At 42.9% G+C, this 72,089-nt stretch overlaps 1 protein-coding gene across 1 annotated transcript; it reads left to right on the plus strand.

Moving 5' to 3' along the window:
- Window positions 1-31,263: 31,263 nt before the first annotated feature.
- On the plus strand, window positions 31,264-54,408 carry CDHR5 (cadherin related family member 5). Its single transcript, XM_066619553.1, has 16 exons — window positions 31,264-31,336; window positions 31,708-31,713; window positions 33,462-33,640; window positions 34,981-35,031; window positions 36,997-37,089; window positions 37,564-37,662; window positions 39,385-39,495; window positions 40,072-40,242; window positions 41,252-41,342; window positions 42,203-42,300; window positions 43,369-43,575; window positions 44,321-44,437; window positions 45,595-45,667; window positions 46,821-47,786; window positions 51,424-51,575; window positions 53,821-54,408. The coding sequence occupies exons 1-16, from the start codon at window positions 31,264-31,266 to the stop codon at window positions 54,406-54,408; spliced, it is 3,075 nt and encodes a 1,024-aa protein (XP_066475650.1).
- Window positions 54,409-72,089: the final 17,681 nt, after the last annotated feature.

The following is a 72,089-nucleotide window of genomic DNA, read 5'->3' on the forward strand; positions in this document are numbered from 1 at the left end:
ATTCAATAAATCAAAGTCTCATTAAAGCTTACAATATTGATTTCTCAGCATTAACACTCATTAATCTCCAACACAGATAGACAGTCTTTTTAGCATTCCTTCTTCCAGAGTCTTCTTAAAGGAGACACAAAAAAAATCAAAGTTATATTTTTTCTCCACTAGATGTCTCTCTACTTCATGGTATCCTTATCCAGTGTTTGAAATGTCCCTTACAGTCTGTAGATTATTTTTCCTTACTTGTTGATTGCAGCTTAAAAAGGCAGCAAGGCCATCTCAGCTGGTCGCTCTGAATTTCCCAAAGTTATTGTTTCCTTAATTAGTCTTATCTTTAGTCTTTCAAATTGTAAATCACAGCGTCTTTGATGCAGGTTTCTGAGGGAACGCCATCTCTTCAGCTCCTCCTCTCTCCACCAAGAACAAATTCCCTATTAAGCAACTGTATCTTCTAAATAACCCGGTCTTCAAAGACATCAAACTGGGAGATTACTCACTCCTTGACTGAAGAATTGAGAAACGGCCCCAAACGTTTTTTCTCTTCCTTCGGAGCTGCAGTCCCAGCGATAGGGGAAGAAGGAGGGGAGAAACCAGGCTGCCTCTGCCAGAAATGGCTGACAGAGTTCCTTCAATTTGTTGCTATGAAGACAGGCTTTGCCCCGCTCCTGGGGTTGCTTTCCCCAAGAGTTAGCTAGCCTCCAGTCTCAAGCACTTTCCTGGCCTCTCCTAGCCAGAAAAAGCCCCTCCAAATCCTTGGAGGAGTTTACAAATCAGAGGGACCGATGGAGCTCTAAAAGCTGCGTCTTGTTGCCTGGGCTGTAGCTCCTCCCCCCCTCCCCAGTAATGTTGACTTCCGCACGCTTAGCTTTTTTCCTGATTAATGATCTGATGCCCAGCTCTTTAAAAACATGCTGAGGAAGGATATCAAATGTTCTGAGCCTTTGTGCTGCGTGAAATATCTGCTGGGGCACATTTGCTGAACAGAAGTCAAGAAAAAGTCTTTTATACGTTGACTGGACGGGTAAGAAATAAAAGTACTTTATATCCGAATGAGCAACCTGAAAGTTCAAAAGTTGGGAAAGGGACCGAAGTATTGTTTCTTTAGATTTCCAAAGGTGGGCATCTCTTCTGGGGAAGTGAATTAGTATCTGATTATTTTGGAATAATTGCTGCACTTTCCTTTGTTTTCTGTGTTGTGCGCTGCTATAGTCTGTTGACTCTTGTATGGAGGAGGATGATTTAATGGCATCCTCGGTGTTAATTACCGGAGGTTGGAACCTGGCAGCATTCAGAGTTAGCTGAGATGGATTCTGAATTATGGCTTCTAATTGCCCTTCTATTTTGTTTAGGTGACCTAGTATCACTAGCAGTGACTCTGCAGATATAAAACAGATTTCTCCTAATTGTTGGAGAGTACAATCTGAGGCGGACTGCCTTATCTGGACGCCATTAGTCTTATGATTCTGTCCGGGAGAGGTTTGTTTTCCAGCTTTTCTAGCTTTCCCCCTCACTTCAGCTGGACACAAACTGCTATTAGGCACCCCTGTTGCTGAGTCATCTAAAGATTCCACAGGTTCAGTTGCCACGGCAGTAAGTCTAATATTTGTACTTACAGCACACTCAGGTCCAGTGGGGGTGGAGGAGGGAAAGAAGCTCTCCATTCTCAGTTGTTTCTTTTTCCTCTTCTTCAGGTTTCCCCTTTCTAGGCGATCTGGGCATTCTGTGCAGGGGCTTTTCCTCTGTCTTTTCCTCCCTTTGGCAGGTGTTCGGGTCTTGTTAGTCATGTCTGCTATTCAGTTAATCCCCAAGGGGCATCATTTCTCTAGCCCAAATTTTTCTGAATTCTCTCCTGTATGGCTCTGAAAGCAAATGCTTTGGAAGTCACATTTGAGAAAAAGATATCTCAGTTTTTTGATAGTGGTCATGTCTAATGTATCACCAAGGAAGCAGAAGCTTCAACTGATTCCATTACTGCTAGAGATTTTGAGGATAACTCTCCAAAATTCCCATAAAAGGAGCTTAGTAGTTTCCCCTTGGCTAGATCCAGACATTCTGATGTGCCCAATACACATCCAAGGTGAAGCCTTTATACTAAACATGCAAGTTACTGAAGTCAAAATGGAAATACCGGCCAGGCTGACTCATCCAAGCCAGTGTCAGGATCCAAGCGACGGCCATGACTTTGCCAGAATCCTGCCATTTCTTTTTAGAAATCCTTTTGTAGTCGGCCTGTACTGCTGTATCATAAGTATCTTGTATGATAGCTAAAACAACCTGATAAGAGCAGAGGGGGATGTTGCAGTTGCAAAAGTATGCCTATAGAGGCAGTAAAGACAGGAACAACTTGACCCAAGATGTAGCTGATGTGTTCTGTCAGTGGTGTCACTAGGCTTTGCGTCACCCAGTGCGGCCACCTCCATGATGTGCAGTGCACCCCCTCCTGTGCAGTGGGCGGTGCCTCTAGTGTCGTGCGCATGCACGAGGCTCGTGCGCACACACGACGCTAAATCTAACTGCAGCCGAGTTCGGAGGTGCCTGTGAGCCCTTCCAAACTCGGCTGCAGGTGTCTCTATCGTTGTGAGCATGTGCGAGGCTCACGCACACACATGACGCTAGATCTAACTGCAGCCAAGTTCGGAAAGACAGAAACTCGTCTGCGGGTTTGAGGCTGTGGCGTTGCATGCTTAGTAAGCGTGCAGGGGCGGGGGCGCGTGGCATGTCACACCCCACAGCTTGTCACGTGGTGTAGCCCGCACCCTCTGCACCCTCCTAGCGATGCCATTGTGTTCTGTCTTGAGAATTAGCCTCATACCCTCTCTATGTCCATCTGGTCATCCCAATAAACAGAGGAGAAGGGGAAGGGGTGCTTGCAATTGAGGCTCAGGGTCTCTCTTTTCCACTTGCTGTGAGTCCTGCCTTGAGTTTGAATCAGTGCCAGCTTTTCCAGGACGACAATTTAATTTTTGGAAACAGAATTTTTGTGTGTGTGTGTGTGGAGAGTAAGGCAAATATTTGTAATTTACTGGGTGGAACCTTGCTGCTTGAATGGCTCCGATGGCAAGTGGGCGGTGCTGCTTATTACACTTGCATTCAGGAGCCTGCACTACTTATTATTTTGCACCACTCTAGCTACATTACTGGCTTTCATGCTGGAAAACTCCCAAAATTTGAATTACCCCAGAGATAGGTACAGTGTGGAAGGGCACCTCTTTTCCCTTTCTAGGGGTAGCAACTCCTCCTTTTTGGATGAACTGCATGAACTGTAAGATGGATAAGGGTGCATGGAAGGGCTACATACACAAGAGTGTACTTTGTTTCTTCTTTTATTCCTGGAGAGTGGACCATCATGATGTCATCCAGATCATCTGGGCATTTCTATACTACATCTTATCCTGAAAACCTGCAAAGCGGCTGACTTTGCCTGTATAGCTGATCATCTCTTTCCACTACTGAATTATAACACAGGACAACACACATTTTGCTTCCTTAAATGTTATACCAATTCCTGGGTATATTTGGGGTGCCGATTCAAAAAATGGCACCCGTTTTGCCCTATCATGTCTAGTTTTGGAGACACAGCATAGCCTCATGAGCGAATGGTTCAAGCAACTTCCTCATGAGGAAGCCATGGTGTAGGCATCCTCATTAGGAAGCTGCTTGAACCATTCACTAATGAGGCTATACTATATCTCCAAAACTAGATGTGATCAGGCAAAACGGATGCCATATTTTGAATTGGCACCCCAAATTCATATCAAACCACCATAAAGTTAGGGAAAAACTTTTTTGACCCTCAATTTTGTAGGCCTGTGTAATCAGATCCTGTGTTTACAGGCTTATCCTACAAGAAGCCGTTTCTTTGTTTTGATGTGATTTGCTTCCCTCACATATTTTGCAGTCACAGTTTGACTGCCACTTGCATATTGTGATTTTTTTCATGTTTTAAAGTTCCACAGTTGCGTATGACTTTACTCAAATCATATGGAAAATACCACAGCGTTGTGCACAGCAGGCTCATCTACACACGCTTCCTACTCCCCACCTCCAGGAATGAGCCATACTACCAGAGCACAGTGAAATCTGCTATCCTTCGTCAAGTGATGAGCTGATAATGGAAGTTTTTTAACCCAGCTCCCACATGTAAACTTTATCTTCCCCACCATCCACAGCTTAAACAATCTCTTTCACAAAGGATGAAAATCCCCCCCCCCACACACACACACCTGACGTAGGAAAGGACATCTCCAATTCCCTCTCAGGAAGAATCATAAGAACAAAAGAACAGCTCTTCCTGAACTTTCTTCTTTTCAGATTGGGATGGACCACTGGTATGGTGTAGCAGTGCAGTCAGGACAATGGGGTCCAACCTGATGCCACCTCTACTGCATTCTCCCTGCCCACTCTGTGGAAGGCTGGGGGCAAGACAGAAGCAGGGAGGGAGTGGCACCTGGCATGGGTGACATGTCCCAGATGCTATTTCTTCTGACAGCAGCCAACATACCCTCTTTCTCTCCTTGGACTAGCACTAACTAAAGCAGGTCTGAAGAGACCCATTGGTGAGTGGGAGGCTTACAGGGAGGTAAAGGAAAATATTTTCCCTTACCTCTCTCAAACCTTCCAATTCCCCCCCCCCCCCAGGATGCAATGCAAGCCTCCTTGGCATAGCTGATGGGAGGGGAGAGGAGGATAAGATTGGGCTGAAACTCTGGGGGCTTCATCTCTTCAACACACGGTTGATCAAGGCTTTCCTGCTTAGGATTGGGGCAAACCAGTCAGCTGTGAAAGAGGAAGCAAGGTGGCATTTGACTACTGCCACTGCCCCCATCATACCCTTTCTGATATACCCATCATTCTAAATGAGCTTCCCAATGTCAAGAACATTCCTAAAACATGCACGCATTTATCCTGGCAAATAAAACTTAAGCAAACAAAACTATGCATTGGAACACCCATCAAATGGGGTAATTAAAAGAGGAAGAGATAGCAGTGACATTCACAGAAAATCAATCCCTTAATATGCTCGCTATCATTCCAAGGATGTTTGCCAGACAAATTAGGAAATTAAAAAGGCATGCCAGCTTATTTGACATTATTAAATACTACCCTTATTTCAATCTTTACTTAATTAACGACTCCTGATAAGGACAGAATATTTATAGGTGACCTAGGCAAGAGTGGAGCTGTGACATTAGAGGAGCACAGGAGCTGAACCTTTGCTTGCCCCAAATCAGCATTTTTAGAAATTGTAAGTATTTTGGAAGTCTTTGCAGATGTATTGGGCAGATTTCTTGTAGATCCCAGCGCTAAAGTCCTCATAGGCATATTCTGAGAATTATCCCACTAAATGCCTAATTTGCTGAATGTCTCTCCGAAGGGATTTGCAGCATGTCAGCCTCACTATTGGTTTTGCAATGTGTGTCTAAGACTTGGCTTTTTAGGAAGCCTTTGACATAAAATGGCCTTGGACAATATTAGTATTAGCATTAATATTTTTTTGTTCTTCCAATTGTTTTCATTTTTTATTTTATTGTTGTTGATGTGTTTCCAAATTAGATCATTGCAAGCTTAATTTTCCCATGGAAAATATAAATATTTTAAATTAGAACATTTTTCATGTGTGGAGGTGTTTGTTTCCAGTGAGTAAGATAGGTTCACACCCTAAGTCTTAATGAACACAATAGGCTTGCTTCTAAGTAAGTTAAATAACACCATTTTCAAAACACTTCTCTTCATATGTTATTCTTTTTCTAAAGGGTGTGCTCTCTCTCTCCTCCCCCCCCCCCTTCCAGTAACAGAGAGCACATTTTCCCTTTGGCTTTCATTTAAAAGTTTAAAAGGGAAAATACTCATTTCTGCAACAAGTCTTCCTTTCCATTTGGGGTGTTCTATGTTGGCAAACCGACCGTGCAAACTTTAGACTTGCATAACGCTCACCACCAAGCAAAAGTGACGAGTTCTCAGCTGCATACACAGATGGACTTTTCTAATTCTGCAAAAAAAGAGTCTTGTGGCATCTTTAAAACCAAGGAACATGCTGTAACACCAGCTTTCATGGCCACAGATTGACTAATGCAAATATTTGTCATTTCATGCGGATGGGCCGCTGTCCGCCAATAAGAAACAGAAGCAAGTACTTGTATCAGTGACAAACCAAATCACTGAGAATTTAGCTAAGATTTCATTCTTCCTATCACTGGGCTGTGCTGCTGGAATGCCTCCATTTTGCTCCCATCACCCAGATTGGCTCTGAAGGGGAGGGACCGCTTGCATGGCGCATTCAGGTGACTGCAAAACTTAGTGCTTTGCCCATTCTCTTGCCACTGCTTTGGGTTGGGATGTGAGCCAGCCACAAAACCCAACTTCTAATTACTTTGGGAATTCACCTAAATAAAATAAAATAAAGTATACTGGAATTACATGTGAGTTTGCTGCAGTAAGGAGATTCATCTGACCTTGGGGCATTGTTTTAGCAATACAGTATTTTGTTGCATTCCTCCAGTCGCTACTGAAATAGTGGCAGGTTGCATTTTAGAGTGACGGTTTGCATTTTTAAATTTTGGAGTTAGTGCCAGTGAGCTTTATGTTTTTAATTTAGTGTTCCATGTTTCATTTTCTCCAAAGTCAAACCAGGTGAGGAAAGCTACTCTATAGCTGCATGTTGAAAGCATGGCTTTAACAATGCACACTATTCTCTCTTCCTTCAAGGGTTCCTTCAAAGTGCCAAGTTTGCACGTGGGCCTGTTTTATAGCAGACATGCATTACAATGATAAATTACCATTGTAGGCAATGTCAGGCATGTCTGCCTCTTTTTCATAGTTTACTTTATTTCAGACTCTGTTTCCCAACACCTTTTATTCTAGGTGCAGAAGAAGGACTTTTTAGTAAATGCAGTTTATCATCCTGGGCAGCGGTGAGCCAAGCTTCATTTAGCAAAATGCACAATTAAAGACCTCTGAGACCTACTCTGCAGTGTTAGCACAAGTATTTGGAGCAGGAGATGTTGTTTGGTTTGGCGAGGGATGTGGGCCTGACAGCCAGAGTCTTGCCAGCATGAACAGCAAATACGACAACCTTGTAGACTAGAGAGACTTGTTCATGTGGTGAGGAGATCTGTGACTTGCAGTGTCAACTTCCATAATTTTTGAGGTACCATCCCCTGGCATGCAGCAAAATGAAGTGACAGTGTGCAGAGATGATAAAATGAACCACATCATTTCTTGGATGTTCCTCTATGTTAAAAACACCCAGTGAATAAAAACTGCACCCTTGCACGCAAATGATTGAGGTAGAACTTTTCTCCCCAGTTGTGTTAGGCCCAAGTCCTATCCAACATTCCAGCACTGATGCAGCTGTGCCAATGTGGTGAGTACTGCATCTTGTTGTGGAGGGGTAGTCATGGAGGCCTCCTCAAGGTATGTTTGTTCTCTTACCTCGGGGTTGCATTGCGACTGCATCAGCACTGGAAAGTTGGGTAGGATTGGGCCATTTCAGCACAACTCTAAAACCAGTGGTTCCTCCAGGTGCAGCAGTGCCAAAACAACTACTGCTGCATCCAGCGGCAGCACCAAGGCTACCGGAGATCTTCTCAAGGGAAGCCCCAAGGGCCATAATGGGGTTTCTCAAGTCTGCACTGGCTATTTTGCAGTTGCAGGTTTGAGAGACTCCATGTTGGGCTTTCTTGCCCAACAGGAAGTTCAAGATCTGGCGGAGCAGAGCTCCGTTCTTCCCACCCTTTCCTGTCCTGGTTCCTCCCCTCCCTGCCCCACCTTGCCCTACCCCACTCTCCCCCCACCTTGTTCTGCTCACTCCCTGCCTCCCTTTGCCCCAATACTACTTACCACCAGCCAGTGCTGCTGGACTGCTGGCCAGCCTTCTGAACAGCATTGAGGCTCAGCGCAGTCTAGCCCTGGTCCAGTGCTCACAGCCCCTCTCCTCCAGATGCCACAAGTGTGCCTTACAACACATTTGCAACACACAGCACCAATGCTGGACCTCAGCGCTGGCACTGCTAGTGTTTATTATTGGGCCCCTAGTTTCCTGATTGAGGGGAGTGTTGTTTTTCAGAGTGGAGAAGCATTCAGGAACCCTCCACTTGCAATATGAAGTGATGCAGTTCATCCTGCCTTCACATTGTTCTTTTGCATGTGTGAACCAGATTGGAGAGTTATTTGAACCATTTGACTTTGGTGAGGTAGAAGATCTTATAACATCAGAAAGCAACATCTGAATGTTGTGGTTTCTTGAAAGATAGAACTTTCTTTCAAATTGTAAAAAATCCCTACGGGGATTTAATTAGCCTGCCTATGTAAACCGCCTTGAATAAAGTCCGAGGAGAAATCTGAGGACCAAGAAAGGCTGTATAGAAATACCTGTATTATTATTATTATTATTATTATTATTATTATTAAAAACATATGGGGCTACAGTCACAATCAGGATTTGGGAGCTGGAAGGAACCGCACACCTGCTGAAAAGAGGAGGTGTCTAATCAGGTTTCTTATTGGTTCTGGTGACCTCAGTGCTTTCCTCACTTTCCCCACCCCACACTGTTTCTTAGAACAAGATCAAGAAGCTATCCATAATTAGTTTTATTAGTTTTATTCCACAACATCCATTCAGCTCAATGGGGCAAGTATGGGCCTCAGAATGAAATGGCTGTGTGATGGTAACGCATGATGGGTTGAGGTCCAAATTTATTCATGACTTTAGAAAGAGAATTATGTGGACCAATTTGCTTCATTATGTTATCATAAGATTACAGTGTGGTCTCACCCATATAATAAGATACACAATCATTGGAAGGTAAAGAATATCTCCAATTTGTAATTTGATTACAGCCAGATTAGATTGGCTATATTGAGTAAATCTATATACAGTGTTTTATCTTTCTTTGAGAAGAAACAGGTTTATGGAGAATTTCTGCCAGTGGCCACTTATTGGTTTGTTGATTTTAATGCCTTCTGTAATACTGAAATGTGAACATACTGCATAGTAATTAATCTGCATTGATCAAACAAAAGCAATTTTTAAACTGCTCATTAAACAAACTGTGGATTTTTAAGGAGACATCATCATGGCTTTGCTGGTGACTGGACTGTGGCAGTTAGCCACTGCAGTGATTATTTTCTTTAACATCTCAGCAGCACTTCCTTCTGTGGAGAGGTAAAAAATCCTTTTTGTGACTTAGCTCGTCTCCTTTTCTTCCTTAAGCAGCTTTCAGATCTGACAGTTTGCTAAATCAATCAAAAATCTCCCACTTCCTTACTTCCTAACTATTTTCACCTTTGTAATTTTTTTTTTACATCATACTGTAAAATGCTGGCCAAGGTAAGTTGGTGGAGGGGGCATATAGTGCTGGGAAAGGGAAGAATTAGGGGAATTCTGGAATGGGAAGAGGGGGATGGGATCAGGTTGGAGGGGTGGATCCCTGCAGCAGCAACTTGCACCAGGTTCCTATCCCCCATTTTTGAACTCACCTGCCCTCCCTCCTCAGACTTATGCATAGCCCCTCTACATAGCTGCCATAGGTCCAAGGAGACTCATAGGGCATGAGGAGGCCTATTAGAAGATCAACCAGATGTAAACTGGCAAAAAAATGTGTTTTACTTACCTCTGGTTGGTCTTTTGGTTCCCCGCCCCCCCCCCAACCTTTCAGGTGCAGTGGGCTGTCTTTCTGCTAAATCCATTCTTCCATTCTGGGATAAATATTTTCTCACTGACTGTCCAAGCCCACATGTTATACATAGGCTTATGGTCATATCCTTGACTGCTACAGACGCCATTGCCTTTGGAAGGTAATGAGGGGGATAGCACAATCTCAACAGTTTTCCAATTTCTGAGTATGATCAGGTATTACTAAAACAAACGCATTTGATATTAGCTTATACATACTAGAAGCTCCTTTTCAATTAAAACAAGTCATTTAAGTGCCTAATCCTGCAAACAGGCCACACCAAGTATAGTTCCTACTACACTGCAGTTTCTAGTAATAACTGTGAATATGGAATTCTTGCTGTTGGATACCAAGGCCTTGCTTGGTTGTAAGCATTGGTTTCATGTGGCTAATCAGACCAGATCCATCGGAAGTAGTATAAACTGCACGAAGTTGTTGAATTTACATTATTGTTCAGCATGAGGGCTAAACATGGGCTTGTTGGAGGATAAAAAAAGACTTGGATGTCATGGGGAAAGAGACAAAATCTTAGGCTGTGACAATACCCACACATATTTTTGACTGCAGCATTTTAAATTGTGCAGATTTGAAATATGGATTCCTTCTTTGTGTGCATCCAAGATGCACAGCTGCATAAAAATACAGTGCAGCCAATTTTGAAGATGTGCACATATTTGTTTATATTACTTTGTCTTATGTGTGGATTGGACTTGAACTGTGTACTTGTAGCCAATGCATACTAGAAGGTCAGGCTTTATTTTCTACTAAACAGAATTCCATACTTTTAGTAACTAGTAGAAGGTGCATCATGCTTGGTTATAAATTATAAATTATGCTTGGTGTTATGTGTTTGCCAAATTGGGCACTTACGAGTTAAAAATGGGAATGATTTAAAATGAGATTAATTTTGAGTGTCCAGAAGATTATCTCCACATTAATATGATTTTATGGTTCAATTCCAAATTGGACAGAATGGGTCAGCTCATCACTAGATGTAACAACTCCCCTTGGCGCTATTGCTAAGTGGATACTTAATCAGAATAAGATACTTAATCAGAATAACTCTCATTTATTAACAGAACTCTTTTTCCATAGCTAAAAGACAAGGAGACATATCTGAGCCATTAAAATAGTCATTCTGTGTTCATTTCCATTTTAATCAAAACGCAAGTAGAAGGCAGTTTTTAAAATAGTTGAAAATAATTTGGGACATTTCCCAAGGTCACGTATTTTTGTTCCACATATATGTTCCACATATGCACATATATTTTTTGTTACACTGTCAAAAATTAGGTTTTTCAGATTTTTGAAACAATACAAAAACCAGCCTGTTTATTAGAAAATCTCTGCAAATCCTATATATTCGGGACCCCCAAATCCCATCTCTTCAGCTGCATTGTCCCACATTAATATACATTTCTTGGTCACACTAAGAAGTAAAAAAGATACGGAATTTGCAGAGCACTGATTTCTTTACACTGGAGAAATCATATACAGTGTTTGTAATAGGAGATTCAGGAAAAAAAATGCAAGCATCTTGCAGGTTATTTGAGGAACCACCTTTTCCCATATGAACTAACCTATTCTCTAAGGCAGGGGTCTCCAAACTTTTTGGCCAGAGGGCCACATGAATATCTGGTGCAGTGTTGAGGGCCGGAAAAAAATTTAAATATAAAATTTAAATAAATAAATTAGAGATGGAACTTGGGTGAATGAATAAATGAATGAGTGGGCTCATTTACTCAGCCTCTCTGGCCTCAGAACACCCTCCAGATGCAATCAGAGCACAGCTCTGGTCATTTTCAGTCGAGTGGGCCAGAAGATTTCAGGGGTCAAGAGGCTGGCTACGGGCCGGATAGAGGCTCGCTGCAGGCCACATCTGGCCCCCGGGCCAGGGTTTGGAGACCCCTGCTCTAAGGTTAACAAAGGGGGCCCTGCTGTGTGGGCCACCTCTGGTAGAGGCCAGATTAATAGCAACAAGGAGCAGGATCTTCTCTATGGTGGCACTTTTATTTTGGAACTCCATCCTCTTAATTGTAGTGGGCTCCCTGTTTGCCTTCTCTGTTAGCCTTCCAGTGAGAGCTGAAACTTTCCTTTTCTGTCTGGCGTTCCTTTCTTAGTTAGTTGCGTTAGGGCAGTGGTTCTCACACATTCAGCACTGGGACCCATGTTTTAGAATGAGAATCTGTCAGGACCCACCAGAAGTGATGTCATGACCAGAAGTGACATCATCAAGCAGGTAAATTTTTTACAATCCTAGGCTGCAATCCTATCGACACTTACCCAGGAGTAAGTCCCATTTACTACCATTGTTAAAAGCATATACAGAGTAACCTGATAAAAGTACAGATCTGTAACATTTCCCCAAATGCAGTCACATATCAGGGTAGCATCAAGTCTAAAATATTGAAATGAATGGGGACCCACCTGAAATTGGCTCATGACCCAGTTTGACCCACAGTTTGAGAAACACTGCTTTAGGGTATTGTGGTTGTATTCCATATTTTGTTTTAATGTGTTTTATTACACTGTGCTTTGTGATTTTTTTTATGATTGCAGTTTTCCCCCCCTCCCCTATTTTTGCATTGTACGGTGTTTCTTTTCTCTATATTGTACAACGCCTTGAGCTCTCCATTTCTTTGGAGGGGAAAGTGGGATATAAACTCTTAAAATAAATAAAGCTGGGTCACTCATCGCATGATTCGGAAGGCTCTCCTTTCTCAACTGCAGGCCCCAGAGGCAAATAGAACTCAAGCTGATGCACGATGCAGCCATGAGGAGAGAATATGAAAAAACTATCAAGTTACTTGAAGAGATGTTGAATGAGAAGAGCAGGTAAAAATACAGACATGTAAACAGACTTATAAAAATCACCTTGAACCAAGACTCCGAGAGCCCAATCCTGATGGGCTTGCGCCGGCCCACCGCCAGCGAGCACTGTTGCAAATGTGCCATAAGGCACACCTGCAACAGTTCATGCTGGCCCAGCATTGGGGCTGGCTCAGTGCGAGTCAGAGTTTCACGTTCATGCCAGACGCCGCCTGGTGCTCCCTGCAAGTGCTGTATAGTGGAATGGTACGTCCGGGTGGGGAGGGAGGCGTTCTGGGGTGGAGAGAGGGGGGAAGGCAAGAGGGGTAGGGGGAGGGAGCAGGGCAGGAGGGGGTGGGGCCAGCAGAGCTCAGTGCTGCCAGATCCATGTCAGGCCTCCCTGCCCAACACAAAACTACTTTATTCTGCGCTGGCTAAATAGCCAGAGCATAGTAAAGTAATCCCATTGCAGGGCTTCTTCCCTTACCCCGGAGAAGGGGAAAAAATGTCCCCTTGCCCTGAGAAGATGTCAAGGAGCTGCTGCTGGCTGCCCAGTATCCACAGGATGCAACAGTAGCCATTTTGGCACCACTGCAGCCCTAGGCGTGACGCGCTGGCATCCCGCACCAGGTGACGCGAACCCTAGTGATGCCACTGTCTAAAGCTTACACTGTCCTTTGAATGGGTGGGATTAAGTCTTCATGGAAGTGAGAAGACTCTAGCTAAAAGACAAGGAGACATATCTGCGCCATTAAAATAGTCATTCTGTGTTCATTTCCATTTTAATCAAAACGCAAGTAGAAGGCAGTTTTTAAAATAGTTGAAAATAATTTGGGACATTTCCCAAGGTCACATATTTTTGTTCCACATATATGTTCCACATATGCACATATATTTTTTGTTACACTGTCAAAAATTAGGTTTTTCAGATTTTTGAAACAATACAAAAACCAGCCTGTTTATTAGAAAATCTCTGCAAATCCTATATATTCGGGACCCCCAAATCCCATCTCTTCAGCTGCATTGTCCCACATTAATATACATTTCTTGGTCACACTAAGAAGTAAAAAAGATACAGAATTTGCAGAGCACTGATTTCTTTACACTGGAGAAATCATATACAGTGTTCGTAATAGGAGATTCAGGAAAAAAAATGCAAGCATCTTGCAGGTTATTTGAGGAACCACCTTTTCCCATATGAACTAACCTATTCTCTAAGGCAGGGGTCTCCAAACTTTTTGGCCAGAGGGCCACATGAATATCTGGTGCAGTGCTGAGGGCCGGAAAAAAATTTAAATATAAAATTTAAATAAATAAATTAGAGATGGAACTTAGGTGAATGAATAAATGAATGAGTGGGCTCATTTACTCAGCCTCTCTGGCCTCAGAACACCCTCCAGATGCAATCAGAGCACAGCTCTGGTCATTTTCAGTCGAGTGGGCCAGAAGATTTCAGGGGTCAAGAGGCTGGCTACGGGCCGGATAGAGGCTCGCTGCGGGCCACATCTGGCCCCCGGGCCAGGGTTTGGAGACCCCTGCTCTAAGGTCAACAAAGGGGGCCCTGCTGTGTGGGCCACCTCTGGTAGAGGCCAGATTAATAGCAACAAGGAGCAGGATCTTCTCTATGGTGGCACTTTTATTTTGGAACTCCATCCTCTTAATTGTAGTGGGCTCCCTGTTTGCCTTCTCTGTTAGCCTTCCAGTGAGAGCTGAAACTTTCCTTTTCTGTCTGGCGTTCCTTTCTTAGTTAGTTGCGTTAGGGCAGTGGTTCTCACACATTCAGCACTGGGACCCATGTTTTAGAATGAGAATCTGTCAGGACCCACCAGAAGTGATGTCATGACCAGAAGTGACATCATCAAGCAGGTAAATTTTTTACAATCCTAGGCTGCAATCCTATCGACCCTTACCCAGGAGTAAGTCCCATTTACTACCATTGTTAAAAGCATATACAGAGTAACCTGATAAAAGTACAGATCTGTAACATTTCCCCAAATGCAGTCACATATCAGGGTAGCATCAAGTCTAAAATATTGAAATGAATGGGGACCCACCTGAAATTGGCTCATGACCCAGTTTGACCCACAGTTTGAGAAACACTGCTTTAGGGTATTGTGGTTGTATTCCATATTTTGTTTTAATGTGTTTTATTACACTGTGCTTTGTGATTTTTTTTATGATTGCACTTTTTTCCCCCCTATTTTTGCATTGTACGGTGTTTCTTTTCTCTATATTGTACAACGCCTTGAGCTCTCCATTTCTTTGGAGGGGAAAGTGGGATATAAACTCTTAAAATAAATAAAGCTGGGTCACTCATTGCATGATTCGGAGGGCTCTCCTTTCTCAACTGCAGGCCCCAGAGGCAAATAGAACTCAAGCTGATGCACGATGCAGCCATGAGGAGAGAATATGAAAAAACTATCAAGTTACTTGAAGAGATGTTGAATGAGAAGAGCAGGTAAAAATACAGACATGTAAACAGACTTATAAAAATCACCTTGAACCAAGACTCCGAGAGCCCAATCCTGATGGGCTTGCGCCGGCCCACCGCCAGCGAGCACTGTTGCAAATGTGCCATAAGGCACACCTGCAACAGTTCATGCTGGCCCAGCATTGGGGCTGGCTCAGTGCGAGTCAGAGTTTCATGTTCATGCCAGACGCCGCCTGGTGCTCCCTGCAAGTGCTGTATAGTGGACTGGTACGTCCGGGTGGGGAGGGAGGCGTTCTGGGGTGGAGAGAGGGGGGAAGGCAAGAGGGGTAGGGGGAGGGAGCAGGGCAGGAGGGGGTGGAGCCAGCAGAGCTCAGTGCTGCCAGATCCATGTCAGGCCTCCCTGCCCAACACAAAACTACTTTATTCTGCGCTGGCTAAATAGCCAGAGCATAGTAAAGTAATCCCATTGCAGGGCTTCTTCCCTTACCCCGGAGAAGGGGAAAAAATGTCCCCTTGCCCTGAGAAGATGTCAAGGAGCTGCTGCTGGCTGCCCAGTATCCACAGGATGCAACAGTAGCCATTTTGGCACCACTGCAGCCCTAGGCGTGACGCGCTGGCATCCCGCACCAGGTGACGCGAACCCTAGTGATGCCACTGTCTAAAGCTTACACTGTCCTTTGAATGGGTGGGATTAGAGTCTTCATGGAAGTGAGAAGACTCTAGCTAAAAGACAAGGAGACATATCTGCGCCATTAAAATAGTCATTCTGTGTTCATTTCCATTTTAATCAAAACGCAAATAGAAGGCAGTTTTTAAAATAGTTGAAAATAATTTGGGACATTTCCCAAGGTCACATATTTTTGTTCCACATATATGTTCCACATATGCACATATATTTTTTGTTACACTGTCAAAAATTAGGTTTTTCAGATTTTTGAAACAATACAAAAACCAGCCTCTTTATTAGAAAATCTCTGCAAATCCTATGTATTCGGGACCCCCAAATCCCATCTCTTCAGCTGCATTGTCCCACCATTAATATACATTTCTTGGTCACACTAAGAAGTAAAAAAGATACAGAATTTGCAGAGCACTGATTTCTTTACACTGGAGAAATCATATACAGTGTTTGTAATAGGAGATTCAGGAAAAAAAATGCAAGCATCTTGCAGGTTATTTGAGGAACCACCTTTTCCCATATGAACTAACCTATTCTCTAAGGCAGGGGTCTCCAAACTTTTTGGCCAGAGGGCCACATGAATATCTGGTGCAGTGCTGAGGGCCGGAAAAAAATTTAAATATAAAATTTAAATAAATAAATTAGAGATGGAACTTAGGTGAATGAATAAATGAATGAGTGAGCTCATTTACTCAGCCTCTCTGGCCTCAGAACACCCTCCAGATGCAATCAGAGCACAGCTCTGGTCATTTTCAGTCGAGTGGGCCAGAGGCTTTCAGGGGTCAAGAGGCTGGCTACGGGCCGGATAGAGGCTCGCTGCAGGCCACATCTGGCCCCCGGGCCAGGGTTTGGAGACCCCTGCTCTAAGGTTAACAAAGGGGGCCCTGCTGTGTGGGCCACCTCTGGTAGAGGCCAGATTAATAGCAACAAGGAGCAGGATCTTCTCTATGGTGGCACTTTTATTTTGGAACTCCATCCTCTTAATTGTAGTGGGCTCCCTGTTTGCCTTCTCTGTTAGCCTTCCAGTGAGAGCTGAAACTTTCCTTTTCTGTCTGGCGTTCCTTTCTTAGTTAGTTGCGTTAGGGCAGTGGTTCTCACACATTCAGCACTGGGACCCATGTTTTAGAATGAGAATCTGTCAGGACCCACCAGAAGTGATGTCATGACCAGAAGTGACATCATCAAGCAGGTAAATTTTTTACAATCCTAGGCTGCAATCCTATCGACACTTACCCAGGAGTAAGTCCCATTTACTACCATTGTTAAAAGCATATACAGAGTAACCTGATAAAAGTACAGATCTGTAACATTTCCCCAAATGCAGTCACATATCAGGGTAGCATCAAGTCTAAAATATTGAAATGAATGGGGACCCACCTGAAATTGGCTCATGACCCAGTTTGACCCACAGTTTGAGAAACACTGCTTTAGGGTATTGTGGTTGTATTCCATATTTTGTTTTAATGTGTTTTATTACACTGTGCTTTGTGATTTTTTTTATGATTGCAGTTTTCCCCCCCTCCCCTATTTTTGCATTGTACGGTGTTTCTTTTCTCTATATTGTACAACGCCTTGAGCTCTCCATTTCTTTGGAGGGGAAAGTGGGATATAAACTCTTAAAATAAATAAAGCTGGGTCACTCATTGCATGATTCGGAGGGCTCTCCTTTCTCAACTGCAGGCCCCAGAGGCAAATAGAACTCAAGCTGATACACGATGCAGCCATGAGGAGAGAACATGAAAAAACTATCAAGTTACTTGAAGAGTTGTTGAAACAGAAGCGCAGGTAAAAATACAGACATGTAAACAGACTTATAAAAATCACCTTGAACCAAGACTCCGAGAGCCCAATCCTGATGGACTTGCGCCGGCCCACCGCCAGCGAGCACTGTTGCAAATGTGCCATAAGGCACACCTGCAACAGTTCATGCTGGCCCAGCATTGGGGCTGGCTCAGTGCGAGTCAGAGTTTCATGTTCATGCCAGACGCCGCCTGGTGCTCCCTGCAAGTGCTGTATAGTGGACTGGTACGTCCGGGTGGGGAGGGAGGCGTTCTGGGGTGGAGAGAGGGGGGAAGGCAAGAGGGGTAGGGGGAGGGAGCAGGGCAGGAGGGGGTGGGGCCAGCAGAGCTCAGTGCTGCCAGATCCATGTCAGGCCTCCCTGCCCAACACAAAACTACTTTATTCTGCGCTGGCTAAATAGCCAGAGCATAGTAGAGTAATCCCATTGCAGGGCTTCTTCCCTTACCCTGGAGAAGGGGAAAAAATGTCCCCTTGCCCTGAGAAGATGTCAAGGAGCTGCTGCTGGCTGCCCAGTATCCACAGGATGCAACAGTAGCCATTTTGGCACCACTGCAGCCCTAGGCGTGACGCGCTGGCATCCCGCACCAGGTGACGCGAACCCTAGTGATGCCACTGTCTAAAGCTTACACTTTCCTTTGAATGGGTGGGATTAGAGTCTTCATGGAAGTGAGAAGACCCCCAAAATGAAGGGGACACAGATGTGCATATTGACAAATCTGTCTCCCATTTCTGACCTTGCTTTCTATCCATTTCATATGAATTAGTGTCCCAAACACAGCTGGAGCCAAGGATGCATCTGACTTTATTGATAACAACAATAAGGATTCATGGAGTTCAGAAGAGAAGCTCATTAAGTTAAAGACATGTTTGCAGTTTCTACAGAACCTCGATACACGGTAGGAGCACCATAAGAAGTTTGCTCACTTCTGATGTTACATTTTCATGTTGACATTTTTAAAAGTGTGGAGGGAAGAAGCCATAAAAAAGCCATGGAGGGAAGAAGCTTTTGTCACAAAAGACAGCTCAGACCTGAGTAAAAGCATAAATTATGGTGGAGATACCATCTGGAGAGGATGGTATATGGGTAAGATGGTTTAAGGGTTCTCTACATGATCCTAGGCTGCAATCCTATCCACACTTACCCAGAAGTAAGCCCCATTGTCTATCATTGTTAAAAGCATATACATTGTAGCCTGTTAAAAGTACAGATCTCCCCAAATGCAGTCATGTGCAATGTTGGCATTAAGTCTAATATACTAAAAATAAAATATTGAAATGAATGGGACCCATTTGAAATTGGCTCATGACCCACTTAGTGGGTCCCAACCCACGGTTTGAGAAACAGTGATATAGAAGCTTCATATGCTCACACTCTTGATTGTTTTTTTTAACAATGTCTAACATGACTTGCATGCTGACAAACAAGGACTGAAGGAATGTATGTGGTTGTCTAGCCCAGGTGGGGCTGAGCCTGCATGGGATGCAGAGGACTGGACTGGGGATCAGGAGGGATGGACTGCCAAGCCATGACTGTACTCACATCAACGTTGGAAGATAAAACAGGAATCAAGGGAGGTCAGATTTTGGCTCCTCAGTACTCTGGACAGGTCCCTGGGAGGAGACAACTTGCTTTGACAAGACCCTGATGACAACTGAGCCATAAACTCCCTGGATCTGACTATCCTTCATAGACCCCCTTGCTAGAAAATAGAGAGTGTTAAAGGATGGGGTTTTGGCCAGGAGCCTGACTCTCAGTTGCCTCTCCACTCTCTCTCACCAGGTGCACTGCCTGTTGTGGTGCACTGGCTCCAGGCAATGCAAGGCCCTTAGTGGTGTGGGTGCTGGCTCTTTATCTGGCTTATCTTTATCTGGCTTGGGTATCTGGCAAGGGGTATTCTCTGACTTGGGGCGTTATTGTTTGCTAGAGAAACTCCCTGCAACATTTTGAAATGGAAGCACTGTATTGATGCATGTACTTCATGTTTGTTACAGTCGGGGGAGCAGGAAGGATAATGAAATTGATAGCAGAGGAACAAGGAAATGCTGAGAAGGGAAAGCAAAGCAAATAATATTCTGAATCTGGTCATAAGGGAAAGGTGGATGAGCAGCCTGTCAAGAAAAGGAGGTCAGAACTTATCCAGAGCAACTTATAGGAGGTTGCAACATTGAGAACACAGCTGTGGGAATCATGGAAGTGGCTCAGCAGGCCACAGGACATTTGAGATTGTGGCTGCCTGGACTTTCCAGATTTAGTGACCATGTTTGATGCATTTGCCATGTTTGCCAGTGACCATGTTTGCCAGCATTTCAGGAATGCCAACCAGTTGATTATATTTATTTCATGTGTGCTTCTCTGATGACAGTTTTCCAGGCAGCAATGCAAAGGATACCACCTCAGTAATTAGTCGCTCCATTTGCCAACGGATTGTGGAATTGAACGAAGCAGCTTCTGGAGCACCAGCTGATGAAAACCAGGAATGAAGCCTAGTGAACCCATCCATTCACTAGGAAGTTGGGCTTCCGCTCACATGAAGCAATTGCTATATCTCTTTTTCCTGTATAAATAGTGTAATTGGGCAAAATAAAATAAAATGGTTAAATTATGGAAATCACTGAAGACAGCAGCTTGAATCATCAAAATAAATGGCTCTGCTTGCCCGAATGTTAGTAGAATCACAGGATTCCACATGGAAATGCAGAGTCTAGAATTCTTTTGCTTTATCTTGTCTTTGTGTTCTCCAAAATTTAATAAAGGAACAATAGCACAACTTGGCATTTACTATTATTATTTTGCATGTCATATTAGGAAATCACTCACAAATGATAGTTTGCAAGTTAGCCCCACAAGGCTGCTGCTGGATCAGGAACTCTTGGTACTGCCTAAGGGCTGCTTTTCTGCTTTCAGCAACATCTGGGACTGCCACCAACTTTACACAGTTGATCTGTGGAGATGGGGTTTTTTCTGTGTGCACATTCTGCTGTGTACCAACTTCACTAGTGGGTAAGACATACTGGGTTTTGCTCCCCTCCCCCCCTCAGCAGTAGTTTGTGTTCCCAAGCACGTACAAAAGGTGTGCTTCGAGGCACAGAATTATAGCCTTCTGTCAGCAAAGTCTTTCTTTAAAGCAGCTCCTGCTTCTCTCAAGTCTGAAACAATTACTGAACCAGCTCTTTATAAATTTTCAGGAATTGTTTCCTCCTGTGCCTTCCACTTTTTACCTGTGAAACCCCACAATTTTCAATTTTTGTAATGTTTTAATAGCACAATTACACTTGAGCACTAACAATGCGTATTCTGTGTGTTTGTGTGTGTGTGTGTGTGTGTGTGTGTGTGTGTGTGTGTGTGTGTGTGTGTGTGTGTGTGTGTAAAAGCATGATGGCAGAAATGAAAAGCCATACTGCTAAAGTGGCACCTCAAGAACTTATTGGGAGTGCGTGCACCAAAATCAAAGCATACGTCAACACCTGTGAGTCCCATTAAACTAACTGGGGCTTACTTCTGAGTAAATATATAGGATTGCACTGCTAGGCATCTATACCTGAGGAGATTGCAGTTTTGTTCTTCTGTCTGTTCCCAAAAAGAAGAGTTTCTGTAGTCTAAGAAGAGGTGGAAGAAGCATAGGGGACACACACGACACCCATTTAAGAACATAACAACAGCCCCACTGGATCAGGCCATAGGCCCATCTAGTCCAGCTTCCTGTATCTCACAGCGGCCCACCAAATGCCCCAGGGAGCACACCAGATAACAACAGACCTGCATCCTGGTGCCCGCCCTTGCATTGGCATTCTGACATAGCCCATTTCTAAAAACAGGAGGTTGCACATACAAATCATGGCTTGTAACCCATAATGGATTTTTCCTCCAGAAACTTGTCCAATCCCCTTTTAAAGGCATCCAGGCCAGATGCCATCACCACATCCTGTGGTAAGGAGTTCCACAGACCAACCACATACTGAGTAAAGAAATATTTTCTTTTGTCTGTCCTAACTCTCCCAACACTCAATTTTAGTGGATGTCCCCTGGTTCTGGTGTTACGTGAGAGTGTAAAGAGCATCTCTCTATCCACTTTATCCTTCCCATGCATAATTTTGTATGTCTCAATCATGTCCCCCCTCAGGCACCTCTTTTCTAGGCTGAAGAGGTCCAAACGCCATAGCCTTTCCTCATAAGGAAGGTGCCCCAGCCCAGTAATCATCCTAGTCGCTCTCTTTTGCACCTTTTCCATTTCCACTATGTCCTTTTTGAGATGTGGTGACCAGAACTGGATGCAATACTCCAGGTGTGGCCTTACCATCGATTTGTACAATGGCATTATAATATTAGCTGTTTTGTATTAGCTGTTTTGTTCTTAATACCTTTTCTAATGATCCCAAGCATAGAATTGGCCTTCTTCACTGCCGCCGCACATTGGGTCAACACTTTCATCGACCTGTCCACCACCGCCCCAAGGTCTCTCTCCTGATCTGTCACAGACAGCTCAGAACCCATCAGCCTATATGTGAAGTTTTGATTTTTTGCCCCAGTGTGCATGACTTTACACTTACATTGAAACACATCTGCCATTTTGCTGCCCATTCTGCCAGTTTGGAGAGATTCTTCTGGAGTTCCTCACAATCACTTCTGGCCTTCACCACTCAGAAACGTTTGGTGTCATCTGCAAACTTAGCCACCTCACTACTCACCCGTCTCCAGGTCATTAATGAAGAGGTTGAAAAGCACCAGTCCCAGGACAGATCCTTGGGGCACACCGCTTTTCACCTCTCTCCATTGTGAAAATTGCCCATTTTCTCTGTTTTCTGGTCTTCAACCAGTTCTCAATCCACAAGAGGACCTGCCCTCTAATTCCCTGACTATGGAGTTTTTTCAACAGCCTTTGGTGAGGGACCGTGTCAAACACCTTCTGAAAGTCCAGATATATAATGTCCACGGGTTCTCCCGCATCCACATGCCTGACAACTTTACTGACATTCACATTTACTGACAACATCATGTAGCTGACCCATAAAAAATGAGTGAACAGTGGCAATTTCAGAAGACATGCCTTGTTTGTGTTTCCCTTAAATCAGACTTTTAGGAGATTGCTTCCGCATGAATAGATCCAGGCATCAAAAAGTGACAAACCAAAATATAATAAGCAGCCATACTCAACGCATGTTGGAAACCCTGAAAGCTTCAGCCATGTGAAGGTATAGGAGTACCTTCATTCAATACATACCATTGTAAATGGAAAAGAGTTTTGGTTTCAGCATGCATCAGAGCAATAATGCTTCAGGGATGCATGGTTTCCTGAGAGATGCACTAAACGCAATGGGAACAAAAGACCAAATCCAGAAGATCTACATTGTGCAGCCTTCACATTCACATTCACCAAGCGGCCACTGGAAATGCTTCAGTGTAGAAAGTGGGTGAGAGTGCTACGTGCCCACTGTGGACACAGCTGAATGAGTCTTCTAGAAGTCTTTTTTTCCTAGCCAGGCATAGGAGACCCTGTGGAGGCATTCTTGACTCTTACAGCATCCTCAAAGCATGTGGACATGAAGTTCTATTAGCACTTAACATATGCTTTCGACTGCGAGCCAGGGCAGAGCTGCGTCCATGCCACTTCCACCAGTTCTTCTACCCTACCCTATCAACTAACCAAATAAAATCCAAAGAAAGGTTTTATAACGTATTTTAGTTTGGGTAGCAGCTTGCTACTTGCTGTTCCATCTCTGAGAAAATGGATGTTTCCTCTCAATAGCTGGAGCTCTGGAATGGCTGAAGTGCTGCAAGTTCAGAGTGCTGCAAGTACACCGACAAGAGGTAGCAACGCATTTCAGAAGAACTGTCACAGCTGCAAGCCACATGGACCAGCCTATCCAGCTGCAGATTCCCCATGTCAGGACTGCGTATTCTTGGGGTCTAGTGCTGCTGCAAAGACTCCTGGTGCAGTTACTGTAGGCCCTACAGTGTAGGTCAGTTCATCTGGCAAAGAGTCTTGCAAACGTTATGGTCCTTATGCGGAGATTTGTCATTAAAGTATTTCCAAAAGCCACCCATCCGAGGGCCATTGTAATAATGTCAGGGGAAAGCACCTGTGTGTTTCTTGTTTGATGGCTACAGCATTAGAATTGATCCAAGACAAAATCTGTATATTACATATAGTTCTGTGGGTTAGCAAAGGGTAGAACTTGCATAATTCTTTCTCTGCCAACTGTGGGCCTGCTCAAAATCAACCCTTCAAATTGCTTTCTTGCCTGTGAAAGAAAACACACTAGGACCTAAACCTTTCCCCTACAGGTGAGAAAACAAATGGGGGTGGTTTTTAAGTGAAAAAATGACTGGCAGGAAAAGGGTTAAAAGCAGTTCTTTCCCCTTCACCAGTTCCCCATTCAAAATTCTAGCCTCCCACTGCTGCTTTTTGGAGGGAGTGGAGCCCATCAGGAAAAAGAATCACAAACTACTGGTACAGGTGTGGCCTTCATGTCCACAGGGGGTCTGTTCTCAGATACCAAAAACCATGGAAGCAGATTTGTGGTTTTTGGTCCCAATAAACTCTCTGAAGGTGACTGGAGATCTGCTGGACTTCCCTGATCCTCCTAATGCCTTGTAAGTGCATAAAAATATCACTTCCGGTTTTCCTTTGCAATCTGAAAAATCTGCAGTCTGCATAAATGCAACCAGAAGTTGCATTTTTTTTTGCCTACAGGAAGCATTCTGAAGCCCCCGGGAGGCCGGACCAAAGCCCTCTGGAGGTGACCGGAGCAGAACTCCGGTTGCCTTCTGAGGGTTCAGGTTGAGCCAAGTCTGGCTCAATGTAGGTCTGGAGGACCTGCGTTGAGTCAGATCTGTGCACAGAAAATCCACGTAGGCTCAACCTGTATATACCATGCATAGCTTGGTCCTTACTTGTGCACCTGGACCAGGACTGGCCTTAGGAGCTGCAAGGCCCAATTGGAAACATTTTTTGCAGGGCTCCAGGTTCACAGCCAAGGTCTGTAGAATTCAATAGAGATATAAATAAAATTTATTATTGGCTTTATATCTTTATGGAAGAATGGAAAACAAACAAAATGTGCGCTTAAAAAGTGTATGCAAATTAATGGACCAAATGCATAGAAGCACATTGTAATATAAAATGTATTATTGGCTTTATATCTTGATGGAAGAATGGAAAACGAACAAAATGTGCGCTTAAAAAGTGCATGCAAATTAATGGACCAAATGCATAGAAGCACATTGTAATATAAAATGTATTATTGGCTTTATATCTTGATGGAAGAATGGAAAACGAACAAAATGTGCACTTAAAAAGTGCATGCAAATTAATGGACCAAATGCATAGAAGCACATTGTAATATAAAATTGCATACAGTAGATTACCCTAGCACTGGGGGCCCAACTGGAAGCAATTGGTCCAACATGCTTAAAGCAGGCCTTGGCCTGAACCTCCAGTCAAGGAGACAGAACTTTCACAGAGAAATAATAAGGACTTGTGCCCGGGGCACAAAAATGTTAAAGGGAAGGGTGGGGTGGTCCCCTGAGACCCAGAGAGCCCATTTTTGTTCTTTTTACCATTTCCTCAATTTATTTATTTTTAAATTTCTTTACACTCATTCTGTTATGCTTAGCTGCCTGAATTTGTATTCAAACAACACAATTTAAGTTGTTGTTGTTGGCATCCTTCAGTCTCGGAAGACTATGGTGTCACGCTCTGAATGCTGGTTCTGGAACAGAGTGTCCTCTCCAGTGCGTGAAGCCTGGGTAAAGTAGGTATGGAGGATAGGCTGTTACCCATGCAGCAAATCCCCCCTCTCCACGTCGCTGAAATGGTCCAATGGAAAGGCAGAGGCCAGTACGGTTGGTTCCAGCGGCGTCGCAGGAGTTGCCAGAACGTGACTGTGTTCAGCCATGAACTGCCTCAGGGACTCCGGTTCCGGATTTTGCCTCGAGGTTGACTCCTGAAGCCTCTTCCATAACTGGATGTAGCCACAAGGCAGTGGAGGTTTGGGATCAGAGTTTTCCTTCTCTCAGATGAGCTGCCTTCCCAGGCTAGCGAGTCCCATCTACCCGGTGGCTGTTTAGTCGCCTCTTACGACAAGTACAGTCAAACTGAGGGCCTATTCTTATCCCCAGCCCCCCAGGGGATTCAAGACAATAATTCAAGACAGATATGTTAATCCCTGCACACTTCTTGAGCCTGGGAGAAAGTGGTTGGTTTCAGCTTTCAGCTTTAAAAGATTATTTCTACAATGCCAATATAGCAAATGTCAACTATTGGAATAAAAATTGGAATACCAAACATATTCTAAATAGGTGATAGAACAACTAAATTCAAAAATTTGTATCATTTAAAATGAAAAAGAGAGGTATCATCACATCACATAAAGGCATTTTAATTCTGCCCATTACAGGAGCTGGGGACACTCTTTTTTGCCTTGCCTTGTTACTGGGGGCACTGTCACTTCTCATCACCTCAGCAGTTCATTTGTGAAGCGTTTTGTGTTCAGTAATTCAGGAGCAAATCTGGAGGTGTAGGCCACTGACCCTGGATCTGACCGCTTAAATCATCTTACTATATTGGTTTGTTGAGCATGACCGACAATGGGTGTGCAAGCCAATGTAGCATCACCTCAGATGCTTTATTTTCTCTAAAGTTATTAAAGATATAAGTGAAACGGTACTTGAAAGGCTAGCTTCAATTCCCAGGAACCTCAGTGGAAAAAGGAAACGGTCTTCAGTTCTGTCCAGCGGTGAACTAGCTTCCCACAGATATGTGACCTTGCAAATCAATCAAGTCTGTCTGTAGTTTTTTTGCCAACATGCCTATATAAAGAAACATCAAAAAGTGTTTTAAAGTTTAAAGATATTGGCACAGCACGGGAGAAGTGAGAGTAATCTGTAAATAAAAAAAAAGCTCACTGCATGTTGAAGTCAAACTGGAAAGTACTGACAAAATCCCCCCCCCCCCCCCCGGAAAAGATTTACAACAATGAGAGAAGGAAGAAAGCTAGGATAGGGAAGACACTTTGCCATGGTCCCTGATCATAAGCGGTGTCGTGACCTTTACTCACTGTTGTGTGATCATCTTGATGGAAAAACAGAGAAGGAAAGATTTACACTTCCCCAGCTTATGATTTCAAAGTACATTATTGTTGCAATTATCTCAGTTATGAAGATCAGACAATTTCTTCTCTTTCGGAATCTGAAAAACACTAGTGCTTAACTTGTAAAATGAGACATGCCAAAACCTCCCTTGATGACTTATCCCTGTTGCAAGCAGACAGATGTGTCAGGACTGAGTGCTGTGTCAGGATAGGTTGCCATCACTCAGTGATGAGACTGGCAGCACTGGGCTGTCCCACTGGCCAAACTAGTGTTCAGTCAATGCTGGTTGCCATAAGACAGCCGTAAAGTGCACTTCAGCAAGGCTTGCTGCTGGAACACCAGCAAGGAGGAGCAAAACTGGGCAGGAATGGGAGAGGAATGGGACAGGGGACTGGGGGGTGCTGGTGGCACAAATGGTGATGGCTTGTGCCAGATTCTATCCTCCTTATCTACAACCTCCCTGCCTCCTTTCTCTCATCAGACTTGCACCAGCGAAATTGCTGGAGCAAGTCCGAGGAGACCTATTGCAGGGTGGTAGACTTACAGAAGGAAATGGCGATGGGCAGCCCAGTCCTATCCTCAGTGCCACTGCTGGGTGCAGTGGTGCCCAAATGGCTATATCTGCATCCAGCAGCACCATAGATGCAGCCAGAGATCTCCTTAAGGGAAGAAGACCTGCAAGAAGACCTTCCCTTCCTTAAGGGAAGAAGACCTGCAAGAAGACCCAAGCCCTGCAATGGGGCTTCTCAAGTCTGCAGGGGCTATTTTGCTGGCACAGACTTTTTTTATTTTTTTTTATTGTTTTCCAAAATAAAAACAAACAACAAATATGAACAAACACATAACAAACACAAACTCAATGCACAACACAAAAAAACCACAAAAACACACCGTTGGAGTGTGCAGGCAATCATATATCAATATATCTAATCAATCAATACATATCTTCTAATCTTGTTCCTCTTCTAGTTTAGCCTCTTAATATCATTTAGCCTCGTATCTATCATATCCTATATAATATATCATGTATGCAATATATTCATCTAAATGCCCTATCTCATACATCTACATTTTCAACCAAGCATAAAATGGTCTCCATTGCTCTATCTGTGTCGGCTTACGCTGTTGATCCAAAATCTCTGCAAGCCTATCCATTTCCGCCACATTCATTATTTTCTCTATTAATTCATCTTTCGTTGGAATTTTAATCTTTCCAGTATCTAGCATATAAAATCCTTACAGCAGTTAATATCATAATAACTAAATACACATCATTTTCTTTATCTGTAATATCTAAGATAATATTAAGCAAATAACTTTTGCAATTGAAGGAAGACTTTCTTTCATTTTTGAGGTGAATTTAAGCCATTTATGTTGACAGAGTAAATACTCCATCTTCCCTTAACCATCATGTTTCTTTTTACTATTCACCTTCTCTTTTTGTCTTCTTCTTGTTACTATCGGCGAGTGCCTCCTTGCCCCTCTAGTTTCTTCCTTCTCTAATTCCTCCATTGTCTCTGAATCATCTGATTTCTTTTCTTCCAGCTCCATTTCTACACTTTCTAGTTCTTTTCTTCTCAGTTCCTCTTCCTCATTTTCTTCATTTCTCACCTCACCTTCCATCACTGTACTCAAAAAATTTTCTGCTTTCATTGTTGAATTTATATTATATCTCTGTGACTGGAATTGAAAAAACATACCTTCCGGAAGAAGCCATCTATATGGTATTTGCTTTCCTCTTAAAAATTTTGCTAGCTCTTCATATTCTATTCTCTTCTTTCTCAATCTCCATGGGACATGTCTCAGAATTTTCACTTTGCTACCCTCCACCATCCATTCCTTTTCCTGTGAGATCTTCAATATTTTATCTCTGTAGAAAGTTCTGATGAATTTTACATGGATTTCTCTTGGTAATTCATGTGTTTTTAGAGAAATCTATGTAAAATTCATCAGAACTTTCTACAGAGATAAAATATTGAAGATCTCACAGGAAAAGAAATGGATGGTGGAGGGTAGCGAAGTGAAAATTCTGAGACATGTCCCATGGAGATTTTTATCTAAGTGCTCACTCTTCTTGCTAAATCCAGATCCATGAGTATCTCCTCTGTTGGCGTGTCGATCCACTCTGATATTAAATCACTAATCAGATGTCGTGTATCTTCCCCTTTCTGTTCTGGTACATTTTGTATTCTCACCACTTGAGCTGCACTCTCCATCTGAATTTCCATTAAAGTTGCCTCTCCATCATATTGGTTTTGTTCTATCTCCAGTATTCTAGATTGATATTTTGTTATCCTTTTTTCTAATTTTCTAATCTTTTGGTTATTCTCATCTGCTTGGTCTTTAATGGCTTTCAGTTGCACACTAAGATCATTCAATTGTGTAGTTAAAACAACCAGACTAGCTTGAACCTGCAGAAATTGATTTGTGTGCTGCTGTCCCATCACCACTAGTTTTTCTATATTGTCTTGTATTGTCTGCTTCCAATCTTTCCCTTTCGGTTCCTCTTGTGTTAGTTTTCCCAAGCTTGACTCCAGGGCGGGAGAGCCCCTAACTTTCTCTCCTTTTCCTGTCAACCTTTTTCTTACTTCTTATAACTTCTTTCCTGTAAAACTCAAATATCTGTTATAACATATATCACTAAGTTACCCATACATCACATCACATCATCTTAAAATCAAATATTCACCCATAAAAACCAACACAGGGAAATTTTAAGTCAAATAAACCTTTGCCTTGCAATATTTTTTACGCCACTAGATGTCCTCAGCGTATCGTCCTCCTTGCTTCACTTGTCAAGTCCTGTTCTTATCCTTGCAATGTCTTTTTAAATCTACTAGATATCCCCGATGTTCTATTCTTCTTATTCTGTTATCTTGGTTCTATTGCTTAGGTTTGTTGCTGTATCAACCACATTCTATTCCAGGAGATAGTCCGAGGAATTCAAAACAATAAAACCACTTTTGCAAAACAAAGAAATGCAGATCTGCAGCCCTTTCCACAGGCATTCCAAGATCTCCACAGGAAAATGAAACTGAGCGTTTCAAAGCAAAGTTTATATTCTAAAACGATTAATTTGTAATCCAACGAGTTTTAGATTTGTAAAGTTAGAATTATGCTCTCATAATTCCATAACAAGCTCACAGGTCTCCTCCAAAGCTTCTTCTCACACAAGCAAACTAATGAGCAGAGAAAATCTCCCCCCTCTTCCTCTTCCCAGAGGGGGAAAACCTGCCCCTCCTTCTTCTTCCCTCCGGCAAAAGCTTAATCAGGCAGTCAATTAATCAATCAATGCCAGACATGCACAACAGAACAACACTCACTTGCTTCTTTCAACTTCTTTCCCTGCTTGGGGCCTTTAGCTTAGTTTCAACATGAATCCTCACCAACACTGACATTGATGGCTGGGTTCCTTTGGAGAAAAAGCAGCCCCTGGCTGGACCCTTCCTCTCTGAAACCGTATAACATCTGTAGGATCGAATCTCTCCTGATCACAGATCCTCGGATCTCCTCAGACCCACGTTTGTTTTTTTTAGAGGAAACAGCATGTTTTCTAAGAGCTTTCAAGAGCTCAGAAAAGCACAGCCATTCAGTTGCCTCTGGCCCTGCCCCCTCCTTTTGCTGGCACAGACTTGAGAACCTGCAGGTTGGGCTTTTCAGCATACAGTGGAGCAGGGCTCCACCAGTCCCATCCCTCTCCTGCGCCAGTTCCTCCCCCTGCCCCAGAACGCCTCCCCTCACCCCAATAGAACTTACTGCCACCCAGAGCTCTCCCCTTGCTCCAAGTGGCATCTGTCCAGTCTGGGCCCAGTGCTGACTGGTACTGGGCTGGCACTCCTTGCACAGAGGATACTGTAAACATCCTTTATGGCATGTTTACAACACCCAGTGCCAGGGTTGAGGGTCTTTAGTATTGGGCCCTAAATCCCCTTTCCTTTCCAAAGCCTCTGGCTCAGCCCACTCCCCCCTGGATACAGCATGCAACTTTTCAATGTGCCTGCACCAGTGGGGGGGGGGGGAGGATAAAATTGGGCCAATAAGCACTCTTCACATGTTTAGAGTAACTTTCATCATCATCATTTTTTGCAAGCCTGAACCTGGAATGAAAAACATTTCAGTGGGTCCAGTTTCTCCCCATATTTTTCCCTAATGCCTGGTGATTAAACTCTTTGATATAAAAAATTCAGTATTCCTGGATATGTTCTAAGTCCCTTTAGATATTTTCAAGAAACAAAATAAGGTCCATCTTGTTCTACTGAGCATCATCCATTCCCATTGGTTGTGGCAATGCACAGGTAAAGAGATGCACCTCACAAGGCAGTGACTTCTGGGTTTTCCCTGGATGAGGAGGTGCTGCCAGCTTCACACGCCCTGTTTCTTTTCCTATAGAGGCTCCTCAAAGGAGAAGGAGAAGGAACGAGGGGAGTGAAGCTAACAGCACCTGCTCCTCTGGGGAGAATCAGTAAGTCATGTGACATTGTGATGTCACTGTCCCGGGCGCCAATAAAGTTACGCCTCTGTAAAGGTGCTCTTTATGGCAGGAATAATCCAACCTCACAAAGGCAGGATGAACTGCTTATCGCATTCAGCAACTGGTACTGGTAAATAAGTCATAAATAAGTGAATCAATAAACTAGGATGCAAAGGTTAAACTACTGCCATCTCAATTTCATTTCCAACATTATTTCCTTGTTGAGCAGTGAAAGGAAGCTACATTGTTATAATAAGTGAAGAAAACGGGATGATCTGCTTTCTCTAAAGTGTGGATTTGTTTTTCAACTCTCCCATGGCTCTTTTCAATTGGATCTGTACCTGCATATTTTTCCTGTTGGTGTCAGTAATTCACATTCAGGCACAAAGTTCAGGAAATTCAGGTAAGTATATTCTGTGGATATGGGCAAAATCTTTCTTCAGAGTTAAAAAAAATTAAAGGGGAATGGTTAGGGTATATCAACAGAAGGACGAAACCACAATGTACTCTTTGGATTGGTATGCTGTGCATTTCAAGCAGAAGCAAAATCTATGCAATCTTCCTAATATTCTAACAAGAACAGTATTCTGTAGAAGGTCTTTGAGTGGCCAAAGTAGCAATCTATAAAAAGGTTTGAAAGCATGGCTCAACTCCAGGAAATTTCAAAAATAATGGTGTTTTACAACTGACTTACAGTGCAATCCTATTCATGATTACTCATAAGTCAGCCCCATTGAGTTCGATGAGACTTACTCTCAGGTAAGTGTGTATAGGATTGCAGTCTTAATTATTGTAAACAATTAATTTGGAATCAATGATATGAAAAGGGATAACTTCATCTCACACTTGGACTAAGGAACTCTGAAATGTGTGGTGGATCATGGGATGTGTCCCAAGTTATAAGGTTGTAGACCTCACAAAAACACTGGCAAAGTTAACTGTTTTGTAAAGTTGAAATGGCCGTTTACAGATGTATATCTCAATATCAACTCTAAAAGTATTAAGCAGATTGCCTCACATCTACCTATTGCAACATTACGTGAAACTTCCTATCAAATATGTGTGACTGTTCTTGCTGAAAGCTGTCAAAGCATAAAGGAGAGCACTTCTTTAAAGAGTCATTACGCTGTATGTCACACATGTGCCTCTTGCTGGAGTACATGACATATTTGATCTCACTTGACAGTTGGGGAAATGGGGGGGGGGGGTTAGGACAACCAAGAATGTGTGAAACATGCGTTTGTTTTTAGACACTTCACTGAATTTTTCATAAAATTCATAAAATATATATGTCCCACACTATCATGAAATGGTTATAATCAGGTTGACCAGATACAAAGGGGGACAGATTGCCTATACCTTTAGCTATTGTATAGAAGAGAGAATTTTGGAAGGTGCAACTTTTAAACCCCTTCTACGTGAAGCTGTGCCTGCAAAAATTCCCTCTTCTATATACAGTACAATGGTTAAAGGTATAGGCACTCTGTCCCCTTTTGTATCTGGTAACCCTAGTTATAACTGAGGTAACAACACATGTGAAAGTGTTAATGCAATCATTGTACCCATTAATAAAGCAAATATAGCTGCACGAATTAGGATGGCAAACTCTGCCTGAAACTATTCCTGGGGATTTTTTTCTCCCAGCCTGATGTAATGTTGGAAATTTTTGGAGGCAGGGATGGCCCATCTCTAAAACAACTAAGCAGTCACCTTAGGCAGCAAATTGGTGTGTGTGTGGGTGGTGGGGGTGCCCATCTGTGCCTGCTTGTCTCCACAGCTCCTCCTCCTCCTTCCTGAATAGGGAAAGGAAGACTGAGAAAGAGAGGAAGAGGAATGTGAAAGGGTATAGACTGCTGAGCTAGAACATTGGAAAGCAGGAAGCTGGCATGTCATCATAGGGATATTTGAAGATGGCTTTATTTTTTCACAGATTTCATGATTTAAAAAAAATGAAAAAGAAAGTGGTATTGTGTGTTATTTCAAGTTCTAATTTTTATTAATTTTTAACACTTTAAAAGTGTACTATGTAGGTGACATAGTAACCTATGGAAAAGTAATCTATTTTAATTTCTCAAAAATATCTTAAACACCAAAATCTGGTGTTCTGTGTTTTTTATTTTTTTTTAAACAAAAAACAAACACCTCTAGTCATTGGGCAAGTGGGGCAGCATTTGGCATGCTCCCTCAGGCATCTGGAGGTCTTGGGCTGGCCCTGCCAGAGGCCCTGTTAAAATCTCAAAGAATGCTTTCAGTAGTCATTTGATACGGATTCCTGGAGACTCTAGGTAGATCCAGAGAGTTGGCAAAACTAGATTAGATACATGAACTAGCTAACCCAATAACCCAGCCTTCAACTGAAGAGAAAACATTTGTTAATGACTTGTCGCAAGCAAAATAGTGGCCATGACTTCAAGGCGCCAGTTGAATTCATTGTGGAAAATCTTACATAGTATCTTCTGTTCAGCAAATCTGTGCTTTCACTGATGGACAATATTTTTCATTTGCTTCACTAGATTGTTATGTGGATAACACAAGGCCCATAGTAGAGGAGAACAACCCTCCTGGACTGGTAGTTGTCAACATTACAAAAGCCCCTGATGTCACAGTAAGAATTGACTCCACTTTTCAGGACCATGACTGGTTTGAGATTAATGGTACACAACTCATCCTGAAAAAATCAGTGGATTATGAGGTAATTGATTAGAAAAGATACCTATGGGTGCCATTTGGGCTTAATGGCATGGTGGCATCTTCTCATGTCTATGCCAGGAAGGGAGTATAAGGATTCAGGGACTGTGAAGCCTTGCAGTACAGCCAGAACCCAAGTATAGCTAAATGTTGTTTGTCATTTAATAACAATAAATATTAACAAAATGTTACTGTAAATGCAATTGCCGAGGGGTTCACAGATATCTCAGGGTCATGGTTGTGAAACCAGTCGTATGGCCCCCTGCCTGCTATTTTAATGCTGCTTACTTCTGCTTCCTTTCAATGGAATTCTGCTTTAATTTTGCCTGTGCTTCATTTTTTTAAATATAAAAACAGCACTGGGTTAGGGTGAACACAACTGGGATGAGAACTGCAGCAGGAGCAATGTGTTAAAGCCCCCCTATCCAACTATCTGCTTCAGTTTTGCTGCTTTTTAGGCGCCCCAACACTATTGTTTTTTTAAAGAAGAAAAGTAAACGGAACAGGCTAGCAGACATGTTTTCTGAAAGGTGTAGTTTGGCCTTTAACTCCAACTATTTTGGATGTCCTCACTGTAGGGGAGAGACTGTAGCTCAGTGGTAGAGTGTTTCTACATACTGCTTTGTATGTAGAAAGTCCCAGATTTATTTCCTGGCTTCTCCTGGTAGGACTGACAAAGACACTGTCTGAAACCCAGGAGAACTGCCACCAGACAGTGAGCTTGATGGTCCAATGGTCGGACTCAGTAGAAGGTAGTTTCTTATGCTGCAGGTGATGTAGCCTATTGGCCATCATTCTTGTCTAGGTTCAGTTGGCTTACCTTTCTCTAGCCTAGGGGTGTCAAACATAAGGCCCAGGGGCCAGATGCGGCCCCGAGAAGCATTTTATCCAGCCCTCAGGCTCTCAGCTGCTGAGGTGTTACCACTGAAACAGCAGCCCACATGAATATTGGGGTTTCCCAAATCTTGACAAATGATCAAGATATTTCTCTTCTGTCATTTGCAGTTAATGAGTTTCTATATGGCTTCTGTTCATTAGCTGCTTAATGATGTCACTTTCTGCTTAATGACATCACTTCCAGCCCTCAGCAGGAGCCCTGAATGCTAACTTCAGCCCTCTGTATGAAATGAGTTTGACACCCCTGCTCTAGCCCTTCCACTGGAGCCACCCAAAGATACCTTTGGCAAATAAGAAGCATTTTTCATCCAATTCTCAACTGTCCTTTAGAAGGGAATAAAAAAATGTGTCAGCCCCATTCAGGGCCAACTGCTTCAGTCATAATGTGTTTCCTACAGAGATATTCCATGTGTTAAATGAAAGCATTTCATTTTCTTTTTAATACAGAACAATTCGGTGCTAATTGTAAATCTGCAGTGCTTGAAAGGGGGCATGGAGGTGAGCAAGAGTTCAAATGTTCCTTCTTGTAGCTCAGTGTTGTAGGAGCATAACAGAAGACACTCCTTTAGACTCATGCTGTACATCATACGTGTCCCTTCTGCTGAGGCACAGGCCATATATGCTCTTGCCTGCAGTCCGACTGTTGGGGAAATAGGGTGGGGCTATTGCAGGCAAAAAATTTGCAAAAACTGTAGAGGGGAGATTGGATCGCTTTAGAAATAATGCATCTTCATGTGCACCTCCCTCCATGCATGAAGATGAAGATCTGTGATTGATGGCATCTACCAATATTTGGTTTTTATTAGAACAGGACCAGGGGGCTCCAGATTTGATCAGAGCAGTGGGGGATGGGAAGCATTTAACCCTTTCCCCTGTGTTGTTTCTTTGATCTAAGTCTTCCCAGTCACTATTAGTCTTGGGCAGAGAGAGGAGATACAGATAATGCAATTATTACCCCCAGGAAGGGGGGGAAGCAGTCTGTCTATGACTCTCTTTCCCACTTCCTGATTTGTCTTTCTTTGTTACGTGGTTATAGTCAGAAAAAGAGATAGAATTGGGAACTGGCTGACAGATAAATATTCATCAACAGAATAAATAAATATTCATCAAATTCATCAACTTATCAAATAAGTGGAACCTTGTTTAGGCAGCCAGTTCAAATATAAGTCACCATCATTTGCAAAAGTTTCTACCAAATAGAACTGTCATACATTTTTTATTATAAGGAAATGCTGTTTATTTCTAAGATTACCTGCTTCATAGAATTCTATAGTGTTCATACTGCCCAATCCTGTCCCCCACCATTGGTGCCGAGGCAGCTGCGCTGGAGGAGCATGTGCTGCATTCAGTGGTGGGGGGGGGGAATTAAACAGCCAACAGGAGATAGCAGCAGCACTCTGCTTAAACTCTGCTTAGTTTAAAACTTCCAGTTTTAACTTAGTATATAACTCCCAGTATAAAACTTAGTTTAAACTCAGCACTCTGCTTAAACAGCCAGCAGGGATTAAACAGCCAGCAGGAGCCAGCAGCAGCACTCTCACATAACACCAGAACCAGGGGACATCCACTAAAATTGAGTGTTGGGAGAGTTAGAACAGACAAAAGAAAATATTTCTTTACTCAGCGTGTGGTTGGTCTGTGGAACTCCTTGCCACAGGATGTGGTGATGGCGTCTGGCCTGTTTGCCTTTAAAAGGGGATTGGACAAGTTTCTGGAGGAAAAATCCGTTACGGGGTACAAGCCATGATGTGTATGTGCAACCTCCTGATTTTAGAAATGGGTTATGTCAGAATGCCAGATTAAAGGGAGGGCACCAGGATGAGGTCTCTTGTTATCTGGTGTGCTCCCTGGGGCATTTGTTGGGCTGCTGTGAGATACAGGAAGTTGGACTAGATGGGCCTATGGCCTGATCCAGCAGGGCTGTTCTTATGTTCTTATGAGAACATAAAAATTTTTTACTTACCCCCTAGTAGGCTACCCAATCACCTATGCAGTATTTGAAAATGGTTACTCTGAAGGAAGCCCACTGTGTTCAGTAAGAAGCTGTAATCCTATTTTACGCACCAGAAACAAACACCTCTACCTACAGGCCTCCTCAGATATATGCCAGCCATTCTGCTGGATTATGTCTGTGGAGAGAAAAGGGGCACAGCAGCTTGCGAAAGAGGAGATCAGACCTGGAGCACACCGGTGCTAATGAGATCCACCCCTTGCTCCCCCAATCCTCCCTGAACTCCTCTTGCCCTCCCCCTCGCCTCTCCACCCATGGCACTTAAGGAGGCCTCTGGACCCATGGCTTCATATGCTGTGCTGCTTCTCATTTGTGGCTGCAGCCCACAAGAACGCAACAGCAACCTGGCTGTTCCAGCAGTATGGGGCGACCACAGGATAGAGCCCTCAATTATTCAGCATTTGATCAGTCAATCTCCTGCTGATATTATTGTGTTTCCCCCCCCCCCACAGATAGCTGATCTGCTCATTACAGTGCAAATTGAAAATCTGAATGATAACCCACCTGTGTTTAAGGAAACCAACATCACTGTCAACGTTAATGAGGTAAGCGATTTGATTCATGTGTCGTCAGAATAGAATAGAAGGGGATCAGGCTTACATTTCTGTTTTGGAAGGAAGAAAATCTTGTATGAGTAACAAGAAGTATATGCATTCAATACTGAAACATAAACCTGCAACACAAACATGACTTCTGGGTCTATTGGGGAATGCCCCCCCCCCCCAGATGAAATTCTCATCTTTGCAGGGCCTCACTGCAGTCCTGATTTTGAGCAACTCTCTCCCCAGGAAAATGGGCCAAAAGCAAACTCTCCATACCTTTTAAAAAAAATCCTTCATTTTCAGAAAGGCACTCAAGGATTTAGTAGAATAGTGAGCGATTTCACATAATGGGCTGACATTTCAATATAATTTATTCTTCTTTTTGCTGGATTGTGTTTGTTGTGTGGCAAATATAGGATTCCATGAGTTGCATTTGACACAAAAAATAACTCCAAACAATGCTCCTTTGTTTTTCAGGATACAAAAGTGAGCACAACTATTGTGCCCCAGGCGAATGTAACTGCTACCGATGCAGATGGAGATGTAATATCTTACAGCCTTACAGGAAGACCACCAGTTAGTATATAATTCAGCTGAGCCCTTGAGATGTGGAAACAGATATCCAAAAAAAATCAACTGCTGAAGAAAATATAAGGAGACTAAAAAATTATCCATTGCGGTTATGACCTAGCATATTTTTGCAGAGAAATTACCCACTCCAAAGTAGGGTGCCATGCTGGCAAAGATTTTCCTGCTTATCATCTACCAGAGAGGGAAGCATGTCGGAAATCATGCTGCTCGGTCCCATCTTTCTCCAAACAGGTGACCACTGCATGTCAGAGAGGGCGGTGCCAGTCATATGTTTGGAAGTAGGCCCTGCCCAAGACCTCCTGGCACCTGAAGCGACATGCCAAATGCTGGCCATTTTACCTGGTATTATGCTGGCCTCTGCTCCTTCAACATTCTAGCCCACTGCTCTCCTCTACATCCATTTTGTGTCCCTCTTCTTTTTCCAATCCAGGGAATGTGGCAAAGAGGATCAGTGGAGGCAAGCAGGTGCTTGAAAGTGGGTGACCCCTGCCTGTCTGCTGCCTGATGCAACTGCTTTAGTTAGCCTCATGGATGGGCCAGCCCTGTATGGAATGGGGAGGCCCTCATATGCCAAAGTGTGTTCTCATCTGGCATTGTACACAAGGACCTCTGAATTGGGGCCAATGTAGGATTGTAAATTTAGTTGAAACATGACTTAAGAAATAAGAGATTGTAATAAATGACACTGGGAGATTGTAGGAATTTTTTTCCTTGGAGATTAACAAAATCTTGAGACAGTCATCTGTTGGGAGACACTTGAAGTGCGGAGCAGCCCTTTTTAGGACAGAGGCCGTTCTTTTGTTGGACCTCATCTGTTCTATGCTATGTGTCATTCATATGTATTGTTATCATTAACTATGTCCACCCCACCCCCCCCAATGGAAACGGCTCTGTTACTTATGGCCTGATTCTACTGGGCTGGTAATGACACAGTAACAGAATACCACAAAGGCCTTACAGCATCACAGAGAGTGGGCCACTGGCACCCATTCTGCATCTGCCATCCAAAATGGCTGTGGTGGTGGTGGTTCGTTCCAGCTCCTGGCTCCACACAGGAGTGCAGGTAAAATGGTGGTGGGGGGGGGTGTTGTGTGTAACAGGGCAGAGACCAGGGAGGTGAGAGGCATGTTGGGGTCAGAGGGGATGTGTCCTGGCACACACAACCTGTACCAGAATACTATCCCCTCCCTTGCCTTCTGACACGTCCCCTTTCTCTCCTTGGACTCAGAGAAAGGTCTGAGGAGGTCCACTGGCAATCAGAAGGCTTACTGGGAGGTAAGGAAAAATAAATTCCCTTACTTCTTTCAAGCGTCCTGATCAGGGCCCCCACACCATAACATGCAGTGCAGCCCATTCTGGCACAGCTGCATGGTATGGTAGGGAAATGGATAGGATTGGGCTGCTAACAATGGAACAGAGTTTAAACAGCATCCATGAATATGTACTGAGGACAAAAATCCCATTTATCAGCAAGATGCCAGAGGCCACAGAAGAACCTCCACATCACACGTCCTTCAGCAGTTAGAAATGCTACAAAAATATTCTTAACACTGAATGGCATTTTAGACCCTATAACTGCAATATGCCGTGCAATCTTCCATATGTCTACTCAGAAATAAGTCACATTTAATCCAGTCGGGTTTACTCATACATAATTGTGCATAGAATTGCAAACGTTATCCGTCACTATCTCTTCTTTGCTTTCAGGAAGCAATTGACTATTTCAATATACAAGGAATTAATAACCCACAAATTTCCTTACTAAAAGTCTTGGATTATGAAAAAATTAACTTCGCAGAATTGATCTTATATGCCATGGTGAGTTTCATAATGAGCAAACTGAAATCTGTTAATTTCATACCTGCAGTAATGCATATATGTGTATTTCATCGTTCATCAGAATAATTCCCAGTGTGTTTTCAGAGTTATAGCTGACATTGGCAAAACTGACAACCTGACCGAACACCATTTTTACACCTAGAGCAGACCACCAGAGGTCTTTTCTAGGTGTAAGAATTCTGATACATATATGAAGTTCTTCTGCCTGGAAAAGTGTCCCCATTTATTTCTATGCAGGGACTTGATCCACATATACAAAGGGAATGCAGTTGCAGAGCTGTCTCCTTCAGTAAGGAAAGTCATTGGTGAGGAGCTTTGCAGATGCAGCAGACTGCACACAAGGTCACAGCCACTGTCTTTAAATGAATGGGCCATTTATTTTGCTAGTGTAAATCAATACTGGGATTTGAATTTAGATCACCTAACAGGATCTGCCCTGTTGGATTTTGCATGAATACTGGTACAGGACTGTTCTAATGTTGCAATTATAATCAGTTTTGCATTTTGAACGATTGGCATGTTCCTCTTTTTGTTCTCTATTTTTCCTTTGTGTAGGATGGGAAAGCCAATGAATCGGGGACACACACAGCTTTTGCAACAATAAACATACATATCATACCAGCTGACCTAAGACCTCCCTGGTTTCAGCCGTGCACTTTCACTGCAGGAGGCAAACTGTGTATCAATCTTGGCTACACCGGCAAGGTCAACATCTCGGAGAATGCGGTAAGCACAGGGGATGCTTCTGCTGTAGCCATGTTTGGTTTCTTTTCTTTGCAGTTTATCCCTAACCAACCCTTGCCCCGAACCAACTCCATGGGTTCAAAGGGTAGAAGAATTTCTGGCCTGCCATGTCAAACCCAGAATGCAACTGGGGACACCATCAGAATGAGATGTGGGCTTGTGGAGTCTGACCCCATGCCACAATTCTGCAGCATGCACATTGTCTTCCCGCTGGTGCTCTCTGTGCTATTTTTAAAGACAAGCAGCCTGTGGTAGAACATATATTGAGCAGACCAAGGACAGTGGAAAAAAGCTGCTTTACCCTCTTCCCTCAAAATTGCCCTCCTCAGATTGCCCATGAGAGAGAAGGTGTATGATGCCGCTGCATTTTTCCCATCCAAGTGAAAATGCACTTTGAGGAGGGCCATTTTCACCTGAAACATGAGGGAAGGAGCCTCTCCCAGACCAGCCTTCTTCCACTCAGAGGCAGCCAGCTTCAGGCAGCTTTGGGTTTGAAAAGCCCTAAAAAGCAAAAGAATCATAGAACTTCTCTTCCCTTGTGGTGGGTAAGCCCAAATGCAGGTATAAACAGCTTCTAAAATGCACCTTCCATATAAGAAATTGTGGTGCTAAAATATACTCCCACATCTGTCAAGAGCCTCATATAAGGGCATGTGCATATGACTCTTCTTGTGGCAGTCACATTGTGGCCAATATCGCAGGTCCTGGTTATGGCAAACTCATGAGAAGACCTGCTAACCATGAGAGCAGGCAAGGATGGGAGAAAGCTGTGAAAAGGCTGGCCGCTTGCACTATCAGGCCATGGCCTGAGTGAACCTAGCCGCTTAACCGCCGACCAGTTGCACTTCCACACTATGTCTACTGTTTCAGCTACAAGCTAAAGATCTTAGCAGGCGTAATTTGGGGCCAATCTTGTAACATGTGAAGCACCCTCAGCAACAAAGTGCCTTGCTTTAGAAACATCCGAAAATGATTTGCCTTGTTATTGCAGACTGAGCCCTTGATCCTGCAGCCAGGACCGCTCTATGCTATTGATGGGGATAAATATTTGAATGAAAAAATAGTGTATGACCTAGTTGAAGGTAAGTGGCTCCCTCCTCCTGCCTGTTCAGAAATAACGCTTTAGCTAGTGAAGTTCCAGATTCCAGTCTCTCTGAAGAGATTGTTGGATTAAATACTCTTAACTGTCAAATCTTACAGATTATTTGGCCCACAGTTGGTCCTTCCTGGACTTTGCCTGTCTTAGAGCCTGATCCTATGCCAGGGCAGCACCAGCAGCCCTCAGGCTGCCCTGGCAATGGCTGTCACAAATGTGCTGTAAGGCACTTTGGGGGTGCTAGAAGAGGGACGGCGCCAGCGGAGTAGCCAGTACCAGCTGGTGCTGAGCCTCTGCACCACTCGGACAGCAGGCAGAAGCCCGTGGCAGTGAGTTGGCCACCAAGCAATGGGAAGGCATTCTGGGGGAGGGGATGGTGGGAGACAGTGGGGAGGTGTGAAACTGGGTGGGGGAGGGTGCCAAGAGGTGGTTCAGGAGTGGTAGCAGAGACTGCCACTGTATCCCATCCCCACCTCCTGCACCTGCAACTGAGCTGATGCAGCAATTGAGCTGGTGCAGATCTGAGAAGTCCCATAGGGGCTGCCTGGTCCCAACATGGGGTAAGGGAACTCATGTTCCCTTACCTGGGGAAGACCTCCAGCTGGCTTGTTGGCCCCACAGGATACAGCGGCAGCTAATTTGGTGCCACAGTACCATGGTGCTGGCAGTCAGTATAGGACTGGGTTGCCAAATGCTCATTGGGTCCTGATCCTGAAATGGGCTGGGCTCGGTACTGATACTGGGCCTTCTCTGTCAATACATAGAGTTATGTTCAGTACATAGGACAATATCTCATGCTTTCTTGCAATCACAAATTCCAGGCAGTAATTTTCTCATTTTCTTTAGGAAATGATAATGACACATTCTCAATAAATAATATTACTGGGAACATAACAATGAACAAACCTGTCAATATTCTAAAGACATTCATGTTGCATGTGATGGTAAGTCATTTGATAATCTCAGTATTCTGTGGGCCAACTCCAGTTTGGAATTTGTGCTTCCCAAGCAGAAAGGAACTAGGAACTAGATACAAAATGACTTGTATCCATTTTTGTTGAAAGAAAAGATATATGAAACTGAATCTAATCTTGCACCTTTATGTGGAGACTTTCTGAAACTGCTAGAAATCCTGACTTTTGTCAGCTCGGTTATGTCAGTATACTGCTCAACTCTATCTGTGAAAGATAACCCAAATTAAGAGCACATTCTGTTGCATATAAGTCTATGTTGGCAATCACTTCGTGTTTCTCATGGGCTAAGTAAGAAATGACTGGATACAGCCCAGCTAAATCTGCTCCCAGGAATATTGTGAACAATGTTCTTTGTGATGCCTGTTGAGATAGCATGCAGAACATCATGGGGAAGTGAGGACCCCATCTTTGTAGGACTTACTTTCCTACAACAAAGAGTGAAAGTAGAATCAGTTACATCACCAGGATGTGCTACCAACTGTGAAGCTTTTCCTGGGACAGGAAATCCTCAAAAAACAGGGGTGCAAACATACCCTTACTGTGACTATCCAGATCGACACCAAGGAATATGTGTTTAAACTGTTTATTTGGGAAGATGTTTGTGTTGGCATTGAGAGAACTGCCTGTGGAAAAAATGAAATTCTCCACTCAAGTTTTACTACAGGTATTAATGGGGTGACGGTTTCACATGGCAAGGTGATTACACTTTCTTTTGAAGTTCAGGTTCTTGGTCAAATTTTTTTGAGTTTTTCAAATTTAGAAACTCAGAGTAAATTACTTGGAACACAACTTATTTGCATCGTGGCAAGGCAGCAAAAATTTACAGGGGATCACCCATCCCTCCTCAACCCTATCCCTTAGCTACAGATGCCTGTTAAAGGTGAATGTGTTCTACAAAGGTACAAATGATAAAAGTCAGTGTTAGGGATAGGAACCAAACTTTCAAGTAAATATCCAAAAGAACCTCAATGCTTCTCTTCCATTTGCATTTCATCTCAGGAATCATTGTATTAATGCTCTCACTCTCGCTCTTTCTAGGCTTCCCAATTCAATAATCCATTCAAATATTCCCAAACGACAGTGCAAATAAAAGTTGTATATAAAAATGATTATGAGCCCTACTTTGAGAAAACCAATTACACAGGCACCGTGTCTGTTGGCCTACCTGTTCCCAGTCCAGTTATGGAGTCTGGAACACTCTCAACACCCCTGAAGATCTTTGCAGTTGATAAGGACTTCGCTGACGTAAGGAACTAAAAAATCCATTGAGGGTCACAGACTAGAGACCTTAAGATATTAGTTGCTCTATCTGACACAGTTGTTATATGATGATGAGTTAATGTATGGAGAATATTACCTTAGGAGTATGGAGTATATTACTATAACAATCTTCACATTCTTTCCACTGAGATGATTCCATTTGGACAAACCTATAAATTCTGATGTGAGTCTGGTTTGAACAATATATCTGGATCTGCACTCTCTTAAAGGCACAAGAGAAATATTTGTGGAAAGTATCCTTTATATAATGAAGCACATATTTGATTTCTCTATCAAAATATTTCCATCAAATATCTTGAGGTTTGAAATTTATCTAAATAAAACTCAGAGAAAGGGTATAATTCAAGACTGCCAAGATGAAGGGGGAAAGAATAGGATGGTGAAATTCATTTTATTTTCCATTCCATTCCATGCTGAAGCAGTTATCAGAATAAGGGTGGGAAGGGAGGAAACAGGCATGTACCCTGATGTCTAATTTTTTTTATTGAAGGAAAGAACAGGGACAGGGTGGAGATTTTGTCAAGCTGAAAGAAAATATTTTGAAAGCACTGACAGCAATTAATAGTCGACATAAGCAACCAAGCCATATCTAGGATGTTGGCACAATGTCCACACTGTACAATGGGGTTGGGGGAAGAACAGAAAGCTTACCTTTGATGTCCATCCACATAGCTAAAACCTAATATTGATTTATATTCACCATTTTCAGGAAATAAATCCAAATATCGAATATAAGATCCAAAACAGCACAGATTTCAGTGTGACAGCAGATGGATTTCTCCTGACTGCTAAAGTTCTGAACTTGGCTTCTACTATCACACTCTTGGTAGGTCACCTTTCCCAAAATTTTGACCAGTATATTAGTTTTACTGTGCTGCAAAAAGGCACAATAGTCACTTTATCTGTCGACTACCTACAGCCCAATCCTATCTGGGCCAGCCGACAGCAGAACCTGTGTTCTGCTACTGGTGACTATCTTATGGCATTTATATAAACCACTCCGACAGCGCACAGAGCAAGAGCATCAATGGGAAGGCTGGAGCCTTCCCATGTCCATCAGAGGAACTCTCCAGACTTGCTGAGGTAGGTAGGACATAAGCGGAGGCAGGATAGGGTGTGGGAGGGTGGAAGGAGGCAACAATGAGGGCAAGGGCAGAATGGAGCAGAGACAGAGGCAAGGGAAGGGCAGATTGCATCTGGGAAGGGATAGGTTTGGCAGCACTGGCAACTGCTGAATTGCCCTCTTCCCAGACTTGACTCATGAACCTGAGTCTGCAAATTCACTAGTGCAGGTCTGAGTAGACTCCTCCACACAGCAGAGGCTTATACCCATTACCCAGAGGAGACCCTGCAACTGCCACCTTCCCCCCTCCCCCGCACAATCAGCAGTAGCCATTTTGGTATCACTGCATCAGTGGAGGGGGAGAATAGGATTGGGCTATTGTTCTCATACATTGTGCAGGCTCTTGCAGCAAATAGCAGGGTCTTGCAGCAGAAAGACCAACTCATTTATTTCAGTGTCACCTTTTGAGGACTAGAATCTACCTCATCAGATTCAACACAAACTAGTTCATAAGTAAAATGAGAAAAACAAGCAAACTAGGATATGAATACATCAACAACTACAAATATTATACCAATATCAAAAACAGCACAAAGCCATTGTCCCGAGCTTGTGCAATTACAATCTCTCATTGTCATTCATCGTTCCCAAGAAAGTCTGGTCACAGATAATTTAAGATGGACAAAACCACAAAAGACAACTGCTGTGAAAAAGAACATGGCAGCAGTTAACATTCTGGTCAGGAGCACAATCAAGCCCTCAACAACTGGGGTGGGATGTGGGGCACATTAAGGAAGCAGGGCAGTATGCATGTACAGAATCTTCCCCCATGTGTAAAATTTAAAAAATCATTTGTTGTCTTCTCTGAAAGTCAGTACATTTATGTAAAGGATTAACAATCAATTTTCATGTCTGCATAGGCAATCGCTTACGATAAGGAAGCTCTGCAAGAGGCAAGCACATTGATCATTATAGATGTCACGCCTTTGACAAGTATGTTGGGAATGAAACCCTTTGTGATTTATACAGTCAGGTGAAATGTTTGGATCACTGCCATTGCTGAAGAGACAAAAAAAGGCACATATCACCATATGGCTGGGGCGTGGTTAGCTTTATTCTTAGCCTATTTTTATTCTAAAACAAAATCAATAGGGAGCCTAACCATCCAAACTGTTTTGTGTCATGATTTTGGTATTGAATATCCACTAGTCATGCTCTCCTTTTCACCAGTGTAAAATGAAGTGTACAAAGTTTCTTTGCCATCCTTTTCTTCTTTGCCACCAAATTGCTCCAAAGGCAATTTGCTCCAAAGGCAAAAGGCTATTGTCATGACATGGCCCAGTTCTGCCTGGGCCTTGCACTGCTGGAACTTGCACTCTGGTGCTGCAAGACCTGTTGCGATGGCACGAATGCCAGGCCCATTGTCAGGTGTTTCTGGACCACTGATGCAAATGGCCAGAGGAATGGGGCATGGAGGAATGTCCAGAGGGATGGAGGAGGACAAAAGGGAGGGGTGGGGAAGGGGGGCGGAAAATGGTTTGGGGAGAGGATAGGTTCCAGCAGCATCAGCAAGTGCCAGGATCCTATCCCCTCTTTTCAAACCTGTCCTGTACTTTTCTCTCCACTGACTTGCGCCAACTATATAGCTGGTGTTGGTCTAGGAGACCCATATGCCACCAGGAGGTCCACGCAGAGGTAAGTAGAAAATATTTTTACTTATCTCTGGCAGGCCTCCTGATCGCCCCTCCACCATTGGATACAGCATGAGCCCTGCTGGTGCGGTTACATCTTTGTCAATGGTGGGGGATAGGATTGGGCCATTAGTCTATGATAACCGTACTATAGCGAGATTGTTCAATATTATCCCCATTTCATAATGGTTGCATCCACATCATGAATAAAAGGTTCCAATTCCAAGTGTAAAAAAACAGAACATGAAAACTGTAATTGGCATAGTGGCTAATACTAATGTCTGATGCATTTCCAGGCACAACTATTCTTCCAACTACAGTGACCACCACCAGTATGGCTCCTACCACCACCACCACCACCACCACCACTGATGCATTTCCAGGCACAACTATTCTTCCAACTACAGTGACCACCACCAGTATGGCTCCTACCACCACCACTGATGCATTTCCAGGCACAACTATTCTTCCAACTACAGTGACCACCACCAGTATGGCTCCTACCACCACCACCACCACCACCACCACCGCTGCCCCTGTCACCTCAGGGTTAGGGACCACTATTTCAAAACCGTCATCTACTCATTTACCACCAGGGACAACCAGCAGTCTACCTACAGTTCCTCCTGGGTCAACTAAGTCTACAACACCTCCTGACAGCACATCGAGTAATGCTGGCATTACAGGGATCACAGGGAAGCCTGTGACAAGTACAAAGCCTGGCTCAAACACCCCTCCTTTTGTGACTACAGTAAAACCTCCCATCATCACATCTAATGCTTCATCTCAGACCACCAACTCCCTTGTGACAGGAATAAGTCAAACAACTGCTGGGACAGTCAAATCTACTATTCAAACACCTTCTCAGTCTGGAGCCACTAAACATTCCACCACAGTTATATCTACTATTCGAACTATATCTCCAACTTCTTCCAGTACAGAAACCACAAAGCCTTCCTTACCAAGTGTAAGTTCAGCAACTGATGGTACTGGACAGGCTACAGCTACAACTTCTCAATATGGAACCACCAAGCCTCCCATACCAGGTATAAAGACGACTGCTGTTCAGTCCACTACTCCAATGTCTTCTCAAAGTAAAACCACCAAACCTCCCACAGCACAGGCAACTTCAGCATCCAGTGGAACTACACAATCAACAAATCCCATATCTAAACCCACTGCAGAAGGTATAACTCCAATAATTACTCCAACATCTTCTAAAGTCTCAAGGCCTAGCACCCAAAAGACAACTATTCCATTAGCAACTGAATCTCATAGACCATCTGAGCCAATAATCACTCCAATATCTTCTAAAGTCACAAGGCCTAGCACCCAAAAGACAACTATTCTGTTAGCAACTGAATCTCATAGACCATCTGAGCCTGAAACTTCACAAGTATCCCCGACAAGTCTTACAGCAGGTACATTATATGTGTTTTGAACTACAGTCCTACGCTCACTTTCCAAGGAGTAAGCCCCACTGAACACAATGGCACTTACTTCTGAGTAGACATGCATAGGATTGAGCTGTTCGAAACTGAAAGCATTGCTCATGTGTTTTTCTTCCAAGTTTCTTTCTATAAGAATGAGGAGGATCCCAGACAAATCCACATGTAAATTCCTAGACTTGCCGACTGAGAAGTGTGAAGAATGAGTGGTTAAGGCAGATGCCTACCCTCAAAATCAAATGTAAATCTTAGATAGCTGGTCTCCTGTTCCTACCTGGTACTCAGAGAAGCGCCATAGCCCAGGCTTAGGTTAGGAAAGACCTGCAATCCCAACAGGAATGGATTGTGAGGCTTGGCTAGCTGACAACTACTGAAACAAAATACTACCAAAAACACACACACACATCCATAACATAAAAAACCTAGCTAAAAGCAACTAAAAACAGTTTAAAAAGCAACCAACTTGATTGAAAGTAAAATACAGTATATGAAAACAACAATAAAATATATCCATGAAAGCCACAGAACATTCCAGTACTAGAATAATCTTGATGAAATCTTGATGAAGGTTAATTAAAAAGAAATGTTGCTAGGTCCCACCAAAAGGCTTCTCAAGAGAGAGAGAGCAGTTCTGAACTCAAAAGGAAGTGAATGCCACAAAGTTTGTGCTGCTACCAAGAAGGCCCTGTTTCTCCATAGGCAGTGACACATCTAAAAGAGTCCTCCCTGATGACTGTGGTTCCCAAAGAAGCTGTTCCCAAAGTCCTCTGTGGGAGGAGGGAACCAACTAAGTGCTTGCAGAGGCAGGGTGATGGCAGCGACACAATCCCCAGGATCACACTGTTGCCAGGGAAGAGAGAGCATTTCTGGCTTACCTGCAGATAGCACCAGCCTGGGGGGGAGGGAGGAGAGACCAGCACAAACCTCCGCAGGGCCCCCCAAACATTCAATTAACTAAAAATCGTGATTGCAATCCACTTCTGGTTTGCAACTGCAAACCAAGTAGGTCTGGTCACAATTGCTATTTTCAACCAGAAGCTGGGGGAGCCCTGCAGAAGCTTGCTCAGGGCTCCCTGCACACACCCCAGAGACCAGCACTACCTGCAGGTGTCTTTGGAAGCAGTGCAACCCTGGGATCACATCACTGCCTTTCCCTCCTTCCCACCCCTAAAAGGGATATAGGCCAGTAGTTCCCAGGCTGCTGGGTTGCAACTCACCAGTCTGGGAACCGCCACTGTAGAGGGTGAGCTGGATTATATGGAAGAAGGCAGCCCCTCAAAAAAAAGGAGAGATTCATTCTCATTCTCATTCTCTCTCTCTCTCACCCACCAACAAAACTATCCTAGAATTGTTGCTTTGTTTCTTTCAAAATGTGGCTCTCAGTGCAGGAGCAGCATCAGCAGTTAGCCAGGTCAAGCACCAACCCTTAGGGCTTAGTACTGGCTCAGTACTCACAAGTGCCCCATGTGCCAGCTTGTGAAGGATCAGGTTTTTGTGACAATTCTAGTTAGCAGCACAATACCTACCTAGATGTAGGGGTAGGAAGGGGATGCCTTGTGGGCCCAATAGAGAACTTTCCCCCAAAGCCCTCACTAATCTGGCACCAGTCCTGTCTCTGCACACTTCCTTTTTCCAGAAGTGTACACCTTCCTCATTATTTTCCCTCAAACTTTTTATCAACCCCACTCGCCACCCCTTCCTCCATCAAGCAAGGCCACCCCTCCCTACCACAGTAATGCAAATATCCCATCCTGTGTGTGTGTGTGTGTGTTGTAGGCAGAGTACTAAGGGATATGTCTGGAAAGACGTTTGGATTCATATTCTGTTCTATTTATAACTGCTATCATTCCTATTTCCAATGGTTTGGTGCCAGGGGATTCAACTGTGAAAGACTTCGCTATGCTTTGAAAGTTCAACCTAAACTTACCACAGTCATAATTTAAAAGGAAAAAAAATCTTCTTCCACCATGTACTGACATTTTTATGCTGGTCACTAACCGTAATAAAACTGCACTCCTTCCACTAATCTTGGAAGGTTTAGTATTGCCATGTAAAGGAAGATGTCATGGCATTTAAGAGATGATAAAAGCAAGAACTAGCATTCCATTTAGGAGAGTGGCTGGTGTGAAGTTTTTTATTTTCAGGAATAGATGCAACTGAGTTTTGACCCAGCATCGTAAGAGTCCAAGCAATATTCAAAGTCCATGATGCTACAGATTACAAGTATGACCTTAATGGTCAGGTACATTTTTATTAATCACCATAAAGCAGTAAAGCAATTGCTTTATAGCTATGACATCACCAGGCAGTGAAAAGAGAAAGAAAAAAACCCCACAGCAAGCAAAACCAAGTCACCCTTGAATATGCTGGCCTGTGTGCCAGGAACTTGGAGTACAGATGTATGATGTAATTAGTCTGTTACTCAATGCATTTAAGCAAAGAGCTGGAATGGGGGCGAGAGTGGACAGAGAGGGGTACCAGTTGATGTAGAGAGCATAGCTTCAGTGGAGTTGTTACCAAAGCTTGGAATCACTGGCCCTCTGAGTTGCCAACTTATAAAATACAAACTATGCATTTAAACTGCAGTCTTAACCACACTTTCCTGAGAGTAAGCCCCATTGAACAAAAGAGGGCTTACTTCTGAATAGTCCTGGTTAGGATTGTGCCATAAGACTATAAGAACTGTTAGAGGAAATTAAAAATAGTTTCCTCTTTGGGGGGGAAGCAGAGTAGCTTAAGCAGCAGACCCCCTCCCCCCCTTTGGGTATCACCCCAGGGAACCTCCCTCACCCAGCTGACTGCTAATCAATAAAAAAGACAAAGAGGCAATGGCTTGTTAAAGTTGCAAAAAAGAAGTTATTTACTTACAGTTCCATTGAGTGTATATTTACAGCATCTGTTTAGGATCAGAGGTTCAGCTATTACTTAGAGATAGCAAGGCCCTAGAGCTGCCTTGCCCTGCATGCCTTGTGCTCAAGATGGCCTGGGCATCAGAGCCCCTGGTGTGCACATCTTCACAGGTAGGTGGTCAGAGGACAAGACGAAGTGCTCAGAGGAGAAGGGAAGGGGAAAGGGTTAGGGCCACACCCCACAAGGATCACAGAGAGAATGGTAGAAAGGTCAGATTCACTGGGCCATAGCTTGATCCCTCTGGACAGCATCCTGCCTCCTCTGGATAGCAGACAGAGTTGCACCAATTCCAACAAGAACAGCCCCACTGGATCAGGCCATAGGCCCATCTAGTCCAGCTTCCGGTATCTCACAGCAGCCCACCAAATGCCCCAGGGAGGGCACCAGGTGCTCTTAGTTGCCTAACATGAACATATTTAACAAGTAGAGTTTTCGTCCCCTTATTTTATTAATTTAATGAATTCCCCCTTCCTCCCCGATTACAAAATTCCCAGGGTGGCTTACAATGTTCATTAACATATGAAAAAGGCTTTACCTGCTACACACCTGTTGTTTGAAGGACCAACAGCAAAAAGTTGATAACATTACTGGCAACGGAGGATTCTTTTCCAGCTGCTATGTAATGTGCTTCTGCCCCTGCCTGTGCAGCTAATGTTAGCCCATCAGATGGAATGCATGAGCTGTCTTTGCTTTCTTGCAGGTGTATGCAACATGTACCGCGCAGAGGATATGGCTGCTCTGGGTGCCACTTTGGGATGTTTATTGGCAATCAGTCTTGTGCTGCTTGGAATGATCTCCTACAAGCATTACATACAGCCAATGAAACATAAGCATGGAGAATACGACGTCAAAGTAAGTGGGCCTTTGCCATACATGTATGGTGGGGAAGTATCAAGACAGGCCTTTATTGCAAACAAGGTGCAGGTCATGACTTCTTTAGCACCATCTCCTATCTATCATGTTACAGTGGCAGCAAAACAGTGATATCATTGACAAAAAACATCCTAGTTTTTGATAAATTCTTGGCTGCATAGGTTATAAGTGGACAAAACACCACAGCATTGCAGGTACAATATCACAAACTACTGTTTTGCCCTTGCATTACAAGGCAGTGGAGGACATTGTTCTGGTGTAGCAGGAATGGTTGGTGCTGCTATTCTAGCAACTGCAATTACAACACAAAGTACTTTGCATAGTTCAGCATCCTCTATTGCAGCGATTTTCAACCTTTTATCATTTCATGGCACACTGACAAGGTGCTAAAATTGTCAAGACACACCATTAGTTTTTTTTCTTACAATTCATAAGATGCACTACGCTTCAAGTGGGGGGCACACACCCCCAATGGCCTACCAATAATGGATCTTCCCCCAAAATCCCACAGCACACCTGTGGACCATTCGCTGTGCACCTATGTGCTGTAGCACAGTGGTTGAAAATCACCTGGTATTTCAAACATTTCACCAAACATGCAAAACTGTTAGAATGTTAAGTTGTATTTGAACATACTTCATATACACACACATCAGTGCAGACGTGATGACATCACTAGTTGTAATAGATGCAAATGGCCACCAACTATAGCTGGAGAGGGACTTTTGGGGGGGGGGGTGATAATGAAGTAAAAATACATAACATCACTTTCTGCACTTCTAATTTTTGTAAAAAAAAAACAAAACAAAAACCCCAAATCTGTGAAAAAATATCATTCTTAACATCTCTGCATTTTCTCCAACACCTCTACATGCATGTGGCTGCATCTGAGGACATTATACCATCTATATTACCCACCTAGTACATTTTTAAAGCGATTTTAATTTATAATTATAATTTGCTCCATAGGAATAAAAACACATAACACTGCTTTCTGCACTTCTCATTTTTGTCCAAAAACAAAATCTGTGGAAAAAATAGAACCCAAAATGCACACCACTAACTATTGGATATGCAGGAGATGGGCAGCCCAATCCTGAGCTGCCCAGAGCCGCGGGACCCGGCGGCTCCACAAAGGGCTCCCGCTGGATCCTGAGTCTCCTGCACTACCGCAGAAGGCTCCTCAGAAGAAGGGGACGTTCGTCCCCTTCCCCCTAGTAAGGGAAGCAGTCCCGCAATGGGACTACTCACTTTAGTGGTGGCTGTTTGGTTGCCGCTAAAGTGAAGGCGCTCGTGTAGGGCAGGCAACCCTCCAAGAGTGCCTGGGATCCTGTGGAGCTCGGCTCCGCGGACCCGCCTCTCCCCCACCCCTGGGAATGCCCCCAGGAACACCTCCCCCTCCCCGGAACCTTTCTTTTAACCATCACATCTATCAAAAACATAATCTAAAATGGCATCTTCAAACACTCAGCAATCACATATTAGCTTTTAATATGTGCAAAGTAATTCCAGTGTTGTGGTATTTTTAGTGGGTCCTTATACTTTAAGTTTCCGATCAAGGCCCCATTCCTTCAACCAGCTGTGGAGGACAGATATACTTCCTGATGTTCTTGATGTCACTGTTCATAGTATTAAAAGATTTGGGTCCCTCTGCATACTTAACTGTTATGTCTGCACCACAGCTCCCTATTTCATTTCTTTCAAATGTGCTTGTCCCAGTTTGTTCCTTTCCATGTTTGCAATTTGCATACACAAAAAGCAACCCAAATTATTTGAAAACAAGTGCTCCAGCCTCTTGAGTCAACAGCAGTTGGGGTATTTACTCATTCGTGGGTTTTGCTGGCAGGAAGGGGCTTTCCAGATTGAAAAGGGAGTAGATATACAGCCCAGCTTGCTGCTCCAGAAAAACCTATCCTGTGAGATAAAATTGCAAGTTAAATCAATCTGCATATAGTTTATTTTTCATTGGTCTTTTGGCTCTCATCACATACAGGTTTTCCATGTGGGAACGCTTTCACGTAACTGCTGTAACATATTAACATTGGGTTTAAAAATACTTCATGGCAATTCTTCTGCCTCAAAAACAATTTGTGCTCAAAATTGTGCTAAATTACACTATTTCGAATCAGACCTGAACATTTTAAATGTGAGTGATCTTTTCACATGTACGTCACTTCCCTTTTACTTTGCTGCAACTGTGAGGATTTTTGTTCCTCTTTTGCAGTCCATTGACGGCTTCACTAATTACAACTACCAGACAGATGAGAAACCAAATCCAGATGAAAAAGACGACACATCTCAAGCAAGTGTTGTGTCTGAGAATGACGATAACATAGTGACACAGGAGCAACAAGGCACCCCTCCTCCTGCGGAGAAGGCAGTGGAAAGCAGCCAGGCCTCAGCAGCTCCTGATGCTCTTGAGGAGGGTGAAGAAAATGATGAGGAAACAGACAATGAAAAGGAAGTAAGATCCATTCTCACCAAAGACAGGAAAGTGGCAGATGATGGCTACAAGGCTGTGTGGTTTAAAGAAGACATTGACCCAGAAGCCAAGGATGATGTTGTGATGATTGAAGAAGACAGTGATGTAGAACGAAACAGGGATGGGAGTGATGGTGATAATGAAGATGGAGACAGAGACGATGATGTCAGAGAGAGTGATGACAGTAATGAGGGTGACAACAATGACAATGATCATGGCCAAGGTAGCAGTGATGTATCTTTTATCCCAGGAAGAGCTTGGATCTCCAGAAGTGATCTTACTGCCAGCCAATCTCATGAAGATACAGAAGAACGTGACATTTTTTTGTAAAGTAAATTTCCTTTGCAAGATATTGTAAGAATTTTTTTTTAAAAACTGTTTTCTGACTAGGTTGTTTCAGCTTTTTGCTGAATTGTGTGATCCTGGACTTGGCAACACTCATCAGAACGGATTATGTGCAATCTTGTTCCTAATGAATATAGCCAAACTTCCCTGAGCATACAGCTGGTAGATGATAAAGTCACAGGGAATCACCATAATAAACCAGCTCAAGCATTATCATAATATATAGCACCCTAGTAGGCAATTGCAGTGTCTCATGCAGAAAAATGGCACCTTTCCACCCCAAAACAGTATGGGCCTCCTATAAGTAGTATCTGCTATTTCTGTTGTTGTGAACTGTGGTTGCTGATGCCTTCTATTCACCTTGTGCTTATCCTGATAATAGTTTTGGACTAATACTAATCAACATGGGGATCAGCACAGTTGACATCCAGATTGTAATTCAGCATGCTGGCATGCTAATGTGTCAGATACCTACAAAAGTCAACCTCTGGAAGGACTTCCTAAGGGCAGTTCAGCTTTCAAACAAACTTTCTTGTGAGTAGATTCTGAATGGTATTTACAGAATCTGATTTATTTTTAATCAGAAATAAACTAATTAGTATTCATTTAAGAGACTAATATCTTCTCTGCAAATGTGCAATTACTCTGGAACATTGCCAGTCTGCTCCAGAGGGTAGAGAACTGGGCTTTGATCTAAGATGGATAAGTTTGTTCCACCTCTGCTGTAAACTTACCTTAAAGGGGCTTGGGCATGTCATTTTATCCATCTGTGAAATTAGCTGAATAGTGATTTATCTCATCAGGCAGCTAAAAATTAAATGTTGGTAGTAGACAATCCTTAAACAGACTCCCAAAGAAGGAAATCACAAGAAATGAGATATATTGAGCATGAAGAGATAAAATCGGTCTATTGCCATTCTTTATGTGCATTTTTGCATGAGGAATTCTTTCAAATAAAGACACAGTGTACACTGATGATACAAATATACTGACAAAATTAAATAAAACAAGAAATATAGCAATAATTGATAGAACTACTGAAAAGAAAAAAATATTTTCTCTATCTGTGGCGGAATTGTCCATCAGTTAAGAATAATTTATACAAAAGATGAGAAAAAGACATCTATATAATAGATAAAGTAGTTTTCTTATTATCTTATGAAAAAGAGACATTAAAAATTGGCCTTTAATATGATTGTGACATCAAGGCAAATGTATGAGTAAAACTGGAGACAAAGAGAGACTTCAAACAATAAAGAATGGATAACTAATGAGATGCAGCAGTAAAGTTGAAGTTGACAAGTTCTGTCTGAGTTGAAGAAAGTAGACAAAGAATTAATATATTCTCTGTCAAATGGATTGTAGTTGTCAGATGGAGAGAAACATTAACATTTAATTGTGAGAATGGCTTACACTGGTGGCAAACATTGCTTAGAGAGAAAAAAAGAATATAAGGACTTTATAAGGTAGTGTATTTTTATTGAAGAAATAATAACTCTGTTTACGGTCTTAAATAATATGTTAAAGTTCTTTATTAAAAATATATTAAGTATTTTGTTGCATGTTATGATATATTGATTGCTGAACTAACTAGGTACACAGGTGTGAAGTATTTTACAATGTGGCAGGGAAGGGAGCAATCCTAACCGGCACTTATGCTGGTATAGGAGCCCCTGAGGAATCGCAAACGTGCCTTAAAGTTATGCCGGATCTGGCAGTTATGCCGGATCCCAACCCCCATCCCCGGGGCGAGAGGAGCGGCTTTGAGCTGCTCTGCTCTCCTTGAACTTGTGCCACCTCTGGAGGTGGTGCAGGTCCGAGGAGACCCATAGGGGCACACAGCCCTTACCCATGGGTAAGGGGGAGAGCTTCCCCTTGCCTGTGGCTGAGCCGCTGCCCGCTGCAATCCCACGTTGGATGCAGCGCAAGCCTTTTGGCTTGCCTGCTCCAGCGTGGGTTAGGATTGTGCCTGAAGTTGCATATTTTTAAGAGAATGTTAGCCTATAACCCTTCTCTCTGATGTGCTAGCTTTGCATGTGGAGGGAGTTTTTTTTATAACGTAAAAGCACTCAAATATTCAGCACCCTCCACATGCAATCTGAAATGGGATGTCTAGCAAAACAATTATCACATTTCCCACGATCTTCCCATGATCTAATATACTGTACTTTGGGTCACATAACTTCATGTTCCCAAACGTGAGAAAATCAACAATTAATGTCCAGCTTCCTTGAATTCACATAAAGTGATGAGTTAGGGCCAAATAAGGGATTCCAGTTGTACTTTGCTATAGATTTTATCTTTGCTGTGCTTTGACTGTATTACTGGGTTGCTCTGGACTTTGGAATTTTGTTTATTGTCTCTACCTGAGTTTCCATGGAGTAGCTAACTGAGAGATGTGAGGAAAGAGAACACAGACGGAAGAGACTGACTGAATAGTTTGTTGCTGTGGGGAGAAACCTTCTCTCAGAACATGCAGTCCACCAAAACGTATGCTGAAATAAACTAGTTGATCATGAAGGGGCTACAGGACTTTTCATTGTTTTTATTGCAGTAGACCAGCACAGTCACTGCTCCAGAATAATGTAGTGGTTTTCAGAAGCAAATTGTAGGTCTTGTTATTTTCATTTAATTTTATGTTGGGAGGGGGTCGTGGGGATCAGCATTCCACCAGGGCAGGGTACAACCTTGGCCACTCAGCAATGACATCATTGCAGAGCATTGGATGGGTGGAGCAGGAGGCCCACTCTGGCCTCCATAGAGAGCGGGTAGAGCTAAGCAGGAGCAGGAAATTTAAGGGAGGTCACAGAAAGAGAAGAAGTAAAGAGAGAGGTATAGGAAGGGCAAAAGGAATGGAGAGATGAGGAGGAGATACAATGAAGGGGTGATGTAACTGAAAGAGACAAAGAGAAGGAGCAAAGGAGGGAGAGTTGGGTCAGCAAGAGGAGGAACAGCCAAGGACAGCAGGAAACAAAGGCTACAAAAGAAGCAGCAGAGGTGAGAGAAGGTGACAAGAGAGAAGGAAGCGAGGAGGCTGCCACCGGGGGCAAGTGTTGCTCTACTGCAACCGGTATTTAGAGACATAGTGCCTCTGAGGTAGTATATAACCATCATGGCTAGTAGGCAGTTATAACACTTGTCCTCCATGAATGTATCTAATCCTCTTTTAAATCCATCCAAGCTAGTGAATTACATAGATTTATTATGCATTGTGTGAAGAAATATGTTCTGTTATTTGTCCTACATTTCCTGCAACAGCAAGGTGAAGGCGTGTCAGGCCAAGGGGCTCCACAAGCTGGCAGCAGGTACTTCAGCCACTGATTCGTCACTTATATTTGTAAACAAAGCAAACTAAAATGTCAGGGCAGCCCAATCTTATGGTGTTTGCCACTCTGTGGTACAGGAGTACCGGATCGGCAACCACTGTATCCCATGGGGCCAAGCAGTCAGCTGAAGGTCTCCTGAAGAAAGGAAATGTCAGTTCCCTTACCCTGTGTGGGGCCCCAGCAGACCCTATGGGTCTACTAATCACAGATCCAAGGAGACTCATGTAGAGCTCTGAGGCCTGGAAGGATTTAGTGGCACCATTTGCAGTCATCTCTGCCCCCTTCCTGGGCCTGAACCACCACCCCCCAGGCTGCCCTCTCCCTGCCCAATTTTGCCCTTCTCTGCTTTTCCCCCACCCTCCTCCCATCCCGGAACGCCACTCGGCAGGATACTTGCAGCTAGTGGCCTCCTGCAGTTGTTCCACTGGTGCCGAGTCCAGTTCCTCTTCCGGCCTCTGCAACATGTCTTACAGGATGTTTGCAATTGTCCTTGCCAGGGCAGCATGAAGGAGACTGGCACTGCCTGGCAACAGGATTGGGCCATAAGCAACACAGTCTCACCAGTCTCCTCCAAGGGGAACCCAAACCCAGGAAGCCCCTACAACTTCTCATTGTTCAGGGAAGTAGTGAATATGGAATAGTGTTTTACTATGTGCATTAGGTGTTTTAGGGCACTTTGCATGAATCATCTGACACTTGTATAGTGCTCAAATCAGCTATCTTCTGCTTCCTTACAAATGCACAATTTGCTGGATTGTGGCTCTTCCCTTTTATTTTCAGCCGCACATCAGTCTTGCTGATTGCATTTAGCTTCCTTTGGTTAATCTACACATGATGTGAAACACTTTTTTCATGCTATAATGACTGTAAACAGTTACTAATTAACAGTAGAGAAGGAATCTGCTGCAAAGGAATCTAGCTGCAAAGGTCCCAATTCCCATGCTTTCTGTATCCAGGAAAGAGCTGGCTCAGGGAACAAAGCTCAACTATGAAAACAGGTATACACAGAAAATCATATAGGTACCCACATTCCAGTAATACCTTTATTAGGACTAGCCAAAATGACACAGAATCTTGAAAGTTTAAATGTTAAACTTTCAACTTCATCAGAAGCCCTTCACCAGGATGGATGGTAAGAAAAGCAACAGGAGGAGGGGGAATTGGACCTGGTGAAATGGACATCAAAGTCTCAAGATGGAGTCAGGAGGATTTATGCAGATTCATGTTTTTTTGGCTCACTAGGTGCTAGAACCAATCTCACTGAGATTATCTCAGGTTGCTCCTAGGACTTCTGGGACACAGAGATAGAGGAATTTGGTATGGTGATTAGAATGTTATACTTGGGCCAGGAAGACCTAGACTCAAAACCCTGCTTAGCCATGAAGCTTATTGGGTGACTGGGCCAGTCATTCTCTCTCTCTCTCTCTCTCTCACTCACTCACTATATCTAAGAGCAAGGGTGTCCAAACATTTTGGCAGGAGGGCCACATCATCTCTCTGATGCTGTGTTGGGGGCTGGAAAAAATTAATTTACACTTAAAATTTGAATAAATTTACATAAATGAATTTATTAGAGATTGAACTTATATGAATGAATGAAGGTCTTACAGTAGCTCAAGATCTATAAAAGGCCTTGCACAAAGCAAGGCCAGACTTTCCTTTGCTGCCACTGCTGCATCACAGACGTGAAACAGCAAGTAGTGGAGGGAGCCCTCATCCCACAGCTCAGGTGAGAGATTGAACAGTTGTCCTCACACTGAGAGCAGTTGCGTTGGGGCAGCATGGCTCCAGCAAATCTCCAGAGGGCCAGAGGCTCATTGGAGAGTGGGGGCTTCCCGTGGGCCGGATTGGGAGCCTTGAGGGCCAGGGAGGCCAGGGTTTGGGCACCCCTGTTATAGGATTATTATAGGCTGAGGGGCCATGTACATTATCCTGAGCAATGTGAGAGGCAGGACAGTATATCAATGCGAAACATAGATTTCACCACTTAGACTTGTAGGAGAAGGCAGAGCATAATGACATAAATGTTCAGCACTTAGACTCATAGGAGAAGGCAGAGCAAAACACATTACCAGCTTGAGGAGGCAGAGTTAACACTCAGTGCAGTAGCAGGGAACCTGGGAGGACCCCCGGGGAAAATGCTAAATAGATGTGTTTTCCAGAGGACCTCAATAATGAGGAACTCTTCGTTGCCAAGAAGAAGGAATGAAGGCTGAGAGCATGAATTGGGACTATCTCTAGAGACGGCAGTTTCAGAGATATCCCAATTTTGCTCTATGCTGGATCACATCACATCCTGGTCGCCATCTTGGAGAGATTCGGATAACTGGTGACTCCCCCCCATGGCCCACTAGATACAGCATGAGAGTGAACAAAGTTTTTAAACTGTGAGTAATCAGTTCATTAAAAGGCTATAAAAGAATTGCAATCAAGAGGTTGGAAGGAGGAGAAGATAACTTTAAGATTATTTACGTTGGCTGGCAGCCACCCAGAGGGGAAAGCAGCGAACTCGGATGTAAAGCAGCCCCTGCTGGAGCATTTTTTTTTCTTTTTGTAATAAGGGTGATTGGAAGAAAAGACAAAAGATAAGACTAAATAAATAAGGAAAGATAAAAGATCACCCTGTTGTAATGGCATGCATGGAAAAGGAATAAACAACTAACTTTTAACAGTTGAAATAATTCTACTTTTGTTTTTGTTGCAAAAGGCTTGGAACTGGATTTAGGCCTGTCCTTGCAAGAGGCTTGAAGCTGGATTCAGGGCTGAGTATTTAAAGAGATATTAACTTGATTTGACAGTGTTATTGACTTGAATTGGACTACTGATCCACCCCTTTTGGATATAACACTTGGATGACTCGGATTATAAAATTTGGGGATTAGCTTTATTAGAAGGTGAAGCAAGAAAATAAGACTTGGTGGATTTTTTAACTGCTGGAACAATTCATTTTTGTTGTTATAGCTAGAGACCTGAGACAGAGCTTGTAAAGACACATTGATTTGAATTGATATTGGTATTGATTTGAATTGGATTATTGATCCACATTTTTTTGGATATTAATTGTGGGGATTAGCCTTACAAGAAGGTGAAGCAAGATACCCTTTTTGGATATAAAACTTGGGGATTAGCTTTACAAGAAGGTGAAACAAGATACCCTCTTTGGGTATAAAATTTGGGGATTAGCCTTACAAGAAGGTGGACCAAGATATCCTTTTTGGATATAAAACTTGGGGATTAGCCTTATAAGAAGTTGAAGTAAGAAAATCAGACTTGATTGATTTTTTAATTGCTAGATGAATGTAATTTTTGTGTCTATAAGTGTTTGTGGTTATTGAATTGTGACTATTGTGGTTTTTGAATTGATGTGTTTTTAGATATGGAGATTGTCATTTTAAGGGATTAGATGGATTAAAAGAACCTCTTTTTTATTAAGAAAGAGAAGAATAGTAAAAAGGAAAGAATGACATCAAAAAAGGAAGTTAGTAAAACTACACCTAAGACATCACCATTAGTTGGATCACAAATTGCTACATATGCAGCTATGGAGCACAGGAGGGAGAGCCAGACTTCATTACTGGATCTGTTGAAAGATTTTAGAAATGATATGAAATAAGAGATAGGCAAACTCTCTGAACAAATGAAGCAAATAAACTTCTCCCTGACAAGTATGCAGGATCAGATTACAAAAAATAAACAGGATGTTAAGAATTTAAAGAGAGATATGAAGAAAACGAATAAAAGTATGGAGGAGATGGAAAAGAGACTAGATCAAAGGCAAAAGAAAAACAATGAACTAGAGACTTCGGTAATGAGACAGGAGATGGAAAAAGCAGCATTTATTATCAGAATACAGAACCTTAAAGAAAAATCTTCAGAAGATACCAGAAGTCAAATAGAAGAATGGTTGACAATGGAGTTGGAACTGGAGGAGGATCAGATTAAAGATACTGCATACAGAGTCAATTCTAGAAACACATATTAGAAAAAATGATGTTAGATTTCTCAATAATAGAAAAATGGGAACTTTATCTTTTGCCTCAGACCCACACCAAAAGAAAAGGGGGGTAGCTACATATGTAAACCCCAAACTGGAATCTGAATTGAAGTGGCAATCGGAAGATAATAATAATAATAATAATAATAATAATAATAATAATACAGGTATTTATATACCGCCTTTCTTGGTCGTCAGATTTCTCCTCAGACTTTATTCAAGGCAGTTTACAAAGGCGGGCTGTTCTAAATCCCCGTAGGGATTTTTACAATTGAAGAAAGGTTCTATCTTTCAAGAACCACAACATTTCAGATGGATCTTTCTGATCCGGTATCACATTCTGGCCTCCAGTTTCCTCCCACGCAAGCTGACAAGCAGCTCCTTCATCTCTCACATGGAGGGCAGCCAAGATGCTTCTTCGCTCACACCAAAGAGCAGGTGGAATAACTCGGCTCGGTTAGTCAGCTGCTTCAAGGTCTCACCATTCACGGTGCCGGTGGCCTCAAACTGGCGACCTGTGGATGTTATCTTCAGGCAAACGGAGGCTCTAGCCTCTAGACCAGACCTCCTGCCCCCAGACCTCCTACCCGGGAGGCAAGATTTACTTTAATTTTTACTTTAATTTACTAAAAAAAATTTATAATGGCAAATATGATAGCTTTTGTATTGAAGATTATTGTGGGTTTTTTTCAATCTTCCGCAGCAGTACAGTGGTTTGATTGCTTTTCTTTTCTTTTTTGAATAATGCATGTAGTAATCCAGGGCCATATCCTCATGTGTAACCTGTGTAGTACCTGCCCAAAGTCTAACCCATTTTCCTCACCTGTATCTGTAATAAATAAATAAAATAATTACCAGCTCAAATATAATCTTACAAAATACTTTATATGTAAATAAATGACATCTCACTATTGGTTAGCCTTCACCCCTGTCTCTGACAGATAGATTGTATCTGGACCTGTTGGGTCCAGATAACAGGTCCAGATAACAAGGACCTGTTGGGAAGCTTCATGTGCTTTTTGGCCACAGCTGAATGCACCGTTGTATGTATTTTTCTGGAAAGGAGAAGTGTGGGTTCTTGCTGATAAAATTACAAGAATGCTTGCAAACAAGAAGAATTAAAAGTGTGCCTTTTGACATTTTGGTATGGTTTGCATATTTCCTTCATAGCACCAGGTCCGGCAGGCTTTAATGCAAGAGTGACTGCCCTGAGATACAAATATTGCTCTTTAAGCAAGTTTCTCTTGTAAATGCCTCATGGTCAATTCAGGAATGGCATTAAGGTTCATACACTTGAAGTCAGGCAGGCTTATGTTCTTATGTTCTTAGGCTAGCTTTTGTTGTGGCATAGTTAGTTAAGCTGGGCTCATAACTTCATCACATCATGGCTCCCTGTGCTTTCTAACTGGGAGTGTCAGGAAATTGCAAGCATTCTGGCTTTTGCATCTGCAGATAATGGTTTTCATAGCATCTTAACTCTGCATAGAAATGTAAGTAAACTTGCAGAAATCCTATGCATGTCTACTCAGAAGTAAGTTCTACTGAGTTCAATCAGACTTACTCTAAGGAAAGTGTGCATAGGATTGCAGCCACACTTAGTCTGTGACATTAGTATTGTAATACTAGTAGAATTTATTTATTTATTTAAAAGATTAACCTTTCCTCTGCCAAAGCAGATGCCCAAGGTGGCTTGAAATTCCCAGTTAAAATATACTACATATAAAAATAATAAATACAATCACAAAAATAAATAAAACCATTTGGAGGAGGGCAAACTCTTTACAACCAACAGATTACTACAGACACAAAGGAGGCAGATAACCCATCACCCAGATGCCAAATGAAACAAAAATGTTTTGAACCCTTGCCGAAACATCATGAAGGAGGGCGTAGATCTTAATTCTCCCATTAGGGAGTTCCATTATTGTTTGGCATTAGTATTGGTTAATTAGTATTGGGGTGAATGCAGGGTGACCAGATACAATGAAGGATAGAGGACAGACAAGAACATACTATGAATGTTTATAATGTTTAACATTACATAGAAGAGGGAATTTTGGCAAGTGCAGCTTTTTTAACTCTTCCATGTTGAGCTGCACCTGTCAAAATTCACTCTTCTCTACAGTGGTTAAAGGTATAGGCACTCTGTCTTCCATTGTATGTGGTCACCCTGAGTGAATACCCAGACATCTTACCTACCTGTTCTGCATAAAATCTGTACTCAGAAGGATAGGAGCAGCATCTACTGGTTGGAGCTGGGATTTCCCCAAATCATAAAATGCCTATGTTACGTATTAAGGTTGTGTGTTTAATTCAACAGATGGATGTATGCATTCAAAACTTGAATTCTTAACTTTGTTATCAATGTTACCAAAGGTGTGCCTTTTGCTGCATCACAAATTTCACTAAGAGTTTCATATCTTACTACGTAACACAAGAGTCCCCTAAGTTTAAAAGGGAAACTGCCCCAAAGTAAACTTGATAAGTGTTGATTGAGCCATTAGGTGGTGTTAGTGCTTTTCAGCACATATGAACTGTATAAGTACCTGTGGGAATGAAGTCAGAATTGTACTGATCAATCAGGGCTAATAAAAGAAATCTGTTCACCAAGCAGATAAGTTTAAGCAGATAAGATAATCCTCCTTGCCACAGAATGTGGTGATGGCATCTGGCCTGGATGCCTCTAAAAGGGGATTGGACAAGTTTCTGGAGTAAAAATCCATTATGGGTTACAAGCCATGATGTGCAACCTCCTGATTTTAGAAATGGGCTATGTCAGAATGCCAATGCAAGGGCGGGCACCAGGATGCAGATCTCTTGTTATCTGGTGTGCTCCCTGGGGCATTTGGTGGGCTGCTGTGAGATACAAGAAGCTGGACTAGATGGGCCTATGGCCTGATCCAGTGGGGCTGTTCTTATGTTCTTAAGTTAAAGTTAACTGGCTAGAGAAGCAGTTTATGGGAAGGTGTATTTCCAGTTTGCATCAGGGTGGTGCACTTGGGGATATGGAACACTAGCAAGTGTCCCTTCATGGAGAGCTGGGATCAATATTAATGTTCACATGCAGTCTGTTATCAATGTCTATATAGCTGAATGTATAAATTGATGTGTACATGCAATTAAGCCATTTCTGCCCAACATTGTATATATGCAACAGGGGCCCAAATGTATACACCTGTGGACTGGGCAAAAATGGGTTTATACATGCATTCAGACTTTGCCAGTGTACCATTCAAAGCCTCCCAGAGTTACTTCTATCTTCAAAAGGCCTAGTTACAGATTACAACAAATGTGAAACATGGCCCTGTGGTTTTTGCTTTTTTAAGATGTAAATATTGAGTAAGGGGGGCATGAAATGGTACAAAACTGCAGCAGGCGATGTAGCCTTAGGACTTTTTCTCAGTTGTAGTTTTGATCTTGCTCTCCTCCCCTAACATGCTACGAGTTGGGGTGTGTGTGTGTGGAAAGCTCCCATTGAAAACAAACGGAAGTTTTTTTTCAAATAAAAATGGTATTTGGGGAGCACATTCAGGATTGGAATCACAACTGAGGCAAAGTACTAACCTCCTACCACTTTTTGTTCCATTTCATGCCCCCATCTCCTCCACACAATATTTACAAGAAAAGAGCAAACACACAGGGATACATTTGCATTCATCTTAATGTATAGCCTAGGCCCCAAGGTTGCTGCCTCTCCAGGTCCAATACACACAAACAAATACTGCTTGTGAAAGGGGAAAAGCAACTGCTGTAATTTATTTTATTGATCATGTTTACACTTCTGGAGTTATTAGACAGGAAATTTGAAGCCTTATCTAACCTAGAACAATAAGATTACTCCAGATGTTAATGGGATGATGGGGTGGATTTTTTAAATGACCAACACAGAACATGAAATAATGAGAATTTCTGCTCAAATTGTGATATAAAACTATTTCCAGCTCAAAACCCCAAAACCCCTCATTTCACAAAATAACACCACTTCTGCTTGTTTTGGAGGAAGTAGTTTTCATTAAGGCAGTGAGCCCCGTCCTCACTAGAGCGTTTCCAGAGCGTTTCCAGTGGTGGTGGAGTGGCTGAGTTGACTTTTTTGAGATGCTTGATTACAGGAATGCAGGGGTGCAATTTTCCCAAAAAAGCCTCCAGCATCACAATTCACACAATGAAACTGGAAGAAGTGTTTGTGGACCACGTTTGCCCTCCTTTTATAGATTTATTACATTTCTTGAGGGATCCAGTTACCCTACAATCTATCTTCTGACTGACAAATTAAGCCATTTCTGCCCAACACTGCATATATGCAACAGGGATCAAATGTGCATACCTGTGGGCCAGGCAGAAATGGGTTAAAAGACATCAAAGTCAAGTTGAACCTGTTAGCGAGGGTGTGTTTTCTGGAAGAGTTTAAACATGTCCATCTAATCTGATGATGACATCTATACAGTCCAAGTTAAGAAATGCTTCACCGTCAGTTTTGGCAAAGCTGGAGAGATATAAGACACAGCATCCAGCAAAGGGCATTGTAGAATGTACACCTTGCACTCCTTGATCCTTGCAATGCTGCCACTAGCAAGTCAGTTGCAGACCTAGTGGTCATATAGAGCAACATCCCATTTCTGAAAAACCTAGATTCTTCCTAGAAGGTCACAATATTTTCCTTAACACAGTGAAGGAGCAGCTTCAGAGGACTGTGTACAGAGGACTGTGTAGCTTTTGATATCATTGAAATCCTCAATGGCCTCAAATTGTCTCACAGGGAATATGCAGCCATTAGAAGAGTTTGGTTTCCATGTTCGAATGCAGTATCAGAAAGAACATTCTCCAAATAAACCTAGCTTGATTGTAAACAATAGGAGGAGATAGACATCTGCTAATGTTGAGATACTTACAATAGTGTCCTTTGAACGAATATGTATGTACAGTATATTTGTATATATTGATATATATTTAATGGTCTAATATGTATTTATTTGTCTAAAATAATACAGAGTTCACAGTTGAAATGCTTATTGTAGCTTATTGTGCTGTTTGTACCATTTGAATAAGAATTTGGATAAAAACACATAGGACCCCAATTTGCTATTTTAATCAAGACATTTTGGGAAAAAGTCACCAATAAATAAATAAATAAATAAATAAATAACGTAATGTTCAATTGCATATTCACTCCCAACGAGAGTTAATAACTAATCGTTATAATATCAGTTTAAAATATATATTACTTGGGGTCAGGAGGAGGAAATCCTAGAAATAGTTACATGTAGTTATATTTTAAAAGTCATTAGCAAAGGGAATGTCTCCAGCATATATAGGAAAAAGTCAAACCACTGAGACATTACCAGAGTAAACACTGAATGACCAATTCAGGACCACTGTTCCTGTACAACATATACACACACACTAGTTGTGTCTTGATGGAGTCAAAGTTGGCTGTACTCGGTTCATAAGCGATACAATGGAAAAGCACCCTGACTTAGTATATACAGTCTGCCACTTTACAATGAATTCACTTTACAATGGACTCTCCATAGTAAAACAAGGTTCACCATATGATTAGTTATTCACTTTACAGTGGACTCATGACTGCCACCAACAGGATTTTGTGGGTGACAAACAAGCTCGTCAGCAATGCGAGTGCAAGCATCTCAGACAATAGCAGTGTTTTTAACATTGTGGCTGTGTGTCTGGAGGGAAGGAGATAGCAGATGTGAGCGCTAATGCGAAGACAAGCCTTCAAGGTAGCATCTCAGCCAGTAGCAGTATATTTAACAATGTGGCTGTGTCCAGTGAGGGAAGGATACAGCCCTGTAATTTATGTTTTATAATTACATTACATGGCTCCTAAACAGGAAATCTCCTTTCGAAGAGGGAAATTGCTTAGGGCCGATCAGAAACCATCTGGACCAGCACCGTTGCTGAACCTGAACCATAAAGCACATTTACAGTACCCTCAGAGTAGAGAGTGCTGGCGCTGGGCCCACGCCAGTCAGGTACCGAACCCAGCACCAGCAGAAGGAGGATGCGCTGCCAAACATCCCCTGGCACCAGAAGTCTAATCTGTATTTTAGCTGACACTACTAGCCATGGTTACATACATCCTGTCTGATTAAGAGGAATTTTCTTCATTCATACCCGTTACCTATTGATACATTAAAAGCAAACACCCCAAGTTACACATTTATACCTCAAATATTTTGCTTACATGTAAGCAACCTTTCAATATCCTTAAATACTAAGAGGGTTTGACTAGCAAATGGTCACTCTTCTAAGTGTCCAAACCAATGGTCATTCTCCGGAGTGTCCAAACACACTGCTCACAGAAACTGCTGTTCATAGACCAGACGCCCAGACAGGTAGCTATCTCATGTGCTTTGAACTCTTTCTCTTCCCTCACCCCCCATTTTCCCCTTCTCCCCCCATCTTTAGCTAGCAGCTGGGGTTGGCAGAGCAGGGATCCCTGAAATCCTTCCACACCATTCCCCTCTTTCTGATTTCTTCGGATGCACCAAATACACTCGACACTGCACTTACCACCATAGGACACTCTGATTAGGGTATTACAATAGTCCTTTATTGATTCTTTTGGTTATCTATTTTGTGTCCCTTTTAATAAAGCTGTAATCATTTATTGGAATATTTCTCTCAGTCTCTTCTTTAAGTAAAAGGAATTTCTGCAGAACACTGGTTTTCATCCAATCTTAAGGTCCCAGTGTTCCAATAGACCAGGTGTACTAATTCCCCTAAACCAGTGGTTCTCAAACTGTGGGTCACGACCCACTTGGTGGGTTGCAATTGAATTTCTGGTGGGTTGCGATAAGATGGCAGCCACCATCTTGAAAAAGGGCAAAATGACGTTGGTGGCGCCATTTTGAAAAGGGGCAGACCCAGGCAGAGCCATTTTGAGACAGGGCAAGTAGACCCAGGCGGAGCCATTTTGAGAAAGGGCAAACAGACCCTTGGGGAGCTATTTTAGGCTTCCAGGCACAGAGCAAACAAACAGAAAGAGCGGCTTGCACACGCGCAGGGCAGGCAGCATGCCACTTTTCCTCTGTGAGTGTGCTGCTGTCCAGCCCCATTCAAAGGAGAAGAGAGGAGAGGAGTGCATGCTTGGAGATTTTCAGGTGAGTGCTCCCTCAGGTGAGTGTGTTAATATGTTTTTATCTGTTTTTAAATTATGTTTTTAATCTGTTTTAACCTGTTGTGAGCCACCTTGAGTCCCTTCGGGGAGAAAGGCGGGGTAAAAATAAAGTTATTATTATTATTCTTGGGGGCATGCAGGACCCCTCTGTTTGGCTCCCTTTAACCTTAGGCAGGCGAGAGGGAGAGTGGAAAAGTGCCCTGGAGTGGGGACCATGGGTGGCTGTGGCTTCAGCGCCCACACTCTGCTGCCACACGCTCAGCCAGGCAAGAGGGAGTGTGGAGAGGCCAGGACAAGCGCATGCTCCCAATATAGCTACCCCACTGTTTGGCTCCTTTTAGCAGCTGGGAGAACAGTAGGGCAGCCTTATCTTCCCAGCTGTGAGGGGGATGCTCCATGGCCCCGCCCCACACTTCTCTGATGCACACCATTAAAAGTAGCCACACAGATATGATACATCTCTCCAAGTGCCTTGGTCATCTCTTCTGCACTGAACATATGTCTGAAAAGCTAGAGACAGGGTTGGACTAGATTACCTTTTAGGTCATTCCATGATTTTGGTGATCTTCAGGGTTGTGTGTGAAATGGGCTGAAAGTAAGCACTGAGCATATGTCTGAGAAGCTACCGACAGAGGGTAGACTAGATGACCTCTTGTGTTCCTTCCAGTTCCATGATTTTGGTTATCTTTAGGTTTGTATGTGAAATTAACTGAAAGTAAAGTCAGTGTATGTGGCAGAGAAACATTTGGAATATTCTCAGTAGTTTGTGAAATGGGGTGCTTTACTGATGATGGGAATGGTGGTGGCTGTCCTGGCAGCTGAGTGATTTCAAAGCCCACAAGGCTCACTCCTTGCTTGTATCTCTGGTTCAGTCTTCAGAGAATTACAGCTCTGCCATGGTCTTTCATCAGTTTTGCTTTATTGTTGCCAGCTGACAGTTCTGGCATATGCTTAAAACTTCCTACTTCTTGGTGGTTTTATAGATGCAGGTTGTTAAACTTTCATATTTATTCCTGGAAGCATTAAGATATTCAGTAGAAATGGATAACTGCTTTTTAAATATAAACACCAGACCTTTTCAGAGCACAGAATCATGTCATTAATTTTGCTAACTCAGGAGCCCTGACTTCCACATTGCCCTATGCCCGCTTAAACACTGTTTCACCTGCTGGCATCCTTGTCTCCAAAGCACCATGACCCAGGCTAGTTCCAGGGAGTGAGTAATAAGATTTAAGGACCTTTCCTTTTGGAGAATATCACAAAACTACATTAAATGATGTTCCCAACTTAACACAATGGGTAGTAAGAAGGGCTTACTTCTGGTATGGTACAATGGGTAGCGGGGGCGGGGGAAGAATTAGAAGAAGCTTCTGAGCTGGAATATTTTCTCTTGTCATTTACAGTTTGAGTTCCTAGGTAAGAACAGTGACATCACTTCCTGTTTGATGAAATCACTTCCGGCTCTGATATCACAGTGATGTCACTTCCTGCTTGATTATGTCACTTCCTACCATGACATCACTTCCTGCTTGGTGGCATCACTTCCGGTAGGTCCAAGACAGATTGTCATTCTCAGAAGTGGGTCCCAGGCTGAAAAGGGTGAGAACCACTGCTCTAAACTACTAAACCAGGCTCTTTCGGCAACACAGGGGAATGGTGGGGTGGGGGTTGGAAACAGGGCAGGATTGGCAGAGCTCTGCTCTGCCACGTCCTTTGGTCCATGTCAGGCCAAAAGGCCCAACACAACGTCTCTCAAGTCTGCACAGGCAAAACAGCCAGCACAGACCTAAGAAGCCCCATTACAGGGCTTGGGACTTTGCCTGGGGGAAGGACACAAAAGCCCCCTCCCCCAAGGAGACCTCCAGCTGCTTCCGGGCACCCACTGGATACAGCAGTAGCTGCTTTGGTGCTGCTGCTCCAGGGAAGCTCAGGATTGGGTTGTTAGTTCTCTGGCAGAAACTTCAACTTCCAAGATCTTGGAATGAATTACCAAAAAACAATGCATTACTGGGCTCAATTACAATATTTTCACAATACAAAGGTGTCTTCAGAGCAGATTACCATCATAAAGTGGGGGTCCACTTTATAATGAACTTTTCTAAAATGATGAGCATATGTATTCATCACTATATGACAAGAATAAGAAATACAAAATAAAAATTACATTATTACTCTCTCCCTGCTCAATATGTAAATAAATATGGATCAAATCATAAGAGAACAGTGTTACATCTATTTACTGGTAAGCAAAACAGTGCAACAACAAGAGCAGCATAATGACTGAAATAAGAAAATGGTTGGCAACCTTCAGTCTCGAAAGACTATGGTATAAGTCTACAGCACCCAGTATTGCCAGGCGGTCTCCCATCCAAGTACTAAGCAGGCCTGACCCTGCTTAGCTTCCAAGATAAGAAAAGATAACAAATTAAAGGGAAGGAGGGAAGGTATACACGACATTTTTCTAAAAACATTCAAAGAATAAGAAGAAAAAGAGATCTTTTATACCATCTTCTCTGAAGAGTAAGACTGATGTATCAACAGTTAAGCACCCCCCCCCCCAAAAAAAAAAAACACTGACAAAATTATGCTGAGTCTAAATGCTTGAGGGAGTCTGGCATGCCTGGTTGCATGAAAGCCTTATTTACTTGCATGAATTGAAGTACAGTAAACAACCCCATGTAAGGAAAGTGAAACACATCTTGCCCAAACAAATTAGTGCAAATTAGTGGGGAAACCACAGCACGTGTACTACAGTGTGCTTGGTATCTCCACCAATGTCAGATATTGCTACCCTTCAATAAACAATAAGCCCTGTGCAGAATCCTTTGTTGTATCAAGCATAAAAGTATATTCAGAGAGATCCTTATCCTATGGAGGATATCAAAATTCCAGACTCTCCACTCCAAGCTTACTCTCAGGGTGCTTCCACACTAGAGCCCTTTAATACAGGCAAAGGGTTGGTTTTCCACAATTAGCTGGAAATAGGGCAGGAGCCATGAAAAACAATGCTTGGACTGCCCACACTGAGTACACTGAAACTACAATTGCATGTTATTACATGCACACAAAAATCACTACAAGCCAGGTGTGAAAAAATTTGAGAGGAGACTGCTGAAAACATTGAAGTCAGAAATGGCATCACCCAAAGCTCCATCAAAAAAGTGAGTGAACAAAGAATGACAACCATAGAGCAAAAGAAGAGTGCAGG

The sequence above is a fragment of the Tiliqua scincoides genome, chromosome 1 (genome assembly GCF_035046505.1).
Source record: "Tiliqua scincoides isolate rTilSci1 chromosome 1, rTilSci1.hap2, whole genome shotgun sequence".
Lineage (NCBI taxonomy): Eukaryota > Metazoa > Chordata > Lepidosauria > Squamata > Scincidae > Tiliqua > Tiliqua scincoides.

Bases quoted from the DNA above. Each gene is read 5' to 3' on its own strand.
- CDHR5 (XM_066619553.1), top strand. From the start codon at position 31,264: ATGGCTCTTTTCAATTGGATCTGTACCTGCATATTTTTCCTGTTGGTG. The intron at 45,668-46,820 runs GTATGTTGGGAA...ATGCATTTCCAG, and splicing joins AGATGTCACGCCTTTGACAA to GCACAACTATTCTTCCAACT. The intron at 47,787-51,423 runs GTACATTATATG...GCTTTCTTGCAG, and splicing joins CCCGACAAGTCTTACAGCAG to GTGTATGCAACATGTACCGC.